This window comes from Elaeis guineensis, chromosome 6 (genome assembly GCF_000442705.2).
Source record: "Elaeis guineensis isolate ETL-2024a chromosome 6, EG11, whole genome shotgun sequence".
NCBI lineage: Eukaryota > Viridiplantae > Streptophyta > Magnoliopsida > Arecales > Arecaceae > Elaeis > Elaeis guineensis.
Window position 1 is genome coordinate 18,727,102 of NC_025998.2, and position 72,089 is coordinate 18,799,190.

The following is a 72,089-nucleotide window of genomic DNA, read 5'->3' on the forward strand; positions in this document are numbered from 1 at the left end:
GAGTGAAAGATGACCTAGTGTTCTCACTCAAAGATTTTTGAGAGTATTGCCTATCTCATACCACAAATCAAAGAAGAATAAAGCTTGAAGACAAGAGTGAAAAATTTATCTTCATCAATTATGATACTCAATCTAATGCCTACAAGTTTTTTGATTCAAAACTAAAAGAATTAATGTTAGTAGGGATGTGGAGTTCCATGAAGATGACATATGGAGTTAGCAATCAAACAAAGAGCTATTTCATGAAGAGAAGAAAGAAGAGAAGGAATCAAAGATGGATTTTGAAATATCTTCACCACCTTCATCTTCATATTTAGAGTATCATCCGTTGGATGTATGCCCTAGAAGCCAATCTTGGCTGACGCATATCATATTATAGGATATAATTTTTACTTAATGCCACTCATATTATCATTCATATTTTATTTGTCCATAAATCATCCAAGGGATTAACAAGATGATGACACATATTCTCAAAAAGTTAAGAATTTGAGACATATATCATTGATGGTTAATTCTTAAATTGCTCTTAGTTATAGGATCATCATGGAGATGATGATTGATCCAGATAGATCAGTGTACGGATCACTTCCTTCAGGCAAATGAGTCTCGAGTTTGCGGCATAGTGATACTGGAGTGAAAGTGCAGGTAGTTGATAGAAAACAACTAACACTGAGTATGACCACATGAAAAATCACATAAATGTCTGCTTACTCGTTAGTGACTTTCTCGATGCTGCAGTAGTGTGATTGATCTTTTGATCTGCGGTACTACAGCTACTCGCAGTGAGATTGCTGGAGTTTGACTACACATAAATATTGATTCAATAAGTCTTTGTAGTGAATGTTGGCGACAGTTGGTCCACTGTAGGAGTAGGATGCACACCTAGATAGAGTTTATCGATTCTAGCAGAGGAGAGTAGTCCTATGAGATTTAAGAAGCTGAGTCCTTAAATCTATGACCATAGTAGTGTGATTGATGGAAAAGAGTTTTCATGAAATCACACATGGACTCGAGCTAATTGAATCTATCATATGACCGATGATGAAGTTTGATGATTTATTCATGACCTGTCATCTGATCGAAACTCAAGATAGAGAGACTGTATCATACATTAACTGTACCTAGAGGTTCATCATCTTTTATTCTGCTGGATTGCCACTACATACTGTTAAGTGTCGCTGGTAGATTTGAAACCCACGAGCATCATCTCGATGATCGATATCTTTGATGGATAGAGTTAGAATGGTTTCAATCCATTGAAAAGAGTTTTAATGATATTATAATGAAGATCATAATATATCTCACTACCAGACAGAATAGAACTATGAGGTCATACACAAAGAGGCTTTTGACTGATCAAATGGTTAAATTACGATTATGAATTATGATTGAATTTAATTATCAATTTGATTGATGATTAATCCAATGTAAAAGTTGCAATTAAGTAACTCGCTAAAGAGTTAGTAAGTTATAGGAGGATTAATTAATAATTGGCTCAATTTGATTGAGCAATGAGGCTTGCATCAAGTCTAATTGGATTATGAGATAACCAAATTGCATGGAAGAATAATTTTTTGTTTGATTAAGATTTGGATTTGATTAATTCTTAATTAGATTAGGATCTAATTTAAGAGTGTTTGGGTTTTTAGACTAAAAATTTTCTCTTTATGGGTGACTAAATTCTAATTAGATTAGGATTAAATTAAGTTTAACTTAAGCACAAGAGAGAGTCCAAAAGGATTAGAACTCTCTCTCCTCTCATGCGCCAACCTAACCCCACGTCCAAACAATAATGCTGCCCTTCCTTGCTATTTTAGCATGAAATATTTCATGCTAAAATCAGTCCACGCCATACCTTATTTCCATCTGGGTGATTAGGTTGGTTTTGAGTTTGAATGAGATTCAAATTGAAACCTATTGATAAGGTTTGATCTAGTCAAAACCTAGTTTCACCTAAGTTCTATTGGATGCCTTTTTAAAAGGATTTTAAAAGGTGTGAAACCAGAAATTTTTCAACATGGAAGAGTTCACGCTAATCCTTTTTCCATGGGATATCTTGGTGCAAAAATTAGGAAGGCTTGGCGGTATATGCAAGAGTCCTAGGATAGTTGGACTCTTATCTCTTAACTAAATCCCTAACTAATTCCTAGTTAAACAAGAGATATGTGGGGCGGCAATATGGCTGATTGAGATCAGATTTTGGATGCTAAAAAATCAAAGGAGGCATGCATGAAAAATTCAAGGGGAGAAGGCATGGCATCAAGGGCCATGGCATGAGGTTTGTTGGCTCTTATCTCTTCTTTCTTACCAACAACCAAAGGTTGGTTGATAGGCCTTCTCTCTCCATCTTTGTCCAAGTTTGAACATGAAAGATTTCTCTCCCCTTTGTCCAAGTGTTAGACATATTTCTTTAGATTTCTAGCGTAGAGATTTTATGCATCGATTTTAAAAGAAAGAGAAGAAAGTGTTCTTCTCATGATCTCTAGTGCAGAAATCTTCATCCTTCTGTTCTGTTCTTCTTCTCTAAGAGGGTCTTGTGAGAAACGAAAATTTTAACCGTCAAGATGCAATTTCTGCAAGAAAGCTAGTACTCCGATGAGATTAAGAAGCTCTGATCAGATCGAGTCTCGTGTAGATTCCGTAGAGGTCGGATACTTGTGAGGCTTTAAGAACCTTCGGAAGACATCTACGATTATCAGTTCATGATGTAGATCGATGTGCATCAAGATATGAAGATTAGATCTTCTCTATTTATTTTTTTTATTTGATTTCTGTATATGAATCCTATCTCATATATGTAGATCTTATTTTATGATTTTAAGATATGATCTTATGTATTTTTAAATTAAATTAGAATTGATCTGAATTTTTATTTTCACTGCGTACTTATTTTATAAATTTTTGTGTGCATGAAATCATAAAATTTCAACAGTGGTATCAGAGCCACGTCATATGCATGAGATTAGGATTTAGATATAAATCTGTAAAAAAAAATTAGATCTAAAAGTTTTTGATGTCATTTTGACATAAGGTTACCCTGGCATAACTTATTTTGCTGTATGGTTGTCTTAGAATGATATTAAAATTTTTAATTAAAATAAAATTTTAGATCTAATTTTTATCATATATATGATATATGTTTTATTGTTTAATCTGAAAAAAGTTTCGAGATCTATTTTGATTCGTATAAATGATATATGAAAGCATGTTTAGGGCTGAAATCAGTTTCTATTATCTAAATTTTAATCATGTATATGATATATTTTGTATGTATGATCTAAAAAATTATTTCGAGATCAATATTTACTTTTCATGAAAAAAATTTAGATCTAAAAATTTAGATTTAAGATCTGAAATTAGTGTTTGTGCATGAGGGATTGTCATGGGTAGATCAAATTAGGTCATGTAATTAGATTATATCTAGATTTCTGATTTGATCATAATGGATCAAAATCGATTTAACAGCTGATCAAATTGAATCAAGTGTTGATTAAGATTAGGTCAATAGCCTTAAGATCATATAATTATTGTTGATCAAATCGATTGACACCATATATCGAATCGATTATCCTAAGACCTAATTCGGCTCTATGGCTCAAATTGATTCACCTAAGTTAACCTATTCGGATCAATTAATCAATTGATGTCTAAGATAAGTAATTGATAGGTGGTTATTTAATTAATTTTGTTAGCTGATCTGATCAATTTATTGGTATCTAAGGAAAGCAACAAGGGGACCCCCATCAATCTCCACTTATCTGATCAATTTGAAAGATTGAGTCTCAAATATAGTTGTTTGGGGTTTGGTTTAGCCCATGTCAATTAAATCAATCATGTGATGACTGATTAGATGAGATCTAAACCTAAATCTCTCCATAAATATTAAGTCCAATGGTCTTCCATCATTGTAGATGTACGGACGTGCTACCAGCATTGATTATTCACGGCTGGTCACAGTGATTCAGTTGCATCGAAAACATGCAACCACTCTATTGCAAAGAGTTGTTTTAGGATAAAGATGGGGTTAGACCCAATAACTGTTAGGTGAGAGACCCAATGACGGCTTTGCATCTGCTTGTAAATAGTATGTCTGACTAACTAAGGAGTGTGAGCAATAACTGTTAGGTAAACCCACATGACTTAGAGACCAAATCACTACACATGTTTAGAGAAGCATCTGGATAAAGAGTTATTTACGTATCGGTGTGCGGTTATCAATAACTGTTAGGTGAGGTACACGACATCGATGAGACCGCAGCACCTACTAGAAATTCAATTATCGTGTTAGGATTTTCGTTTCTCCACCCGGAGAGTATGAGAGATCTGATAAAATAGTGAAAATCTTTTTATATCTAAAAGTCTCTAGAGTAAATTATAAAATAAGTACAACATCTAATTAAAATCTTTGCTCTCTACTGTTTATTGCATCAGCTTCCAACCCTCTAGCTCAAATTCTAGATATCAACGTTTAACCGAAACCAATTACATAGACTGGCTCACAAACCTAAAAATATTCTTAATTTAAGAAAATTAAATAATATTCTCTATCAGGTTATTCTAATATTAACAGTCTACATGTCCAACCCAAAATCAATGAGCTATACTTGATAAGTGAATGGACAATGACAATAAAGGTAGGTGCTATATGTTGAAGTTCATGTTAAGATGAACTTCAATGTATGCATGAGCACATGTACATTACCAACGACATATTGATTCATCTACAAGTTTGTGAGGTGATCAAAGTCACACAACGTATGAGATGCGTGATGGGCAGTTAGTCTATGATCATTATTTGATAATGATCAAGGACGTTAAGGGGCTTAAAAGGCTCGACATGACTATGCACAAGAAATTATTTGTGGATTTGATCCTACGATCCCTTTTTAGTTTATATGGGTAGTTTATGGTAAACTACATATGAATGACCATCTTGGCATCTTATCTGAATTGGTTAAAATATTGGTAACTAAAGAACCTTGAAAAATTCAGAGATCATATCTGGAGAGCCTAAAGAAATAAGGACATGCTTTGAGTAAGCTTGTTGAAATTGCTCAATACTATCTTACAAATTTTTTCTCTTAGTTGAGTTTTAGACTCTAGTCTTTTTATACACTTTAGTATAGAGTCTATGGAAAGGTAGAGAGCTGAGAAAGTAACTTTTAAAATCGATAATAGGATAAGAGTTGCTATTGTGGTTATAGGCATCTATCCTTTGTGATTATCATTTGAATTTAGTTCTTAGAGAAGTCTTTATCATTTGCATGGTGATGTATCTATAACTTAATTGAGCAAGCAGTGAATGCCATTGGATCTAAGAGATCCAAAGTTAGATAAATCTTAAGTATATGTGGAATCTTAGGCTAGGTCGTATAGGAGAAGAAATGATTAATAGACTGAAGAAATATGGCTTTTGGGCTCATTTACTGTTGAGTCATATCTAGTTTGTGCATCATCTCTTTGAGAAAAAATGATCAAGCTACTCTTATGGGACAAGAGGAAAAAGACTACTGAGATACTTATCTTAGTATACATTGATGTGCGAAGCCCATTTGATGTGCTAACCAAGGAAAGTTGTCTCTACTTTGTTTCCTTTATCGATGATCAATCATAGTATGGGTAAGTATATGAGATACAAATATGAAATTTTTAAAAAGTTCTAAGAATTTAGATATAAAGTAGAAAATAAATCAAAAATTTCTAAAGATACTTCGATCAGATCGAGAATGCAATATCAAAAAAAAAATTTCTCGATTATCTCATAAAATGATATAGTTTCATATTGATCCCTCTTAGTACATCTCAGCTCAACGAGATAATTAAGAAGAGTCATGGGACAGTATGACATATGGATCGATCCATGATGGATTTCACTGATTTATTTTTATTTTTTAGAGACATGCTTTATTTCTATAAAATTAAATTTTTTTTAATCTATTCTTGTCACACCGTATGAGATATAGCATGGTGAGAACTGAATCTTGATTATTTCAAGATCAAGAATGTCCAGCCTGTGTCAAGGATAGTAGGCAGATATGTTAGAGGATAGTCTATAAAGTTCATTTCAAAGAATATCCCGAAAGAGTTTGAGATACTACTCTTCTTTGAAAGGATCACAATCTGATTGTGACCCATCATGCTATCTTCTTTAAAAATTATTTATCCAAGATGAAGCAGTGGGAGGAAGTTAAGCTCGAAGAGAGAATCTCTGAAGAGCAGCGAGCTATAGGACCTAAAAATTTATTCATGATGAGCCAGTATACGTATGTTCCTCCTCCACCTCGTAAATACAGTAGGATCTTCTATCCTCTTGAAAGGTACTTGGGTATGCTTAACAAAGGATGTAGAGAAAAATCATTTTCATGGGAGATAGAAAATATAGAGATGATCTCAAAATCTATAATGAGGTGATGTTAGACATCGACTCCAAAAAAGAGATGTAAAATAGCTTTCCTGACTGGATATCTTTTGAAGATTTTTATATGGAGTAGCTTATGGATTTACTTCTCGTGATAAGATATCACTAAGTCTACAATAATCTTAGAGTTGAAATATTCATTTCGATGATATGATCAAATTATTTGATCAAAAATGAAGAATTATGTGTTTCCAAAGGATCAATGGGAGTGTTGTCATGTTCTCCATAATGTATGTGGATGACATCCTCCTGATTGAGAGTGTTCAATACTGACATCGGTTAAATTATAATTGTATATTGAATTCTTCATGAAAGACCTAAAGCAAACTCCTATATCCTGAGAATATAAAAATCTATAGAGATAGATATAATTGGATGCTTATATTTTCATAGATAAAGTATAGAGAGTAGATGCTGAAAAGATTCAGCATAGAAACCTCAGAGAGGGGTTTGCTATCCTCTTGGACATAGATGTATACCATGTAATATACTCGAACTGATATAGTCAATGCTGTGAATGTATGATAGACATCAGTTGTATCCAGGCTAGGAGCATTGGATTGCTGTGAAACATCCTTAAGTACTTAAGAAGAACTAAGGATTTGTTCTTAATTTTTGAAGAAGGATCAAAGCTATGAGTGGAGGATACACCAATTCAAATTTTATATCTGATGTTAATGATAGAATGTCTACATCATGGGGTGTGTTCCTATGTAATCATGATTCAGTATCTTGGAAGGATTTCAAGCAATTGATTGATGGAAGCTGAGTACATTGTAGATATGTATGATGCATTCTGATTATAATGTTAGTTGTAAAATTGGATGTCATACCATTAGATGTATGACACTATACTACAAAGATAATGCACCATAGCCCTTACTAAGGAGCTGGGTCTCACCAGATATCCAATCACATAGAGCAACAAAACATATGAGTATCTCAAGTAGAAATGCTTAGAGGTATAGAGAACAAACTCTATATGAAATGTGGTTAACCCACTGGTAAGTCACTTAGCTAGCTGAAACTGAAGTCTGTTTTAAGAAGATGGGGCTTGATATATGGCAGATTGACTTTAGTACAAGTGGAAGATTATTGGATGTATGTCCTAAAAGTCAATCTTGACTGATGCATATCATATTATTAGAACATGATTTTGTACTTAATGGGTACTTATATTACCATTTATGTTTTATGTGTCCATGAATCATCCAAGAGATTAATAAGATGATGACACATATTCTCAAAGAGTTGAGAATTTGAGACATATGTCATTGATGGTTAATTCCTAAATTGCTTCTGATTATAGGATCATCATGGGGATTGTGATTGATTCAGATAGATTGATGCATGGATCACTTCTTTCAGGCAAATGAGTCTCGAATATACGATGTAGTGACACTGGAGCGAGAGTGCAAATAATTGTTAGAGAATAACTAGCATGAGCGTGATCAACACAGAAGTCACATGGATGTCTGCTCACTTGTTAGTGACTTTCTCGATGCTGCAGTTGTGTGATTGATCCTTTGACTTGCCGTGCTACAGCTGCTCGCAGTGAGACTGCTGAGTTTGACTACATATAAATATTGACTCAATGAGTCCTTCTAGTGGATATTGACGATAGTTGGTTTACTGTAGGAGTAGGATGCACACCTAGATGGAATCTATCAATCCTAGTAAAGGGAGTAGTCCTATGAGATTTAGAAGCTGAGTCCTTAAGTCTATGGCCATAGCAGTGTGATTGATGAAAAAAATTTTCATGAAAATTACACATAGACTCGAGCTAATTGAATTTATTATATGACCGATAATAAGGTTTGATAATTTATCCATGACCTGCCATCTGGTTGGAACTCACAATAGAGGGACTGTATCATACGTTAACTGCATCTAGAGGTTCATCATTTTTTATTCTGCTGGATTGCTACTACATACTGCTAGATGCCACTGATAGATTGTGAGACCCACGAGCATCATCTTGATGATCGATGATCTTTGATGGACAAAGTTGGAATGGTTCCAACCCATTGAAAAGAGTTTTAATGATATTATGATAGGGATCACAATATATCTCACTACCAGATAGAATAGAACCTATGGGGTACACACAAAGAGACTTTTGACTGATCAGATGGTTGAATTACGATTATAAATCATGATTGAATTTAATTATCAATTTGATTGATAATTAATCCAATACAAAAGTTGTAATTAAGTAACTCGCTAAAGAGTTAGTGAGTTATAAGAGAATTAATTAGCAATTGGATTACTAATTGGCTCAATTTGATTGAACAATGGGACTTGCATCAAGTCTAATTGAATTAGATTCAGTTTTGACTTAACATGGGTTTGATTTGATCAAGTCTAATTGGATTATGAGATAATCAAATTGTATAGAAGAATAATTCTTTATTTGATTAGGATTTGGGTTTGACTTAATTTCTAATTAGATTATGATCTAATTTAAAATGTTTGGATCCTATTTGGACTAGAAATTTTTCTCTTCATAGGTGCACTAAATCCTAATTAGATTAGGATTAAATTGAGTTTGACTCAAGCACTAAAAAAGAATCCAAAAGGACTGAGACTCTCTCTCCTCTCATGTGCCAACCTAGCCCCATGTCCAAACAATAATGCCGCCCTTCCTTGCTGTTTTAGTGTGAAATATTTCACACCAAAATCAGTCCACGCCATGCCTTATTTTCATCTTGATGATTAGGTTTGTTTTGAGTTTGAATGAGATTCAAATTGAAACCTATTGATAAGGTTTGACCTAGTCAAAACCTAGTTTCACCTAAGTTCTATTGGATGCCTTTTTAAAAGGGTTTTAAGAGGCGTGAAACCAAAAATTTTTAGCATGGAAGAGCTCATGCTAATCCCTTTTCCGTGGGATATCTTGGCATAAAAATTAGGAAGGCTTGGGCGGCATATGCAAGAGTCTAGGATAGTTGGACTCTTATCTCTTAACTAAAATCCTAACTAATTTCTATTTAAACAAGGGATATGTGGGGTGGCAATATGGCTGATTGAGATCAAATTTTGGATGCCAAAAAAATCAAAGGGGGCATACGTAAAAAATTCAAGAGGAGAAGGTGCGACATCAAGGGCCATGGCATGAGGTTTGTTGGCTCTTATCTCTTCTTTCTTACCAATAACCAAAGTTGGTTGTTAGGGCCTTCTCTCTCCATTTTTGTCTAAGTTGGGACATGAATTTTTTTCTCTCCTTTGTCTAAGAGTTGGACATATTTTCTTAAATCTCTAGCATAGAGATTTTGTACATAGATTTTAGGAAAAAAGAAAAGAAATTATTCTTCTCATGATCTCTGCATAGAAATCTTCATCCTCATTCTCTTCTTCTTCTTTAAGAGAGTCTTGTAATAAATGAAGAGTTTTCAACCATCAAATACGATCTCTGCAAGGGAGCTAGCATTCCGATGAGATTAAGAAGTTTTTAATCAGATCAAGATTTGTGTGGATATCCGTAGAGATCGGACACTTGTGCAGTTTCAAGGGACCTTCGGAAGATATCTATGTTTATCAGTTCGCGGTGTAGATCGACCTATGCCAAGGTATGAAGATTAGATCTTTTCTACTTATTTTTTTCTATTTGATTTCTGTATCTGAATCCTATCTCACATATGTAGATCTTATTTTATAGTTTTAAGATCTGATCTTATGCATGCTTAGATTAAATTAGATTTAATCTGAATTTTTAATTTTCACTACGTACTTGTTTTAAAAATTTTTGTATGCATGAAATTATAAAATCCCAACATCATCTCTATTAAATGATAGTCCAATACAAAGAAAAATAGGGAGTTTGAAAGAGCTATATGAGATAACAAACAAACTTAATCTCGTTTGTCTTTTGGCTAATAATAAAAATATTTCTTTGGAAGAAGCAATACAAGATAAAATTTGAAAAGCCACCATGGATGAGGAGATCAAAGCAATAGAAAAGAATGATACTTGAAAACTTACTACTCTCCCCAAAAGTCATAAACCCATAGGTGTCAAATAGATTTACAAGAAGAAGAAAAATGCTCAAGTATATTAGAGAAGTACAAAGCAAGATTAATGGTCAAAGGCTACAAACAACAAGTCGGTATCGACTATGAAAAAATGTTCATCCTGTTTACTCTATGAAAATTATAAGATTGCTTATTTCTATTACGATACAATTCAAATGGCTAATTCTTTAAATGGATATCAAATCAATTTTTTTTTTGAATGGCTTTATAGAAAAAAGGTCTATGTGAGTCAACTCGAAGGATATATGAAGAAAGGCTACGAAGAAAAGTCTTAAAGTTGAAGAAGGACTCTATGGCTTGAAACAAACACCTAGAGCATAGAATAGTGAAATTATATATATTTTAAAGCTAATGACTTCATGCAATGTCCATATAAACATACCTTATATGTGAAGAAGAATGAAGATATATTGCTTATTTCTTTATATGTAAATGATCTTATCTTTATAGGAAGCAACCCTCAAATATTTGAAAATTTTAAGTAAGCTATAACCCAAGAGTAGGCTTGATGATGGGTCGGGTCAGTATGGATTTGGATCGATCCGAACCCAACCCGATATCCCAGCATTTTGATTCGAATCCAATCCATGACCTGGTGGGTCAACACTTTCTTTACCCATACGCATCCGATGGGTATCAGGTTATCCAATCAGGTATCCACTCTTAAATAAAATTTTTAGATAAAAATAGAAATATTGAACAATAACCGACGACCACTCTTCAGCCCTTAAGATCTTAACCAAGTCTCAAGAACATAAGCCCACATTACATACAACCAGTCTTTAGCCCTTCACCAAGTCATAAGGGACATAAGGCCATATAAAAATGTAAAAGCTTCAATTTAGAAACTTGTTTTTCTATTCTATAATTGATTTGGATGCACATCAATTTAACAATAAGATAAGCAAACAATATATATATATAAAAAAAAAAAAAAAAATATATATATATATATAAGATAGGGTCAGGTTCGGGTCGCATAATGGGTCGAGGCGGCCACTACTCAAATCCGATCCATCTGAGATATAAATTTATCGGATTCGGGTCGGATCGGATCAAAACCCTGTCAACACGTTGACCAACCCAACCCATTAGGGCCGAGTTGGGTCGTAACCCATCTAGGTCGGGTGTAAGTGCCAAGTCTACCCAAGAATTTGAGATGATGGATTTGGAGTTTATATCATATCTCCTCAGTTTAGAAGTAAGCAAAGTATTAAAGACATTTTCATTCCTCAAAAAGCATATGCAAAGAAGATTCTCAAGTGGTCCAAGATCGAAGATTGCAAGCCAATAAGCAACCCTATTGATTGCAGAATCAAGCTATCAAAATTTGAAGTGGTGGATCCTACTCTTTACAAAAACTTAGTTGGAAGCTTAATATACTTACATGCACAAGATTGGATATTTTATATGGAGTTGGATTACTAAGCCGTTTCATAGAGGAACCGAAGTCTACGTATTAAAAGGCTGCAAAAAGAATTCTTCATTGTATCCGAGGTACTATATATATCTCTTGGATTATTGTATTCTATTTCTTATGATTTTTGGGGTTTTGATTATTCGGATAGTAATTGAGGAGGAGATTTGGATGATAGAAAGAGTACAATTCGATTTATTTTCTACATGGGCGATAAGACACTCACTTGGCTTTCTAAGAAGTAAACTATTGTGACTCTTTTTACTTATGAAACAGAATATATTGCAGCATCTTCATATATTTACCATGCTATATAGCTTAGAAGATTATTAGAAGATATTCTTTTCTCTCAAATTGATGCTACAAAGATATATATAGATAACAAGTCAATAATAACATTAGCAAAGAATCCGATCTATCATGAAAGAAGTAAACAAATCGATATCTGTTTCTATTTCATAAGAGAGCATGAAAAGGAGAAGAATGCAAAGTTAACTTCTGCAAAGACTCATGATCAAGTTTCAATATTTTCACAAAGCCACTTGCAGCGGATCCATTCCATAAGCTCAAAAATCTCCTTACAATGAAGGATGGAAGATAACTAAGTTTAAAAGAGGATGTTGAAAATAAATGAATTTAATTGTGCATGAGTCTTAGAGTCCAAGTATATATTTTCTAAAATCAAAGGTTGCTATTTTCTACAGTCAAAGAGTCAAATTTGCATGTTTGTAAGGGTCAAGATATGATTATAAAATGAGTCTTCCCAAGAAAATTGGGACTAAGAGAATTAATGCTCGGATTGGAACTTTCCACCAAACTTTGAAGAGTCATATATTCATGTGTGATGATATGTATGGCTTAGAAAATCTTCTAAGTATATGTGTGTGTGTGTAAGAAGTCATTTTAGAATAAGAATCAAATGATATTTGAGCCAATAAATCTTTTTTTATGATCTCCTAATTTTTTTGATCCAATATACTAATCCTACCACACTTCCGCTAACACTATCAAGTCCTTATACTTTGAAAAACTATACATAGCACTTTTTTTGGTTATTAGGACAAAATAGTTCACTCAACTAATAACAAATTGTTAATTGTCATCTATCTAGTATTGGTTATAGTCTCTAACATTTATTATTAAGTACACAATTATTCTACAAAGAAAGAAGAGAATTGAATGAATCGTTTGTCGAAGTAGTTTGTGTATAATAGTTGGCAAACTAAAACATGATCGTTGTCCCATAGATGTCTATTGATCAAATCAATAAGTAGTTAATTATAGGGACTATTTTGGCCTAGTAATAAAAAATGATAAGTGCTAAGTATCCTTTTAGAAACAAAAAGAGACCATTTTGGGATCGGCCTGCTTGAAGAACAGGACTAACACGTCAAAATCCCTTAACATTTTGGCGGTTGTCAGCAGTAGTCTTTTCACCATTTAAGCACCTACTGTTTTCTAAGTTCTTATGGTTCTCAAATCAGTTTGGTTACTTCCAAATATGAATTTTCTTTCCAATACAGCAACGTAAGATTGAAACAGGTTTAATTTGGTCAAAATGATGTTAGATAACTGGGAACAAAAAACTCCACACACAATGCTTTTGAGCTCTTGCCACAATTTCATGGATGACCGGCAGAATACTGCTATGTTCGGCCCCATCATCAGGACTTTTCTTTGCCTTTGAATGTAAGATTTATCACCTAGATGCCCCCGGCGCTTGTGGTTTTTGACTACTCAGAACTAGAACAAAAGTAGGCTACGGTTGCCTTGCAGACTAGCTAATCGCCAGAAGGTTGCTTAACAAGGGAATAAATTGATAGATTCCGTGCAAGTACTCAAAACCCCTGCAAACTTATAGATCGAGGCTACAAGATTGCATGGAGCAATTTATCACTCACGTCAACAAAACAACAGTGACGGGCAGGCATGCAGCGTAGGCGTGCATCACGCTTAGTTGGTACGTACAGAGGGTGATGGTGCAAAGGGCTCGTCATGGGGCGCGAGATCGCCGGCTTTGAGAAACGTGAAGGCCAGGAGGACCAGGGTGACAAGAGCAGAGAGAAGGGAGAGGACGAGCATGAGAGCATTGGGGACGATCCCCTTCTCCTCCTGGGCGTATTCGGTGGCCGCCATGGCCAGCATGGTCAGCGGGAAGGAGTACGCCCACCATGCAACGTTGAAACGCCTCATGGATCTCCTGAACAGCGCTGGCCTCGAAACCTGCATGCGGTCAAATTTAATGCATGTTATCACGAAACGAAGTTCCCTCTAAAGCTAACAAAAGAGATGATGATAGCATTAGAAAGATGGCAAAAGGATGGAATTCTCACTGTCAACCTCATCTTTTGACATTGGAACCGGACAGGTACGAAGGTTTAATCAATTTTTCTCACCGGTGGATAGCTTGTAATCAAAGGTTTCCCTTGTTAGACTAGACTTTTTCTTTTAGGAAAAGAAACGTTTTTGTGACTTCCAACTTTCACTTTTACGTTTGTTCTGGCTTTCTTAAACTAAGAAATCTGACCAAAAACATTTCAACCCCACCATCAGTTGGCCAGAGTACCATTGAACTAGAAAATATTCATTGCAACGGTGACACCACGTTACCGTTGTAACAAATCAATAAAAAATTAGAAATGGGTGAAATACACGGCATAATATGGTGTATTATTTATGAAAATTGATGTAATACACAGCAATCGATGAAATATAAAGATGCTCATTGGTTTGTTATAAATTTGACATGGTATCACCGTTGCAACGAATATTTTTTTCCATGGAACAGGTATATTGATCAGTGAATTTAGCAGGAGCTGGGTCCCAAATGAGAAAAACAGTCTATGTTCCAATTAGCTGAAAGTGTTAGAAAATCGAATCATATTATTATTCCTTACAGGCGTTAACGTTAGACAGGAGAAATTATATCCCACACCCGGTTTACCGAGGGAGCCAATAATATACCGTCACGTAACATTCTCACCACCTTAGCGTAAGGACAACGGATCCAAAAGCAAATTCTGCCGAGCGCTCGAGGAGAAATTCACAGTGAACCAGAGATAATCCATCAGTTAGAAGATATTAAATACATCATAGCTTATGTTGTTAAAAAGGAAATGCATTAAAAGCATGATGATGTACGTTGTTACGAAGGAAAAAGATATTAATTATCTCTTGTCCACTATGAACAAGGTCCAACCAATAATTTAGCGCTCACCGGGTGAACCAGGTCCATCCAATGATTTCAGCACTCAAGAGAAGGAACCGTAGTCGAGCACTCCACCCTCCTATTCATCCTAGACTCCTGCCTCTCATCCTTCCCTTAGCCCCTTGGCCTCGGTCTCCCCTCTATCCCCCGCCGCCTCCGGCGTTGACGAGTTCCGAAACTGTGGCATCTCTACCTGCGCTATCTATGATGTTGCCATTCCCAGCTTCCACAACCGCCGCCCCCAGTGCATTCTTTCGTTAAGCTAGAGCTTGTTTGCTTTTCTTTTAAAAAAAAAAAAAAAAAAAAAAAGATTTCTAAATACATGGCAGAATATTATTTTCCTGGTCTACTGTAGAGCTGGTAGACTGGGTGTAGGACATGATTTCTCCAGGACATGATTGGCCGTGAAAAAAAAAAAAAAAAGAGAGACATGAAATGAAATGAAAAAGGCCACCATTTTGCTTACCAACGACGCGAAGAGGAAGAGGGAGAGGAAGAAGAGCATCTTTGAGGCGATGTCGAAGGTGCCGGAGATGGAACCCCAGGCCAAGCTGGCCATGCTTGGTGCCGCGATGAAGAGGAAGAATACCGGTCGGAGCATCGCCGCCGGGAGGCTGTCACTCCCCACGAGCCTCTGATACAGCGTGACGAAGAGCACGAGGTAATGCACCAACCCGAGTGAAAGCATGCACATGGCGCTCTCCTGCCACCCCATCTTCGCCGCCGCCCTCGCCCCTACCATGTTCGCTATCACCGAAATCTGGCACGTAGGATTCGCCGCCATCGACAACAACTTCTTCCCCCCCGTAAACCACTGCCCATAGATCTTAACATCGAGCACCACGATGGGGACGGAGAACACCCACCAGAGGACAAGGTAGCTGGTGGTCTTGGGGTGGAGGAAGGTGGTGGACTCGAGGAGGAGGAGCCATGAGATCCATGGTGCAAAGAGGTAGTTCATGCCGACATGGTGGGAGAACTCGGCCTTGATGTTTTCGATTCGGAAGAGGCAGCGAATGATGAATAGTAGGCAGAGTGCGACGAGGGAGAACAGAGCGAGGGACCAGAGGACGAAGAAGGCGGCCGAGGGGATAACGTGGATGATCGGGCTGAGGGCGTGGGCGTCGGTGCGGGGATCTCTGAGAATCTTCCATAGCAGGGCCTGGCCGCAGAGAGAGAGGCTAATGCGGAAGTATCCGGCATGGAATCTGGTCAGGGTGGAGAGCCAAGAAAGGGCTTTGCCAGTGGCAACTATATTTACGCATCTGGTTGTTAGTGTTTGTGAGGGGATGGAGGAGTTCGTAGTGATGGGGAGCTGGTGTTCTCTTACCTCCATGAAGACGAAGGAAGAGTAGTTTTAGTTTATTGCGATGTTCTTTCTCGCCTTCCTACCTTGTTTTATAACGGCTACGTGTTATGTATGAAGGTGGAGGTCATACCACGAGTTAGAAATGCACAAACACGTGTTAAGGAATAGAGAGAGAGAGAGATAGAGAGAGAGAGGGGTTGGCTGACTTGGGTCCCGCCTTGTTGAACTAGGGTTTTGTATTTTGTTTTCCCCTTGGGCTCCTTGGGTCAAATTGTGGGTGGTCAGAACATGTTTTGATGAGGAATGTCGGACGATGTTATCTGTTGAACCAGAAGAACGGTCAGCACTCAACCGGTTAGGCTTCTGGTCCGAGTGGGCACCCAAACCGGACTCAAAACTTAACCATCCTAACAACTAAGAATTGCTAAAAACCATGGGTGAAATAGTGGCTTGTCCGTACTTTTTCGGGTTTAGAATATTGGGTTAAGTCAAGTGATGGGTAAGAATCCGGCGTAAGATTCTGCGGATGGGTTTAGGGCTCGAATATGTTACCTCTTCGACTCTGCCTCACCATCGGACGAACAACGAGCGCAAGCGACCAACCACCAGCCATCAAACAACAACGTAAGCATGATTTAAAAAAATTGTAAAAAAAGTCATTAATATGGATGATATCCGAGTTTGCATTCATTTTGAAGTGTTTCTATTTATTCCACGGATTCGTATTTATTTTTGGACATTTTCGTTCATATTACAGGATTTATGTTTATCGTATAAAAATTTATATTTATTTTGAAAAATTTTATATTTATTTTATCTAAAATAAGTTTTATTCTATATATTTTATATTTATTGTGGGAAAACAGAAAAGTGGTATATCCCATTCGCATTGTGGGATATACAAAAATAATTTAAAATAAATATAAACTCAAAGTCCAACTCGTAGACTTCTATCTCATTCGTATTAATTGTCTGATTTTTTTATATTTTTTTGTCCTATTCATATCAATGACTTAATATTTTTTAATCTTTTCATTCCATCTGTGTCATAGTCTCACTTTTTTTTATATATTTTTCTTTCCATCCATATTGATGATCTTATATTTTTTATATATTTTTTAAAATCAAATAAATAATAATTAGTTGTTAATTTTTTATTTTCCTACATTGAGACTCATGAGGATTAAACAATAAGAAACTTGATCAGGTTTGAAGCCAAATCTGATCGATCAAAACTTAATCCATCTCTCTCTTTATATATTTATAAATTTTTCATAAATCTGAAGTAAAAAAAATAATTTTTTATAATTTTATCTAATTCAATCTATTCAATTTATCTTGTCTAACTCTATCAATCCTATATTGCTTGAGGATAAATATGGAATAACGGGCAATATGGTAAAAGCCAGTGGTGGAGGATGTGATGGTCAAACGGCGACAGCGGAGGCCATTTGATTCTTTGGATGATAAAACATTGGTGACTATTTATTCATTCCCATTGCTTGGCAAGTCCTATTTCTTTTTCATTATCCAATTCCTAATTATTTTCTTTATTATATTTTTTATTAATTTCTTTCTCAAGGAAATTATTGGCATATCAGTAGCCACTAGTATATTTGATCACTGCGATAGAATGATTACCTATACAGATCGTTTGTATTTGGCTTCAACTGGCTCCCAATTTTCAGATGTTTAACGTTTAAAATATTCTAGATTTCATGGATTCCTTGTCCACAAATTAAAAGACTGGTTCCTCTCTATTCTTTTGTTTGCTTAGTTACGCTAACCATCGTGCGACAATGATGGTGATGGATCCGTTTCCTACCGAGGACGAAGACAACTAATGGTTGTTGAACCTTCAATTGGACTCTCCCAACCCAGACCAATATATATAATGCACCAACATCTTTAATTAGGAGATTGAATTGGACCCAAAAAAAATGAGGACATGGTGTCTAGGTTTGAACCCATGCCATGTACGTAAGGAGTCTCTGCTGAATATATCGTCATTGAACGCGTAGATCGGGGCTAAGAGAAGAGAATGAAACACATTTTTTGTGTTGTATTTCAAGAATTCTGATCAAATATTTTAAGAAATATATAGATCTATGAGACAATATATATATATATATATATATATATATATATATATATATATATATATATATATAATCTATGTATCTTAAATTTTATAAAAAAATAAATTTATATATCTTGGATATACAGATAGATTTATAGGACAAAAAAGAAGTAATTTTTTTGTATAGATATCAATGTTCAAGAAAACAAGAGAAACATGATCAAACATATGAAATCGAAGGATCAAAATATCAAAAAATGAAGAAATAAAGAATCAATACGTTGTGAATTCAAAAAATCATTGTGGCCAAAAAAAGGTGGTAAAAGAAAGAAACAAGGTAGGAATTCAAATCCCTCACGAATGTTCTTTCCTGAATAGATCTTTCGAGTAGCACTTTTTTGAAATCTCTCATGTTTGGCCAATACTATACTGCTGAATCAAAGACAAAATTATCCCAAAATCTTATCTCAAGATCACCATGTTGGAGTAATCTTGAATATTCATCCTCAAGACTGAATTTTTATTACCAAGTTGGACAGTGATTTGAGAAGTAGAGATAATCTGAAATCATTGTCATATTGTATTATAAGGGTGCAATTAAGTATCGTGATCTTAACACCTTCAGCTAAATCAATCTTGATCCTAGATGGACCGATCATCTTATATCAAACACCCTTTTAGGTTATAGTAAACAATTATCGTAACTTCAGAGCCAACAATACGATATGAAGTATGGATGACACCTTGCGCTGCAGCAAGTCTAAAATGGTGTGATGACGTAGAGGTCATTGGCTCCAATTAATTAACATGATCCATCAAATAGTTTTATGAGAGCTGTGGTTGCTACTAGCTAGTGGCCCCATAAATGCTTACTTAGGCGTGGATAGCATAACTATTTTATATAGTTCAAAATTTTAAAAGGTCACCAATCTGTTAAGTTCTTTTTAAGAATTTCAAACTTGGAAAGGGTTTAGATTCTCATATATGATGAGCGCAATAGACCAGATGGAGATGAAAGGAGAAATATAGGACTGATGCCCTCTTGCTATTGCTCTTGCACCTAATTAACCAAGGGAATTGTTGGGCTCCTGTCAGTCCATTACATCACGTAATATACATTTTTTATTGGACTGTATAATTTCTATCATAGGTCAAAGAGAAACAAAAATATCTATAAAACATAAAATTAATAGCAAGAAAAGAAACAATTGGAGTAGAAGAGTTAAGAGTCAAAAATGTGATTCTACACTTCTTTCTCCCATTCAAAATTGTGCATGAGATTTTCATCACGCACGGCTCCTAAATGATAAAAATAATAATTATTTTTTTAAAACTCATGATTTAAATAATTAAAAAAAATTAATTTATACAAAATTAAAAATCATCGTTGCTCTATTTTTCCATATAGGATCACGATAGAAAACAGTCAGATGGTTCCGTACATGATATATAGGTTATTGCATAATTTGAGTAGATTAAAATTTATGGGATCGCATCTATTAAATTAATATTTTTTATTTTTATTAAATTTTTTTATATATTTTATTTTATTTTTTTAATATATATTTTTATTTTTTATCTATTCTTAGTTTTATGTTTAATTTTTTATTTTTACTATATATATATATATTTTTTTTTTTTTATTTTTATATATATATATATATTTGGTCCCTACTTTTAATTTGTGCTGCACATATTTATCTGCCATTGTTGGTACGTCAAGGTTTGAGAATAACAGGGGGTTGACATCAGGCTGACAACTAGTTTTCGAACCATGCCGAACTATGATGACGTGGTTATGAAAATTTTTGGCAAATTGGGTGCACGAAGTCAGCACCAAAAAGTTGAAATAAGACTTGATCTACGTATAAAAAGTCCAAGAGGTCGTTTGGTTGGAATTAATCCGACATAAAAAAATAATTTTTATATCAAATTATCATATTTAATATAAAAAATTAATATTTAATAAATTTTTAAATGACATAATTTATATTGGATAAAAATATACACAATAAAACTACATATGTAATTATTAAATTTATTTGGATATCTTTCTAAATTTATTTGATAAAAAAAATTTTATAAAAAAATAAGATGAAATGATATTATATAAAGAGCTATGTATTATAGTCATTATATAAAAATTAATTGGAGACGATAATACTATCCTAGTATTAAAATTATTTTATGTTGATGAATGTATTTATAAATTTGACTATATTTTTATGTAAATTTATTTCTAACTAAACATAATAATATTTTTCAATATCATTTTTTAAAATAATTTTTTCATCAATCAAATATAATAAAAAAATTATAATTATTTTTTTAAATAAATAATTTTAAAAAATTATCAAATTATTTGTAACCCAATATACCCCCATCAAACAGATCCTAAAAAAATCTGAGTTTTTGGTTGAATCCTTCAAATGCCGAACAGCTAAGGTGCCGGCTCCCTTGTTGTTGAAGCCTTCCAGTACTTGCACCGGGGGGAGTTGAATTCCTCTCTTCTCCTTGCTCGGAGACGAGGTTCACCTTCTGCTTTGTAGGCTAATTCAGTGCGGACCTCTTTTCTGCCTAATTCAGTGCGGGACCTCTTTCCTCGCGCGCGCGCGTGTTTGTGATTCTAATTTCTCTGGAAATAAGATGAGCTGGCGCAAACTTGCTCAGTCGCGATAACAGCCAAACTTGAACTAATAGCCTATCCTACTTGAGCTCGGCTCGACTGCACTCTTAGCCAAACCATTGGTCAAGGTTTTGAGATTGATCTACTTATAAGAATTCAGACTTCGATGGGATATTCCGTCTAGACATCGAAATGAAATACCATCCCATATATAGAATAGAACTATCCATCAGCGTCCCAACATTTCGATTGAGACATCTTGAGATATATTGAGATATCTCTTATCCTAAGTATTGGGAGAGGATGGGATGGCAGTGTATTCTATTCCATGAAAAAATCGAGACAATTCCATCTTATGAGATTTAAAATCTTGCCTGCTTATACAAATACTTTGTGAATTTATTTATGAGATCAATGTATATGCGAAGAAAACTTTGGGTGCATTTAATTCGCGATCGGAAACAAAAACTGAATGAGGATTGGAATGACTATATTTTTCGACATATTTGATTTATGGCCGAAATCAAAATCAAATAAAATTTGAATGTTGGAAAAGATAAAGATTGTGTATTAAAGGACTCGGGCATTCCTATTTCTCCTTAAAATCGAAGTGAATGTGATTTTTTTTCAATCAAACAGTCAAAATAGGATCACTTATTTCTATTCTATTTTCAGAGTCCAACTCTCTCTAATCAAATCAAATATATCCTAAATATATTTTTCTCTAATTTGAATATTGTTATTATTTTTTAAAACAAAAGTATTCATTGAGTCAATCTCATGGTCCTCCAGCAGGCATGATTAATTTGTGCGTTCCAACTTGCTTCTTGTGAGGCACAACATCTGATGGAAGGAACAACCCCTTGGTACTGCTTTCTCACTAGAATGCACTATTTTGTACCTACTTGATTCATACAAGTCATTTGAATGCGAAATGATGCAAAGAGAGTGGTCATGGGTCAAAGCAAGGGAGGGGGGGGAGGGGGGTCATAAACTTTGATCATTTACTTCTGCTGCACCATGTTCTCACGGAGTCCCGGACCATTTCAAGTGATTCAGCACTGAACAGATTGGCAGGAGAGCAGCAGCATCTAGAAGTCCCATGCATAATTAATTGGAGGCCCTCCAACTTGGTGCACAACATTTCAAAACACGTTAATCTTGTGAGTGGAGATCTTGTTGACTAGGAGAGGGAACACATGAAAAATGATCATGAAGAAAGATGGGTTTACGAACAGATTTTGAAGTTGCAATTTGTACAGCATGTAATGGTACGTAACGGTGGGGTTGGTGCAAGTGTTTGACCACAAGCAATTAATGTGACAAAATGCACGAATGATGATGCTGATACTTTAGCTGACTGAACCCTTTTTTCTTCTCTGAAAACACATTGAATTACCGAGCAGAAAGGGTTCTAAATTAGAAAAAGGAATTACTAAACACAAATGCAAGTCTCCAAAAAAAAAAAAAAAAAACAATATTATGCTTTGGGTATGGCAGGATGAATCATGGCATGTACTATAGAATACGCCAACATATAATATTATGTATTAGTATGCATTGCAATATGTATAATTTAGGATCTTGTCCAAAAAAATTAATTGAAAAATATGATTTGACTTACTTGATCCTGCATAGTTATCTATAAATTTATCCGATGCATAGTCGATATAGATATTGCACACCCTCATAATTCCCATGTACTTGTCCATTTAAGTATGGATGTCTTTGTATCTAAGAATTTCAATTCATTTAAATCTATTTTCAGGTACTATAAATTTAATCATAAACCGTAACGACTTAGAATCTCATCCAAAAAAATTAGCTGAAGGTATTATTTAGGTTTTTTGGTCTAATATAAGCATCCAAGATCTTTTTAGTAAATAACTGATACGAGACTAAACGTACGTCCATACAAATTCTTACATAATTCATCCGTTTAAGTCTTCATATCCTCGCCAGACTAAGGATCTAAATTTATGCAAATCTATCTATAAATACCATGATCAATCCATGGTTAGCTCGAATGAACTCATGGCATAGTATCTCTTAGTCCATAAAAGCTGGTTCGACTCCATACTGTTAATTTGTAAGGATCCAAGACCTAATCCAAAAAGATTAGCCAATAGATATTATTTAGCTTTCTTAGCTTATAGAAATATCCAAAATTCTGTAGTTAGTCCCAATGAACTCATGCTAAAGTATCCCCTAATTCACATAGGGTATGGGTTAGATCAGCTCTGATACTATTTGTAACGATCCAGAATCTCATCCAAAAAAACTAATCAAAAGATATTATTTGAATTTCTTGACTTATATAAGTACACATGATCTTTTCAATGAATAACTAATGTGGGATTAAATATATATCCACATGGATCTCATACAAATATCATGATCAATTCGTGGTCAATCTAATTGGATCTATGCTATAATAACTTCTAGTCCACATAAGCCATGGGCTGGATCTAGTTTGATACTACTTATATTATAACAATCTAAAAAGATAAGCTAGAAGATATTATTTAAATTTTTTGATTTGTATAAATATCCAAAATTTATCCACTACTTAACTAATATGGAATTAAACATATGCTGAATAAGTATTCACTGCAGTATATATCAACTTGGCTACATAGCAAAAAATGACTGGGAAATTGTAGGCTTTGGGCCATAATAGGCATTATGTGATAACCTGGCCCGATGGGCCAACCACAAAGCCCACCTAGAAAAAAAAAAAAAAAGGAAGAAGACTCCCGATCGGAGTCTTCCCCTTCTCCGGTTCCGATCAGGAATCGGAGTCCTAGGGCCATTAAAAGACCCTAGGACGAGCCCTATAAGAACCCCCTCCTCTCCTCTAAGAGAGGACACAACAGTCACCGACGATCACCGGAGTTCTTCTCCAATTTTTTCGATTGAAGCCGTAGCCCCTCGACTCGTACTCGCCGCGATTTCATGCTGGTGGGGGTCATCGGAGGCTGTGGTAAGCCCTTCCTCCTCTTCCTCCCTTCTCTCCCTTCTTTTCCGTACCGGTGGGCATGACTGCCGGTGATAGGAGACACCGGATTTCATCAGAAAAGGGAAGCCTTGTTCGGCCTCTCCCTTTTCCTGGTTTTTAAGGCACCGACGGTCATGCCGACCGCCGGCTCTGGCCTCTCCGAATCGGAGGGTCATCCTCCGGCCGTCGGGCAAAGTACGGTCGTGAACGGTCGGTCAAAGACAAGGGGACCTCTAGGTCCCCTGTTTCGGCCAAAGAAGGCCACGGGAAAAAGAAAAGGAAAAAGAAAAGGAAAGAAAAAGAAAAGAAAAGGAAAAAGAAAAAGAAAAAGAAAAGAAAAATATATTATAATAATAATAATAATAATAATAAATAATACATATGAGAGAAAGTTTCTCTCATCCCTCTCTAAAGTTTTTCTCTCTCTAAGAAGCCCTATGGATCCCCTATTAGGCCATCTTCTCTACTCCTAGGGACCTATGACCTTAAATCGGTTTAGAGCCGAAGGGAGAGATTTATTAGACTGATCATCAAATCGGTCATCTCCTTAATTATGTAATTTTATTAAATATATGAAATAAAATTTATTGATGATTTAATATTTTAAATAGGACTGTCCGATTCTTTTAAGGAAGATTAAAAGGTCCAGGATGATCGAGGTAAGTGGATCTTATGCTCCTTATTTATTTTAAATCTCCATGATTTTCATGCATATGATCTCTTATTGATGAAGTCATATTTTTCATAAAATAGGAATCAGCATAAGTGATATGAAAAAGTATGTTTTATTATGAGCATTGACTTCATGAATGTCTTATGAAAATAGTATGATTATGAACATGAATTTTATTGTTTTTCCATCTATGTATATGTATGCTTTAAGAAAAAGATATAATGATTTCAAAGGCTCTCAGATGGCTATGAATGAATCCTTCGGGAAGATCGACATCCGGAGCTAGCATCCACATGAAACATGACTCTGCCAGCGGGTATAAAGTTGGTACATGAATTAAGAACTCTGTCGATTAAAAAATGGCCCTGTCACGGATATAATAGTGATCTTAGCACGAATATCTGTGAGCAATATTTTGAAACATACATGAATACATGATAAAATAATTTACGATTCATGATTGTGAAATATACATGATTTATGCATGCATGATGAGCTTATAACTTGTTTTATTATATGCTCTATGAAATGTTTATTTTTGCAATAATTGTTATTTGCTAATGATGCATTATCATAGAAAACTTATGCTTGATTCGGTAAGGAAGCGGAAGTCTACTTACTGAGCTGGTGTAGCTCATATTCTTTTTGTTTTCTTTTTCATGTACAGAGAAATAAGGCTAGGACTGATGGAAAGGGAATCCAGGCTTGGGGATCAGCAAAGCAAGCTTAAAATTTTGCACTAGGAATTCAGTTTATGTTTATGGATTGTAGTCATTATGAATTTTCAGGCTTGGATTATTTCATCTTTGATTTAGATACTCTGAACCAGTTTTGGTATAATTAAATATTTGAATTGAACTTTATTATTATATTTATTTATGATACACCTGTTATTATATTTAAGATGATGAATTTTGGCTTCGTGTTATCGTGGGTCCATCCCTCGATAGCATGGCCATGTTATATTTCGGATTTGGGGTGGAACATTTATGGTATCAGAGTGATAGGTTTAATCAAGGATAGAACTTAAAACCTAACAGTCGGTAGTTAGGTTATGCATAGTTAGATTCTGACTTAAATTATTAACTGTACTGCAACTCTGTTATAAAATAATGTAATAATGTTGGCATTTGACTAGGAAGTAATGAACGATAGGGAGGGCGAGACCTTGGCAAATATGGCTGCTAGGATAAGAGGAGCAAGATTGACGTCGCGGGGAGCTGCCAATCAACCAATTGAGCGGGCTCCTGACGCACCGGTCACTCAAGCGGACATTGCTGGTGTATGTCAAGTGGTGGCTCAGCTTATCCAGCAGCAGACATAAACTGCTCCTCGACCGACATTATCTATGGAGTCATACTACGAGAGATTCAAAAGGCTTAACCCACCTCTATTTAAGGGTGCATCTGATCCTATGGCTGCAGAGACATGGATTCGAGAGATGGAAAAGATGTTTGAAGCCCTGCAATACCCTGAGAATGTGAAGGTCCGATTAGCCGTTCCTATGTTAAAAAGGAATGCTGAGTTTTGGTGGACTGCAATAAAAGCTGTCTATGGGAATAATAATGATCAACTCACTTGGAAAGAATTCAAAGAGATATTTTATGATCAGTACTTTCCGAGGACAATGAGATTGGTAAAAGAAAATGAGTTTCTAACCTTAAAGTAAAAGGATAATATGACGGTGTTAGAATATGCTAACAAATTTAATGAGCTAGGCCGCTTCTACCCTCAGCTTATGGAGTTTGAAAGGAGTAAAGCTAACAGATTCGAACAAGGTCTAAGATATGGAATTCGATTCCGTCTGTCTTCTCATATTTTCAATAACTACAAGGACGTACTGGAGCGAGTTTTGAAAGTGGAGTCTGAATTGAAAAGAGCAGATCTAAAAAGAGGAGATAGGAAGAGACCGAGATCAGCAGGAAATCTAAAGGATCAGCAGAAAAATTTTAAAAATAATAACTCTGATAAGAAGAAAGAATCTACATCCTGCTCCTATTGTGGAAAAAATCACAATGGACCTTGTCTCAAGAGGATAGGAGCATGCTTCTTATGTGGTGAGAAAGGACATATAGCTCGTGATTGTCCAAATAAGAAAAGAGATGACTCTAGACCTAACAAACCAGTTGATCAAAAATAGAAAGAAAATACACGAGTGTTTACTTTAAACCAGCAGGAGGCCAATGCAAGTGATCAAGTGGTGACAGGTATTATCCCAGTCAATTCTATTCATGCTCGTGTGCTATTCGATTCTGACTCTTCTCACTCTTTTATATCTCTCAAGTTTGCTACTTCTTTGAATTGTGTGCCTGAGAAACTAAATGAACCATTATATGTTAGCACACCTTTTAAAAATATTGTTGTTGCTAATATTATTTTTCAGAATTGATTGTTTATCTTCGTACCATGCATATATTGATTGTTTTAGAAAAAGAGTGGTATTTCAAATTTCGGACGAACCGTAATTCTTCTTTCAAGGCGAAATTCATAATACAGAACCCAAACAATCTTTGGGTATTATCTCAATCATGAACGTAAGAAAAGTTTGAAGAAAGGATGCAAAGTATTTTTGGCCCATGTAGTAGACGCCGAGAAGAAAAAATAAAGTTGGATGATATTCTAATTGTCAAAGAATTTTCTGATATTTTTTCAGATGAACTATCCGGACTGCCCCCAGAGCGTGAGGTTGAATTTAAAATTGATATCATCCCAGAAACCAGACCTATATCAAAACCTCCTTATCGGATGGCTCCCGTAGAATTACGAGAATTAAAGGATCAACTACAAAAACTTTTGAATAAAAAGTTTGTCTGACTAAGTATATCTCACCCTGAGGAGCTCCTGTGTTATTTGTGAAAAAAAAAGATGGGAGCATACGTTTATGCATTGACTATCGGGAGTTGAACAAGGTAACCATAAAGAATAAATATCCTCTTCCTCGAATAGATGACTTATTTGATCAACTTCAAGGTGCACAAATTTTCTCCAAAATTGACTTACGATCAGGCTATCATCGACTAAGAATTAGAGATGAAGATGTATCTAAGACTGCATTTAGAATCAGGTATGGCCATTATGAATTTTTAGTAATGCCTTTTGGACTAACCAATGCACCAACTGCTTTTATGGATATGATGAACAGGATTTTCAAGCCGTATTTGGATCAATTCGTTGTTGTTTTTATTGATGATATCCTAGTTTATTCTAAAAATATAGAGGAACATGAGAGACATTTGAGGATCGTGTTTCAGACCTTGAGAGAAGAGAAGCTCTTCGCCAAGCTTAACAAGTGTGAGTTCTGGTTGGATAGTGTTGTCTTCCTCGGCCATGTAATATCTAAGGAAGGAATCTCAGTCGATCCAAAGAAGATAGAAGCCGTGGTGAATTGATCTCGTCTGACTAATGTGACGGAAGTTAGAAGCTTCTTAGGTTTGGCTGGTTATTATAGAAGATTCGTCGAGGAATTTTCTCAAATTGCAATTCCTTTAACCCGCTTAACTAAGAAACGAATAAAATTTGAATGAAGCAGTGAATGTGAGCAGAGTTTTCAAGATCTGAAGCAACGATTGATATCTGCCCCAGTTCTTACTTTACCATCTAATAAGGGAGGATTTATCATTTATAGTGATGCTTCCAAGAAGGGATTAGGTTGTGTGTTGATGCAGAACGATAAGGTCATAGCTTATGCTTCTCGACAATTAAAAATCTACGAGCAGAATTATCCGACACATGATTTGGAGTTAGCAGCTATTATTTTTGCTTTAAAGATTTGGCGACACTATTTATATGGAGAATCATGTAAAATCTTTACTGATCATAAAAGTTTGAAATACTTATTTACTCAAAAAGAACTGAATATGAGGCAAAGAAGGTGGCTTGAACTATTAAAAGATTATGATCTAAATATTAAATATCATCATGAAAAAGCCAATATAGTGGCAGATGCACTTAGTAAGAAGTCTTCAGCAAATGTGATGACTCTGCTATCCTTTCAGCAACAAATTCTGAGGGATCTTGAAGATTTACAAATTGAAGTGACTTGTACTGATGTTAAGAATGTGTTAGCAAATTTAATGGTACAATCAGCATTAATCGAACAGATAAAAGCGGCCCAATAAAATGATATTCATTTATGTCAGTTTAAGAAGGACATGGAGAAAGGGCTACGAACTGAGTTTAGGCTACATACAGATGGAACTCTTTATTTTGGGAACAGATTATGTATACCAGGAGATCCTGAACTAAAAAAGAAAATTTTGAAAGAAGCCCATAAATCCCGTTTCTCCTTTCATCCTGATAGTACAAAGATGTATAGAGATTTAAAATAACTCTTCTGGTGGAATGGAATGAAGTAGGAGATAGCTCGGTTTGTATCTCAATGCTTTGTATGCCAGCAAGTGAAAGCCGAACATCAGAGACCTGCTGGTTTGCTAAGATCATTAAAGATACCAGAATGGAAATGGGAGCATATCACGATGGATTTCGTTACTGGACTTCCAAGGACAGCAAGAAAAAATGATGCAGTGTGGGTGATTATTGATCGGCTTACAAATCAGCTCACTTTCTACCTTTTCGAGTTGGCACTCCACTTGATAAGTTAGCCCAGATGTATATTGATGGAATTGTACGCCTGCATGGTGTTCCAATAAGTATTGTGTCTGATCGAGATCCATGATTCGTATCTAGATTATGGAAAAGTTTTCAAGATGCTTTGGGGACAAAATTGAGGCTTAGTACTGCATTCCATCCCCAGACCGATGGTCAATCTGAAAGGACAATTCAAACTCTTGAGGATATGTTAAGAGCTTGTGCTTTTGATTTCGGAGGATATTGGGATAATCATGTGATATTGATTGAATTTGCATATAACAACAGTTTTCATTCTAATATCCGGATGGCACCCTATGAAGCCCTATATGGAAGAAAGTGTAGATCCCCTCTGTATTGGGATGAAGTAGGTGAAAAAAAATTAATAGGTCCCAAGTTAGTTCAAGATGCTAGAGATAAAATTTATCTAATCAAAAGAAGACTCAAGGCAGCACAGGATAGACATAAGAGTTGGGCAGATAGAAAAAGAAGAGAATTAGAATTTCAGGTCAGTGATCATGTTTTTCTAAAAGTATCACCTACTAAGGGTGTCATGAGGTTTGGGAGACATGGCAAGCTGAGTCCGCGATATATTGGACCTTTTAAAATTTTAAATCGAGTAGGAGATGTTGCTTACGAACTAACCTTACCATCAGATTTATCCAAAGTGCATAATGTCTTTCATATTTCACTACTGAGAAAGTTTGTACCTGATCCAAATAGTGTGATAAAGTATGAGCCATTGCAAGTTCATGAAGATCTAACCTATGAAAAAATTTTTCTCCAAATTATTGATTGAAAAGAGCAAGTTCTAAGACGGCGTATCATTCCGTATGTAAAGATTCATTGGAGTAATCATGAAGAGAGAGAGGCTACATGGGAGCTTGAAGATGATATGAAGATGAGATATCCATACTTATTTAAAAATAAAGGTATGTTAAATTTTGAGGACGAAATTTTTTTTTAAGGGAGGTAGAATGTGATAACTCGGCCTGATGGGCCAAAAGCCCACTAAGCTCACCTAGGAAAAAAAAAACAGGGAAGAAGACTCCCGATCGGAGTCTTCCCCTTCTCTGGTTTCGATCAGGAATCAGAGTCCTAGGGCCATTAAAAGACCCTAGGACGAGCCCTATAAGACCCCCTCGACTCGTGCTCGCCGCGATTTCACGCCGGTGGGGGTCATCGGAGGCTGTGGTAAGTCCTTCCTCCTCTTCCTCCCTTCTCTCTCTTCTTTTTCGTGCTGGTGGGCATGACTGCCGGCGACAGGAGTCGCCGAATTTCGTCCGAAAAGGGAAGCCCTGTTCGGCCTCTCTCTTTTCCTGGTTTTTAAGGCGTCGACGATCACGCCGACCGTCGGCTCTGGCCTCTCCGAACTCGAGAGGGTCTTCCCTTGCCGCCGGCCACCATCGGGCAAAGTACGATCGTAAACGGTCGGTCAAAGACAAGGGAACCTCTAGGTCCCCTGTTTCGGCCAAAGAAGGCCACGGGAAAAAGAAAAGGAAAAAGAAAAGAAAAGGAAAAAGAAAAAGAAAAGACAAGAAAAAAATATATATAATAATAATAATAATAATAATAATAATAATAATAAATAATAATAATAATACACATGAGAGAAAGTTTCTCTCATCTCTCTCTAAAGTTTTTCTCTCTCTAAGAAGCCCTATGGATCCCCTATTAGGCCATCTTCTCCACTCCTAGGGACCTATGACCTTAAATCGGTTTAGAGCCGAAGGGAGAGATTTATTGGACTGATCATCAAATCGATCATCTCCTTATATTATGTAATTTTATTAAATATATGACATAAAATTTATTAATGATTTAATATTTTAAATAGGACTGTCCGATTCTTTTAAGGAAGATTAAAAGGTCCAGGACGATCGAGGTAAGTGGATCTTACGCTCCTTATTTATTTCTAAATCTCTATGATTTTAATGCATATGATCTCTTATTGATGAAGTCATATTTTTCATAAAATAGAGATCAGCATAGGTGATATGAAAAAGCATATTTTATTATGAGCATTGGCTTTATGAATATGTCTTATGAAAATAGCATAATTATAAAGCATGAATTTTATTATTTTTCCATCTATGTATATGTATGCTTTAAGAAAAAGATATAATGATTTCAAAGGCTCTCAAATGGCTATGAATGAATCCCTTCGGGAAGGTCGACATCCGGAGCTAGCATCCACACGAAACATAGCCCTGCCAGCGGGTATAAAGTTGGCACATGAATTAAGAACTCTGTCGATTAAGAAACATGACCCTGTCATGGGTATAATAGTGACCTTAGCACGAATATCTATGAGCAATATTTTGAAACATGACATGAATACATGATGAAAATGATTTATGATTCATGATTGTGAAACATACATGATTTATGCATGCATGATGAGCTTATAACTTGTTTTATTATATGCTCTATGAAATGTTTATTTTTATAATAATTGTTATTTGCTAAATGATGCATTATCATAGAAAACTTATGCTTGATCCGGTAAGGAAGCGGAAGTCTACTTACTGAGCTGGTGTAGCTCATATTCTTTTTGTTTTCTTTTTCATGTACAGATAAATAAGACTAGGACTGATGGAAAGGAAATCCAGGCTTGGAGATCAGCAAAGCAAGTTTGAAAATTTTGTACTAGGAATTCAGTTTATGTTTATGGATTGTAGTCATTATAAATTTTAAGGCTTGGATTATTTCATCTTTGAATTTAGATGCTCTGAACCAGTTTTGGTTTAATTAAATATTTGAATTGAACTTTATTATTATATTTATTTATGATACATCTGTTATTATATTTAAGAAGAATTTTGGCTTCGTGTTATTATGGATCCATCTCTCGGTAGCATGATCGTGTTATGCCCCGGATTTGAAATATGATAATTATCTTCGGAAGACCCGACCATCCCACGAGCACGAGTTGTAGACTCGGCTTCCCTGCAAGATACAATATACTTGATCTACACCAATGGCGCTGGCATGCCGGTAGTTCTGAGGAACTCGTACAAGAAAACCTTTAGATTTTTTTTTTTGGTACAGATTGTCCACTAAAAGATGGTAAAAGAGATGCTGGAAAATTAATGTTGGGTATGTCTCCCTTACTCCTCTGGGAGAGGACAGATGGATCGCTCTTAATACAAAGAAGTGAAGACATCAATCTAACAATCAAAACAGTTAAAAACATAATAAAAAGAATACTGTCAGTAAAGAACCATTTAGAAAATTAAAACCTAATTGAAAATGGACAAAAAATAATAATAATAAAACACAGGCCCTTAAGCCTGGATTACCCAAGTCCAAACCTGTTCTTGCATGTTAATTACAAGGTTTCCTTATCAATCTTCCAAGCTTCCAATGGGCTTGAGTCCCCGCCCTTTTAGATGGAGGTTTTAGAAAAGGTCTCTATACCATATGGGACTAAACTTTGTGAGAGAGATCAAGAGAGAGACAAGATTCTCCCAAAAAAGGACTTGAAAAGTGTTGAAAATCTTTGAATCTGCCATGAAAATTTGGAAGGAAATTTCAAAATAGCAAACACTATATAACACTACAAAGCCAACAAAAATACTTATGAGCAAAGAATAAGCATCACTAATAAAGGGGCATCACAAACATGGTTTTAATTAAAAGTTCATAACCAAAGCGTGCACTTTCTTTCATTCTCTTTCTAAATTTCTCTTGAAGAACCACCACCTCCTCTGCTCCTATTGCCCTGCACCTTCATTGTCAGTGACAAAACCCCACTCCATGCCCTTTGGAATGATCCCCCACCCCCTACAACCTCAATGTCACTGCATCGCGATAATCACTGCTACCAACACCATTACCAATCTTATTATCACCATTGCTGCCATCAACAAAATCACCAGTATGCAATCACCACCATTATTACCTAGATGACTGCCATAATCACCATCATCAATGTTACCATAACCACCAAGCATTAGGACCATCTTTGTGCCCCATCACTATAGCTGCTACAACCACAATCATCATCACTAACATGACCACAACCACCGTCACCAGCACCAGCACGACCATCATCACATCCACTACCACCATAAAGAACCACTAGCACCACCATCAGCACCACCACTACAACAATCACCGCTACCATAGCTAGTCACCATTGCCATCACTATACTGCTTTCATCATGATCTTGGAGGAGATGATTGTGATGGGGAACAGTGGTGAGAACAAAGAACTCTCTCTTCTAAGGTTTGATCGGACTTAAAAGAAAGCCCTAAGAAGCAGAGATTGATGCATCTTTTAAATCACATGCAATAATCTTCAGTTCTTATAGTCAAATAATGGGACTTCTTATTTTGTAGGATTAGATTTCTTTTTTATTTTAGGTTTATTAGTTTGCTTTCCTTTTTAAATTAATCCAATAGCCTAGGATATTTGGTTCACCTTAGAGCCATATCCTTATTCTTGTTGGACAAGTAATTGGTGCCTATAAATATATAGTGCCCTAAAAGCCACAATCTCAAGCAATGAATTAGTCAAATTAACTAGCCTAAAGGCTTTGGGAGATTTTGATCCCCTTGGAGTGATCAAATTCTTATTCATTCTCTCTTTTTTATTTTCTCATCCTTTTAGTTCAAAATATTCTTGATACAGACTTAGGTTCCTTTCAGCTTGGTACCAAGGCAGCGATCCTACCCATATTCAATGCCCTACAACATGATTTTAAGGAGTTACTCTCAACAATAATATGATGGTCATACAAAGATAGTGGGCATAGCCATAAACAGAAGTAATTAGTGGAGAAGGATTTATAAAGTTGACCAACGCAGTACTAGAAGCTGGATGGTTGCCTTCAAACTTAAAGCTTTACTCTAAATCCAAAGAAGGGTTTCTCAACAAAGAAGGGGATTGAGGATCTGATAAAAAAATGTCATTGATCCTAAAGGGCAAAGACAAATAAAAAGATGTTGAAGTAAAAGTTACTTGCACGACTTCAACGAAGGAATTACTTGCCTAACGTTCCATAGCAGATGTAATGTTTGTGGAGAAAAGGTGTGAAAGTACTCTTTGGGTTCTCAAAATGGCGTTTAGCTGAAAAGCAGAACAACCCACTTCGTTTAAAGTGCTGCAAGTTTATAATAATCAACTGGAACATCTAGTTACTACGAAGCTTTCTCCTTCAGAAACATCTTAAATTATATTAATAAAAAGATAGTGAAGAGAATAGCATAAAAGAGAATGGAGAAGGGAGACGTACAACACAAACTTCACATCTTGAGGCATTTGGTTCTTGCACCTGCAGATCCTTTTGTTGGATGCAACTGGAAGAGTTGATGTCAATAGCACAAGGCTAGAAGATAACCAAAAAATTCTACATTTTCTAGAGTTTTGAAATGCTCGAAATTGTCATGGACAATGATTAAAGCAAACTGCACCTGGTGTAGGACAAAATGGATCCTAATTCTTAGAGACTAATGTTCTTTTCTGCATATAACTTCCTGAAACAAAATTTAGCCTTCTTTAAATTTTTTTTTTAAAAAAAAAATTGTGTTCAATATGTTCGGTAATCATTCTTTGTCATGCATGGTGCATGAATTTGGCTGACTGGAGAATTTTACCAACATTGATCAACTTGAACAATCGTGAGTCAGATAGGTGCTTACACATGGTGAAACATTTCTTTTCATCATTAGAGAACCATCAAAAAATATTAAAGCAATGATAAAATAGAATTCCATAAAGTTTTAATCTTAATGACATGTCATTATACAGCCTTATACTAGCATGATGCAACTCTTCAAACCAAAACTAGGAAGAAGGTACATATGTTTATTTCTGAAAAAGGTTTATCTGCATCATTTACGGGATTGAAATTATATCCCTAAAAGATTATTTTTGATGTTATTACTTAATAAACTCAACAAGGAAAGCCCATAACCGGTAATGGATCGAATGACTGCGAGCTTATTTTGTCGGACAAGTTTAAAGAATTCAGTGCTTAGAAGAAGGTTGCTCCCAATAATGAGACTGGAGAGAGAGCCGCAGTTGAAAGAAAACTACTTGCACCTTACAGGAAGTAGCAAATTTTTTTGTTTAAAAAGTTGGTTACTCTTCAACAAGACAACCTGGCAGTAGAGAAGTACATCTGGCATACTAATCCACTATTTCTTGTCGAATATGAAGACAAAAGTAGTTACAAGTTTCGAATCAGGCAATGTAGCTGGAATGAAGCGATAGATTGCCACCTCAAGGGGCGTACAGAGAAGAAGCCTTTAAGATAGCTCTCAAGTTGAGAATCTACACAGCATGCACTAGTTCTTGAGTATCCAAAAAATAAAGCAGAACTGTTTCATTTCTATGGAATTTGCTAGATGGCAAAGCAAGGATATTTTGGAGAAAACTTCATGTTATAATAGAGGAAATTGAATGCTTCAAGCATGAAGGTAGGATTGACATCCCCACTTGTCCTAAATAAATGCCTAATTATTACAAGAGGAATAATGAGTAGGGAACAAAATAAGCAAATAACAAGTCACAACATGCGAACAAGAGGTTAGACACATGGCTCACTTAGAAGAGGTTCAAAAGATTCCATCAGCTCCAATGAAGAATAAGGGAATGAGATACTGCTAATATCTCGAATGCTGATGCTGGTTGTTGATAAAAGGCTAGTAACTTGGTAGTGACGGTTAAAACCATGAATTTGACTTTATAGGCGAAGATTGATAAGTTTAAACTTTCTAAAGAATGATTCTCCTTCATCAAGAAAAATTTCTAGAGGATTTCAAGCTAGACAAGAGGGTCCTAGTCAACCTATAACTTAAATTCAGTAAAATGCATGCAAAAATTTGTATACTATTAAGTAGAGATCTAGAAGGGAGATCAGGAAGAGAGGGGGGGAGGGGGTACAAGGACCAAATCTGGCCAAAAGAGGCCCTTTCTTTTCATAACAAACCATGTAGCATGCTTCTAGTGGCCAGCCTAAATGTCCTTTTACAGCCTTTTTTCACGGCATAAACTAGAGTCTGCACAACCAAGTAATCTATCCATATGGATGCCTAAAATATTTCTTGAAATGCAAAATCCAGAAGTCCATAGAATCTTACATAGAAAACAGCTAAAATAATAATAATAATAGTAATAATAAATCAAATCTTAATGACTTGATGACTTGCCTGACCATATATCCCTAAAATCGGATTTTACCAGACCAATTTTAATTAAAATAGGAGTCTAATACAAACCCTAAGAGTTGCCTAAACAAAAGATCAGAAAATAAAATATAATTCACAATATAACATGTTTCTTCCATATCATTATGTCAGCATTTAAAGAACAAACACAACTACAAATGCAAAAGCAATGCACATCAAACTTCCTGTCAGCACCATCATGGCCCTTGTTTTCAGGAACAATACTTCTATTCTTTGTAGCATCATGTATGTGCATGTTTTTGAACCCTTTTACACCAGGTGACATTTTATATTTGGTTATAGAGAAATAGTGACAATTTCCACTAACAGAAACAGATAATAATAGAACACAATGAATATACATGTATGGAAACCAAAACATATGCATGTAAGATTTATAAAAATGAAATGAAACTATAAATAAATTTATAGATGAAGCAGTTAGAGAACTCAACAACAATAAAAAAAGTATATTACTGTTCTCTGTCATTCAGTTCAAAGCTATTTGAGCACATTCTTGCTTCATATCATTCAAAAATGACTAGCTTGGTTAACAAACCAGGAACTCATTCCAATATAATTGAAGAATCTACTAAAGCAAGGATGTCCGATGCCCCATATGAATGGTGCACATATACAAGAAAAAATTTACAGGAATTGACATCAAGATATAGACTGGTGGTACACAACTTTGATATATTTAAACCACACCTGAATATATAATACATGATTCCCACAGCAAAATTATGAAAGAATTACAAGGAAACAATGCTTTGTACACTCGACCTTTTTGAGAGCAGAGTCATCCATGTGACCCAAGCAATGGAAGCCTAGATTCTTCACTTGGTTTCCTGCAATAGTATGCATATAGCAACAATTGTATGACTCCCAAGACTGTTCCAATCCCATTTGGAACCTGGAATTCACATTTAAGCCTATAAGGAATTAATTTACAAAATTACAAAAAAAAAAAAAAAAATGCTGAGAACACTATCTTCTATTGTATTAGGACTCTAATTAGTGAAAAATAAATAATACCACCAGTAAAATGATAATATTTAGCAGTATACTTACATATACGAAAAAGTCATGCAACAGCAACCCATATGCAAAGAATGATACACTCATTAAGAAGGTTGCCAGTGATAGATAGAAAGGCATGAACTCAACACTTCTTGTCCGTATCACCAAATTCTGATGAACAAAGCATGAAAAGAAGCCTGTTAGACCTAAACATTACCACTAATCTATGAGCACTGGATGTAATGAGGTTATGACATTTCACACATAAATTCCATCCCAAAGAACTAGGAGAAAACATACAATAATGAATAAAGGGGATGCAAACATCGAAATGAGAGAAGCGACACTAAGATATCCAACAAAAGTTTGCCGTGATTGGTGGTCGAACAACTCAAGGCTGACATATATGATGAGAGAAAAAACACACAGAACTGCTATCAGCAATCCAGACATCTTCAGCTGCACAACAAATCAGAGGAAAATAATAAATGACATAAACATGATACAAGGGGATCCAAACAACAAAGGGGATGAAGTTACCCTTCTTGTAGTATCTGCATATATAATGAAGAGGGTCACATAGACCAGCTGACAAACAGCGCCTATGGAATTGACTGTGGCAACCAAGATTACCCCATAGGACACGAATGGCAGACCATACCACATGCAGATCAAGCAATTCAAGAGGGAGTACACATAGGGTAACCCTGAGAATTGCTCTGTTGATTTGTTTCTGACAATTCTTTTGAACGTAGGTCTGAAAGAAATCAAATATAAAGAGACGCGTCGATGACATGGTTCTGTATGGTGGAACCAAGAAAGGAATGCCAAGGGTGGACTTACATCGGTGAGGCAAACAACACAAATGCAAAGAGGTTCCCTGCAAACATAAAGAAGATGATTTCATAAATGTGGTCATCATAATAACATCAAAAAGGAAAGAGCTTACCACTATGTTATGTTCATTTACTAACAGGCTGGGGAAGGGCTTATTGGAGATACAGCATTTGCATCTATTGCCAAACATGATCAACCAGCTGATAGCACATAGTGTTGGCGATCACATGGACAATGGCACCTTACCTTATGATAGAACAATGACAATATATAAAATGCTAAACTACCTTATATATCCAGCTAATCAAATTTAAAGGTAACATAACATTCCAAAAACACTATGTTCTCATGTATTGATGTATGTTATGTGACTGAATCCAACAAGCAAAGTAAGAAAGAAAATTCCACCCATCCATCTTCATTGCTTCTCTCAGATGGCTTGAAAAAATCTCCAAAATTGTCCCGGTTCCATAGGCTTATTAATCCCGTAAGCATCCCCTAGAATCAAATGGAGAAATCAACAGAGTTTGTTTATAATGGTCTCCTAACGGCACAGTAATTCTACCTTCTATTTTCACTCAGCTCTTCACTTTTCTTTAAATTTGTGCTTGTTAATATCAACAACATCAAACGCTTGATATCAAAAATTTGATAATCTTCCATGATTCCCAAGCTTGGCAATCAAGTCATGATGAATTACAACAATAGACTACCGGATCGATTACAAGATAAGGAAACACCAGCGCTAAGTCCAAAAGCAGAAAAATGTGTTTTTGCGATTATATATAAAAATATATAAATTAAAGAGAGAGAGAGAGAAGGGGGGAGAGAGTGAGAGAGAGAGGAGGCGTTACCAGCAATTCCAGCCGCATAGGTGCAGATGCCGTAGAAGGAAGGCCCCGAAGAACTCATCTCTCCCCCAACCTGGGAGGAAGGGAGGGAGGAGGTGTTTTCTGAGACTGGAACACAAGCAGTACCACCTGTCCCCCCGACTCCCCTGTGCCTCCCCGTCTCTCATGTCATTGTTGTTGGGCCGTCACGTTGGGAAACTGGAAGGAAAGGCGGTAGTGGGGCATGGGACGGGTGTGCCTTTCGCGCGAACCAACCGTTGGATCATCAGCTGGCCGCGTTAAGATCCGTGCCGACGGCCGACCCGACGGTGATTAATTCCAGAATGGCGATGAAATGATGCGTGTGGAGGCCTTTTGTCGGGCATGTGAGTCACTTGGGTCCCACTTGTCGTCCGAAACCACGCTGCCCTTCCCGACCCATCCCCGTCTCCTACCGGGCGTTCGAGCCTCGCATGCGCTTGTCGTTTCTGTTATATATTTAGTCCCGGCGGCTCCGTCTTATAGCGTTGTTGGGTCGTAATCTCCTCATTTTTTCTAACACGAGGGGCGAGGCCGCATAATTAACAAGAAAAGGAAAACGACCTCTCCAACTTGTTCATCATTTATTTTATTTTGATCGAGGGAGATAAGCTCGGATTAGGATATTTCAATTTATGAATTCAGCAAAGGCGGCATGAGGCATGGAGAAAATCTATTACGCGCACCGTAATTTCGTGAATCTTACCTTAAAAGAAGGTTTCTTTTTGATGAGGTGGCCAACTTTTACAAGCGAAAGCAAAGGGAACTAGAAAGCAAATTGATCTCCTCAATTCATAGAAAGGCTTGTTGACGTATTGTATCACATGGATTGTGACCTATCTTTATGATTTATATTCCAAGACTACAGTGTTATTGATTTTGATAAGGACAATAATTCTTTTCAAAAAATAGTAATAGCTATTCTATATGTACAAATCAACTTCTTTGCTAAACATATTGTTGCAGCCAATCCCCCATCACTCGATCGTCGAGGTCGTGCACCTGCAAGAGAAGTTCTCATAGACCGGAGATACCTCCGGCGGGGACCCTCCGACAGTCAAGTCAGAGAGACTAGGCAACAGTGAAAAATCAGAGGCTCAGCTCGAGAGGGCTGGAAAAAACTTGAGAGCTGGAAGGAGCGTCAGAGAGCTTACCAAGACCGTTGCCTTACCTCTTTTTATAGTAGAATGCGGCGTAGTTCCGCCATTAATGGTGCAGACAACTGGGGAGTTGTCAAATCGTCGGGGGCTGTCAAGTCGCCGTGGGCTGTCAAATCACCGTGGGCTGTCAAATCACCGTGGGTTGTCAGAATTAACCCATATCCTCGGCAGGACAATGCCCCAGGACGGTCGTACGGCCCTTGAGTGGGCTGGCCGACTATACGTCGGTATTCGACTGTCGGGACGTCGGGTGATGACCCGGAGACACCGTCGGTCGGTTTAATGCCTCGCTGAAGTCGGACGTCGGCTGCCACCCCCGACAGTGAGTCGGTAATATGGGTTCGGTCGCTCGGTTAGTCGGAAATAGCATGTGTCGGTTCGGCCGACATACCTTCGGTCGGATATTATCGGCAGCCGTCTGTCGGGGTCATCCATCGGAGTCGTCCGTCGATTGTCGGTCGGAGTCGTCCGTCGGGATCGTCAGTCGGTCGTCGGTCGGAGTCGTCCGTCAGGGTCGTCTGTCGGGGTCGTCAGTCGGTATATCCCAATAGTTGCCCCCCACTCCTGAGTCTGATGTCGTGTTGGCTCGCATGAACACGTGGGCGATGGCTTCGGGCGAAAAGAGTGGTTTTCCATCACGTCTTGCCCCGACTCTGGCGATCGCATCAACGAACGATCCGATGTCGGTCGTCCCGACTGTAGGTCGAGCGTGCACGTCAGGTTGGAGGTCGGCCAACCTCCGAACGTTGCTCGTCGACACGATCATTCCGCAGAGTCTGATAGTTGAGTAGCGTCCGACGTATTCGGATAGGATAACGATGGCAAGTCGAATATCCATTGTCCGGCCCTTGGTCGAGCATGCACATCGGGACGTATGATAAATGGTGGCAAGTCGAATATTCTTCGACCGGTCGTGATCGAGTCGGTATGTCGCAAGTGCGACATAGTTCATCGACGCCCTCATACCATAGAATCTGGTAGTCGAGTCGTGTCTGACGTATTCGGATAGGATAACGATGGCAAGTCGAATATCCGTTGTCCTCTCTTGGTCGGGCGTATGCGTCGAAATGTATGATAAACGGTGGCAAGCCGAATATCCTTCGACCGGTCGTGACCGGATCGATATGTCGCGTATGCTACTGTGGTCGTCTTGGCGTTTTACCCTTCTTAGTCGAAGCTAAGTCGGCAAGTTAGCCAGCCGCATTAGTCGAAGCCCTTTGCCTTCAGAGGCAGGGGCCGTCGTAGATATTCTGCCCATTCAATCTCCGTCGTAGAATCTGATGTATCATCGACGATCGAGATGTAGATTGAGCCGTTGGTTCGACGATTCGGCGATCAGGCCATAGATTGGTCGTAGATCCGCAATAGACGATCGAGCTGTTGGTTCGACGATCGATGATTTGTTCGATAACGAAGTCGTAGATTCGGCGATCGACGATCGAGCCGTTGGATCGACGATCGACGATCAGTTCGATGATGGAGTCATAGATTCGACGATCGACGATCGAGCCGTTGGTTCGACGATCGACGATCGATTCGACGATCGATGTTCAGTTCGACGATGAAGTCGTAGATTCGACGATCGACGATCGAGCCGATGGTTCGACGATCGGTGATCAGTTTGACGATGAAGTCGTAGATTCGACAATCGACGATCGAGCCGTTGGTTCGGCGATCGACGATCAGTTCGGCGATGAAGTCGTAGATTCGGCGATCGACGATTGAGCCGTTGGTTCGGTGATCGGCGATTAGTTCGATGATGAAGTCGTAGATTCGACGATCGACGATCGAGCCGTTGGTTCGACGATCGGCGATCAGTTCGGGCCGCATTGGTCGAGGCCTTTTGCCTTCAAAGGTGGAGGCCATCGCAGATATTTCACTCCTTTGATCTTCGTCGTAGAATCTGTGCACGAGGAGCGGAGAGAGAGGTGTAGGAGTCATACCTGCGATACATCGGTCTCGGACTCCGTCATCGGGGCAAGACCCATCTATCGGTGGGGGGCCTGCTGGGTTCAGTAGGGGCCCGACCTTTCTTCTGCTTTTCCTTCTGGCCCGTGTCCTAGGTCAGGCACCGATCGGAAGCTCCTTCGTCTGCGCGCATGTATTTGTACGCGCGCTCCAGCAATTCGACGTACGTCCGGGGGAGGGTCTTGTCCAGAGAGTATGTGAAACGGGACCCCCTTAGCCCCCTCTTCATGGCCGAGATAGTCATGTCTTCGTTGAGGTCCCGGACCTCAAGTGTGGCCGCATTGATGAGTGACACTTTCAAGTCGTCATATGATGAGTGATAATTCCATTAGTCAACAAGCACCAGGCCTTTGGGTCTGCAATGATTATTGAGTTAATGGACTCATTATCAAACACCTTAATGGGAGGCTATGACTCAGTTATCTCCATAACTTTATCATTTTAAGGACCTAATAATTTTAGAGGATTTAAATAATATAGAGGATGAAGTCAGATGAACCAGCTTATCATGATCCTCCCACTGACTTTACCAAGTCAGCTTAAGGGAGACCATTAAAAGGGCTGGTCTAGGAGCACCTAAATCAGTCACACTGATTTACCTAGCTGACATGGGTCAGCTCGAATAGTCAAGTGATCCGATCAAAACATAATTTCACCAAGAGGCCAGGTAAGTTCGATCAGTGGGAGGGTCTGCCAAAGCTTGCCTTAGACACCATCAGAAATGGTCAGGTAAGCGGGCTCCCAATTAAAAACCACCGGTCTGGTTTACCTTAGACACCAACTGGTTTAATTAGTTTCGATTAGATCAACCTAACAGTTCGTGCTAGACCGCTTAGCCAAAAATCAAGTCCATTTGGTTCTCGTTAAAGACATGGACTTGACCAACTACAACTATTGTAATTGATCTAGAGAATCCTTGACCTAATCTAAGACAACAATTGATTAGATTTAGTCAATTCTCTAATTAAGTCCATCTTTAACCTAACCATAGGTCTAACCCAATTAATGGACCTAATTCCCACTAACCCATTAACCCAATGTGTTATGATTTGTGTCTTAGGTTCTTCAATTCACAATCCTAGAACCTAATCAAACAACTTCTTAATTCTTAATTAAGTTTTGGGCTGAGGGTTGGGTTTGGCTTTTCAAAAAATAATTTTCATATTTGTAAAATAATTTTATAATATAATTCTATCAATCATATTGCATGTTTGATTCATAATCAAGATGCAAGTGAAATAAACATGAAACTACTTTAGATCTAATCTAAACAGGTTCATGTAATTGAAACAATTTCAACTTTAAATAATTTCTTTGCATAAAAATTATTAACAAAGAGATTTTATTTCAGATTTAAACATCTTTTAAATCTAATAAATCATAAATTTAATCTAGATCATATCTAACAAATTTATGATTAAAGATAGATCTACACAAACTAGGACAACCTTTGCACTGTAAGGGGTATACCTTACAGCAGGACAACCTTGCAGTTTGTGATTGATCTAAAATTTTAATTTCAGATTTAATAATCAGATTATAAATTAGATCTAATCTAAAAAATAATCTAAGCATGTATAAATAATCATGTAATAAAGAACCTAGGCTCTGATATCAATTGTAGGAACCAGATCTAGGGTTTCAGGGTTAGATCTTGAAAAAGAGGGTTAGATCTTGAAACTTTTTCAAGATCATACAGCGGAAGACTAAAATAAATCAAAATTTATTTTTTAAGATCAGAAAATTCTTAGATCTAAGATCCTATTATATGATTATTACATAGCATTAAATCAGAAATTAAAATATATATAAATATAGTATGAACTACATGTTGATCATATCAACATGTTTCTATACTACATCTAATGTATGTATTAAACAATAGATCAGATCTATTACCTTGCAAGTTAGACGTTCTAACCTTGTTCATCTGGGCTTGAGGATGATGTTGCAAGCCGCACATGCGTCCGGCCTCTAGGAGTCGTCTTATATAGAGAGATATGATAGAGTCCTTGTCTAGGTCAAACACCTAGTCAAGGCTTATCCAAACATGGCAAGTTAAGGGACGCCCAACTCTTGAGCACCTCCTCCATATTTTCGTGCATGGATCACAAGAAAAGGATGCACAATGTATACCCTAAAAGCCACGAAAATTCCAAAAAAAATTTGGATAAATTTGGTGCAAAATTGAAAGAGTTTTGGATTTCTAAAACTCTATCTCATAGAATTCGAAATCCAAACTTATTCCTTTTAGATTTGATCCAAACCACCTTCCATGTAAGAAAGAAGAGAGGAGACCTTTTGTGAACGTGGGAGAGATCTGGGAGAGGGCTTTTGTCGCACAAAATAAGTGAAGATTGGCGTTGAATAAGAGAGAGGGCGTGGAGAAGGTTTATGTGGCGCAAGGTGGAATCCTAGTCCTACTAGGATTCTGTCTCATAACTTGTTTTAATTTGGTTTCCCAAACTAAATCAAATCAAAATTAGATCAACCCAATTAAAATAGGTCTTAACCCAATTAAGAACCTAATTTAATTAGATTAAATTAGATTTAAATCTGATTTAATTTTCTAATCAAATTAGAAATTAGATTGACCCAAGTCCTAGTTGAACTAGGACTAGTTTTTTCTTGCACTTGGCTTATCCAATAAACCAATTGGACTTGATTCAATCAAGCCCAAACCAAATCTAATTAAATCATATTTAATTAGACTTAATCTCAGCCCATTGGCTTAATCAAATTAAGCCAATTAGCAATCAAATTGCTAATCGATCCTCCTGTAACACTTGCACTGGGTTAAATGTCAATCGTATTGATCATTTAATCCTAGAATGATTCTTAATCGTTGATCAACCATCTGATCGGATCATGAACTCTAATGTGTGTGACCTCATAGGTCCGAACCTAAGCCGGTAGCATAGGAACAAATTCCTATACCAATCGAAGTGACCATCTAGCAATGGTACCCGACGACCGGATAGGTCGAATGTGTAGAACAACATCCTTAGAACCCATGCGGATATAGTTTTCATATAATTCATCCCCTTGACCAAAATGATCATAGGACATCCCAGAGTTCAACTGTCAACTCTGATCAGGTTGTCCACATTGTATTTCAAAATATCAAATCCATCTAATGGATTACCCTGGCCAAGGTTTTGCTAAATTGAAATACAGCGACTCATTCTTCTCCAACTCTTGGAGTGGTCAATCCCATCTCGATCACACTCTGACTTCGCAAGTACTTGACTATGCCCAGAAGCCTTCCGTCCCTGAATTAGAAATTCAGTTAGTCCAGTACCAAAGCACAGTGAGTTGCTTGCAAGTCACTGAGGCGATCTCAAGTCTCAGGGACACTTATACCTATATCCCATCAGAGACATTCTCGACAGCAGAATGCTCTGGAGTTGGTCATGTTCAATGACGATGTACCCTTACATCTCACCTGTATGCCATACCAGTGTCTCCACACTCTTTGGTTAAGAAGACAACCAACCCATATGGCCTACAGCGACCTATACTCGATAGAAGCTGTCGTCCTTATTAACAGCCTATCATTTGGTCGTGAACAGTTTTAAGGACTAATCGATAAATCCTCTCTTTATCGAACTTAAATAGTCCTAAGGACTTCATCATAACAACGGAGTTCATTAGAAGATGAAAGCTTATGATGAAAATGCCAAATATATTTTATTTATTAACAAATCAATTACAATATTTGGTTGCTCAACCGTCAACAGCTTGACGATTGGCTTTTTGGGACACATTTTCCAACAACTCTCACTTGTCCTAAAGCCACTCGGCACAGTATCTAATACCCATCTTCGACTTGTGGTTATCGAACTCCTTTATTGCCAGGGCTTTAGTGAAGGGGTCGGCTAGGTTCTCCTTTCCGTCGATCTTCTGAAGGTCGACGTCACCTCGATCCACTATCTCCCGGACCAGGTGGAAGTGGCGCAAGATGTGCTTCGTCCGCTGATGTGCTTTGGGTTCCTTCGCCTGAGCTATGGCACCAGTGCTGTCGCAGTAGAGCAGGACCGGACCATCGAGGGAGGGTGCTACTCCGAGCTCGTTGATGAATTTTCTCAGCCACACAGCTTCCTTCGCGGCATCTGATGCTGCGATATACTCCGCTTCACAAACAGAATCTGTCACAGTATGCTGCTTGGAACTCTTCCAGCAGATGGCTCCATCATTCAGAGTAAAGATATAACCCGACACGCTCCTGCTGTCATCATGGTCAGATTGAAAGCTAGAGTCTGTGAACCTCACAAGTTTCAGATCTGACTTGCCATAAACCAACCATTGGTCCTTAGTATTTCTCAAATACTTAAGGATGGCTTTAAACACTTTCCAGTGATTCTCTCCAGGATCAGATTGGTATCTACTCACTACTCCTAGTGAATATGCCACATCTGATCTTGTACATGTCATGGCGTACATGATAGATCCCACGGCTGAAGCATATGGGACTCTACTCATACGCTCTCTCTCTTCAGGAGTTATCAGACAATCCTTCTTAGAGAGAGAAATTTCTTGGCCTATCGGTAGATAGCCCTTCTTGAAATTCTCCATGCTGAACCTCTTCAGCACAGTATCTATGTACATGGACTGGGATAACCCAAGCATCCTTTTAGATCTATCCCTATAGATCTTCATCCCTAGGATGTAGGATGCTTCACCCAAGTCCTTCATGGAGACTTGTGATGACAACCAAACTTTTATTCCCTGTAGTGCGGGGATGTCATTCCCGATTAAGAGAATGTCATCTACGTACAAGACAAGGAATACCACAACTGGACCATTTGCTCATTTATAGATGCAGGGCTCTTCTCCATTCTTAATGAAGCCATACATTTTGATCAACTTATCAAAATGCATGTTCCAACTCCGAGAAGCTTGCTTCAATCCATAAATGGATCTCTGAAGCTTGCACACCTTGGACTCATCTGTGGATGTAAACCCTTCAGGTTGTATCATATACACCTCTTCAGTCAGCTCTCCATTCAGGAAAGTTGTCTTTACATCCATCTGCCAGATCTCATAATCCAGATGGGCAGCTATTGCAAGCATTATCCGAATAGATTTGAGCATTGCCACAGGGAAAAATGTCTCGTCATAGTCAATACCATAACGTTGACGATACCCCTTGGCAACCAGACGGGCTTTATAGGTCTCTACCTTTCCGTCTGCGCCCCTCTTCCTTTTGAAGACCCATTTACACCCAATGGGTTTAACCCCTTCAGGTGGGTCAACCAATGTCCATACATCGTTGACCTTCATGGACTCCATTTCGGATTTCATGGCTTGAAGCCATTTCTCGGAATCAGATCTCTGCATAGCATCCATATAGGTGATCGGATCCTCATTATTCTCATCAAGTTTGATGGGATCACCGTCCCAGACCAAGAAATCGTAGTATCTGTCCGGCTGACGCGGTACTCTACCGGATCGCCTTAATGGTGCAGGTATATTGGGCTCCGGATGTGATCTAATTATATCCGACTCAGGTTCAGCTATTGGTGTCGGTCCTTCTATCTGTTGAACTTCATCAAGTTCAACCTTAGAGGCAACGGTTCCTTCACCAAGGAACTCCTTTTCTAAAAGATTGCCTTAAGGTTGACGAACACCTTTTGTTCATCAGCATGGTAGAAAAAATATTCTTTTGTCTCTTTGAGGTACCCTATGAATGAGCATTTGCCAGACCTAGGTCCAAGTTTGTCTGTGACTAATCGTTTGACATAGGCCGGGCACCCCCTGACCCTAAGGTGTGAAAGTACTGGCTTACGCCCTGTCCATATCTCATATGGAGTCTTAATTACAGACTTACTTGGAATCCTATTTAACAGATAACAGGCCGATTCGAGTGCATATCCCCAGAAGGATATCAGCAAGCTAGCAAAAACCCATCATGGATCGGACCATGTCTAACAAAGTCCGATTCCTCCTTTCAAACACACCATTATGCTGTGGTGTTCCTGGAGGAGTCCATTGGGAGAGAATCCCATTCTCTCCTAGAAATGTGAGAAACTCACTAGAAAGGTATTCTCTTCCTCGACCAGATCGAAGAGTTTTAATACTCTTCCCAGTTTATTTTTCTACTTCACTTCGAAATCGTTTGAACATTTTAAATGAATCCGACTTATGTTTCATCAGATAGATATATCCATATCGAGATAGGTCATCCGTGAAAGTTATGAAGTAGAAATATCCACCTCTAGCACTGGTGCTCATGGGCCCACATACATCAGTATGTACTAGGCTCAAGAGCTCAGTAGCTCTCTCACCTTTTCCAGTAAAAGGTGACTTGGTCATTTTACCAAGAAGACAGGACTCACAGGTTGGAAGTGATTCACAATCACTAACTTCGAGGATTCCCTCTTGAGTCAACCTGTTTATTCTGTTCTTGTTTATATGACCTAGCCTACAGTGCCATAAGTAGATATCTGACACACTATCTAATCTAGGGTGCTTGCCAGTAGAATAGACTCTTATCAGGCTTGACCTTTTTGATCTGGCTCTGCACTGATGTCCTAGCCTGAACTTGCACCTTCTTTACTTTTTTCTTCTTATTCTTCTTCCCTTTCTTAAAAGGTCGAGAACCAGAAGATGAACCTCCCACTAAATTCACCGACTCCTTGTGAAGTTGGTGATCCTTCTCAAAGTTCTGAAGCAACCCCAGTAACCTGTGGTAGTTCTCTTCAGGCTTTGTCATTCTATAATGAGTGAGAAATGGGAGATAAGACTTGGGCAGCGAGTTCAGTATTGCATCTTTCCCAAGCTGCTCATGCAAGGAAAAGTCGAGGTTGCTCAATCATTCCATCAGCTCGATCATGTACAATACATGATCAGTGACAGAGGCACCATCCCACATTTTGGCGTTGAAGATGGCACAACTAGTCTTGTGCCTCTCCACGTCATCGGGTGTGCCAAAGGCATCCTCCAATACTTGAAGCATGTCCTTTGGCTGAGCCATCTCGAATCTGCGACTGAACTCATCGCTCATGGCAGCCAGCATGATACAGCGCACCGTGGTCTGATCACTGAGCCACTTCTGGTAAGTGTCTCTGATTGTTCCATGTGCATTGACAGCTGGCTCCTCAGGTGCAGGATCTATTATCACATATAGGATCCGTTCATGCTCCAGGACTATCTTCAACTTTCGGTACCAGCTACCGAAGTTGGATCCCACCAACTTATCATTGTCCAACAATGATCGGAGTGATAGGGAAGTGGCCATATTTGCACAAAGGAGAACCATAACCTAATTAGTAATTGATTCATTAAACCTAAAGATTTAGACTTTAATCAAAAGGTTTCTCCCACTATTTTATTCGAATTGGTAGCCTCTACCTCCAACTCGAGGAATTACCCTAATTCCTTAGCGGGTACTAGAATCCACTTAGACTGCACACAAGCCCAACTTTGGTTGGTCAACCCATGTACATCTAAGGATAGGTTCATAACCAATTATTTCTCTAAATAATTTTTAGTAATTTTAAGTTTGCCCCAGAAACCTAATCAGTAGGCTTTGGCCTCCACTGTAAGGATCCGGTTAGGTCCAACCATTAACATGATCATACTTGGTGTATCTAACCAACGAATGATTAAGCTCAACTTTGGTTGGCTCACCTAACCACCATTAGAGAGACACTTTCAAGTCGTCATATGATGAGTGATAATTCCATTAGTCAACAAGCACCAGGCCTTTGGGTCTGCAATGATTATTGAGTTAATGGACTCATTATCAAATACCTTAATGGGAGGCTATGACTCAGTTATCTCCATAACTTTATCATTTTAAGGACCTAATAATTTTAGAGGATTTAAATAATATAGAGGATGAAGTCAGATGAACCAGCTTATCATGATCCTCCCACTGGCTTCACCAAGTCAGCTTAAGGGAGACCATTAAAAGGGTTGGTCTAGGAGCACCTAAATCAGTCACACTGATTTACCTAGCTGACATGGGTCAGCTCGAATAGTCAAGTGATCCGATCAAAACATAATTTCACCAAGAGGCCAGGTAAGTTCGATCAGTGGGAGGGTCTGCCAAAGCTTGCCTTAGACACCATCAGAAATGACCAGGTAAGTGGGCTCCCAATTAAAAACCACCGGTCTGGTTTACCTTAGACACCAACTGGTTTAATTAGTTTCGATTAGATCAACCTAACAGTTCATGCTAGACCGCTTAGCCAAAAATCAAGTCCATTTGGTTCTCGTTAAAGACATGGACTTGACCAACTACAACTATTGTAATTGATCTAGAGAATCCTTGACCTAATCTAAGACAACAATTGATTAGATTTAGTCAATTCTCTAATTAAGTCCATCTTTAATCTAACCATAGGTCTAACCCAATTAATGGACCTAATTCTCACTAACCCATTAACCCAATGTGTTATGATTTGTGTCTTAGGTTCTTCAATTCACAATCCTAGAACCTAATCAAACAACTTCTTAATTCTTAATTAAGTTTTGGGCTGAGGGTTGGGTTTGGCTTTTCAAAAAATAATTTTCATATTTGTAAAATAATTTTACAATATGATTCTACCAATCATATTGCATGTTTGATTCATAATCAAGATGCAAGTGAAATAAACATGAAACTACTTTAGATCTAATCTAAACAGGTTCATGTAATTGAAACAATTTCAACTTTAAATAATTTTTTTGCATAAAAATTATTAACAAAGAGATTTTATTTCAGATTTAAACATCTTTTAAATCTAATAAATCATAAATTTAATCTAGATCATATCTAACAAATTTATGATTAAAGATAGATCTACACAAACTAGGACAACCTTTGCACTGTAGGGGTAAACCTTACAGCAGGACAACCTTGCAGTTTGTGATTGATCTAAAATTTTAATTTCAGATTTAATAATCAGATTATAAATTAGATCTAATCTAAAAAATAATCTAAGCATGTATAAATAATCATGTAATAAAGAACCTAGGCTCTGATACCAATTGTAGGAACCAGATCTAGGATTTCAGGGTTAGATCTTGAAAAAGAGGGTTAGATCTTGAAACTTTTTCCAGATCATACAGCGGAAGACTAAAATAAATCAAAATTTATTTTCTAAGATCAAAAAATTCCTAGATCTAAGATCCTATTACATGATTATTACATAGCATTAAATCAGAAATTAAAATATATATAAATATAGTATGAACTACATGTTGATCATATCAACATGTTTCTATACTACATCTAATGTATGTATTAAACAATAGATCAGATCTATTACCTTGTAAGTTAGACGTTCTAACCTTGTTGATCTGGGCTTGAGGATGATGTTGCAAGCCGCACACGCATCTGACCTCTAGGAGTCGTCTTATATAGAGAGATATGATAGAGTCCTTGTCTAGGTCAAACACCTAGTCAAGGCTTATCCAAACATGGCAAGTTAAGGGACGCCCAACTCTTGAGCACCTCTTCCATATTTTTGTGCATGGATCACAAGAAAAGGGTGCACAATGTATACCCTAAAAGCCACAAAAATTCCAAAAAAAATTTGGATAAATTTGGTGCAAAAGTGAAAGAGTTTTGGATTTCTAAAACACTATCTCATAGAATTCGAAATCCAAACTTATTCCTTTTAGATTTGATCCAAACCACCTTCCATGTAAGAAAGAAGAGAGGAGACCTTTTGTGAATGTGGGAGAGATCTGGGAGAGGGCTTTTGTCGCACAAAATAAGTGGAGATTGGCGTTGAATAAGAGAGAGGGCGTGGAGAAGGTTTATGTGGCGCAAGGTGGAATCCTAGTCCTACTAGGATTCTGTCTCATAACTTGTTTTAATTTGGTTTCCCAAACCAAATCAAATCAAAATTAGATCAACCCAATTAAAATAGGTCTTAACCTAATTAAGAACCTAATTTAATCAGATTAAATTAGATTTAAATCTGATTTAATTTTCTAATCAAATTAGAAATTAGATTGACCCAAGTCCTAGTTGAACTAGGACTAGTTTTTTCTTGCACTTGGCTTATCCAATAAACCAATTGGACTTAATCAAATTAAGCCAATTAGCAATCAAATTGCTAATCGATCCTCCTGTAACACTTGCACTGGGTTAAATGTCAATCGTATTGATCATTTAACCCTAGAATGATTCTTAATCGTTGATCAACCATCTGATCGGATCATGAACTCTAATGTGTGTGACCTCATAGGTCCGAACCTAAGCCGGTAGCATAGGAATAAATTTCTATACCAATCGAAGTGACCATCTAGCAATGGTACCCGACGACCGGATAGGTCGAATGTGTAGAACAACATCCTTAGAACCCATGCGGATATAGTTTTCATATAATTCATCCCCTTGACCAAAATGATCATAGGACATCCCAGAGTTCAACTGTCAACTCTGATCAGGTTGTCCACATTGTATTTCAAAATATCAAATCCATCTAATGGATTACCCTGGCCAAGATTTTGCTAAATTGAAATACAGCGACTCATTCTTCTCCAACTCTTGGAGTGGTCAATCCCATCTCGATCACACTCTGACTTCGTAAGTACTTGACTGTGCCCAGAAGCCTTCCGTCCCTGAATTAGAAATTCAGTTAGTCTAGTACCAAAGCACAGTGAGTTGCTTGCAAGTCACTGAGGCGATCTCAAGTCTCAGGGACACTTATACCTATATCCCATCAGAGACATTCTCGACAGCAGAATGCTCTGGAGTTGGTCACGTTCAATGACGATGTACCCTTACATCTCACCTGTATGCCATACCAGTGTCTCCACACTCTTTGGTTAAGAAGACAACCAACCCATATGGCCTACAGCGACCTATACTCGATAGAAGCTGTCGTCCTTATTAACAGCCTATCATTTGGTCGTGAACAGTTTTAAGGACTAATCGATAAATCCTCTCTTTATCGAACTTAAATAGTCCTAAGGACTTCATCATAACAACGGAGTTCATTAGAAGATGAAAGCTTATGATGAAAATACCAAATATATTTTATTTATTAACAAATCAATTACAATATTTGGTTGCTCAACCGTCAACAGCTTGACGATTGGCTTTTTGGGACACATTTTCCAACAGACTTCTGGCCATCCGCCTGGAGTTAAGCAAGCCGACGATCGATTTTCTCGAACTTGCGCTCGTAGTCGTCTAACCGTCAGTGTTGAGAAACCCTAGGGGTCGATCCTCCCGATGAATTTGAGAGTGAGGCGGACGGAGTCTGCGGCCGCTTCTCCTTCCTCGTTCGCTCCAGCTGGAAAGGAGAGGGATGCCGAGACTGGCGAGCGTCATGCTGTGGCCGCCTCCCCCCTTCTCGATGGGAGTGGTGAGACGGCTGCTCTTGAGGAGGAGATGGAAGTGGATGCGGGCGTCGGCGGCTGCTTCTGGATGGCATGAGATGCGTTATCGGTTGTTCTGCAGGCGGTCGCGGCAACAGAGTCGATTGCTGCTGGAGATTTTTGACCGCGTCCGTCAGAACGGTCATTTGTCGCACGATCGCCGCGATCTGCTCCTCCGTGATCACCGTCGGGTGCGGAGAGCTGGGCTCCACCATAGAGGGTGACGGAGAGGGCTCTTCCCGACGGGAAGAGCACCTCGTCGACCCGATAGCTCTCGATCGCTGAGCTCTAATTTTTATCATCTCGAGAGATCTCTGAAGCTCTAGGGAGCTTGCTATCTTTCCTCTGTTGAGCCCCTACCTGGCGTGCAAAATCTGTTGCGGCCAATCCCCCGTTGCTCGATCGTCGAGGTCGCGCACCTGCAAGAGAAGTCCTCACAGACCGGAGATACCTCCGGTGGGGACCCTCCGACGGTCAAGTCAGAGAGACTAGGCAACAGTGGAAAATCAGAGGCTCAGCTCGAGAGGGCTGGAAAAAGCTTGGGAGCTGGAGGGAGCGTCAGAGAGCTTACCAAGACTGTTGCCTTACCCCTTTTTATAGTAGAATGCGACGTGGTTCCGCCATTAATGGTGCAGACAACTGGAGAGTTATCAAATCGTCGAGGACTGTCAAGTCGCCGTGGGCTGTCAAATCGTCGTGGGCTGTCAAATCACCGTGGGTTGTCAGAATTAACCCATGTCCTCGGCAGGACAATGCCCCAGGGCGGTTGTACGGCCCTTAGGTGGGCTGGCCGACTATACGTCGGTATTCGGCTGTCGGGACGTTGGATGATGACCTGGAGATACCGTCGGCCAATTTAATACCTCGCTGAAGTCGGACGTCGGCTGCCACCCCTAATAGTGAGTCGATAATATGGATTCGGCCGCTCGGTCGGTCGGAAACAGCATGGTCGGTTCGGTCGACACACCTTCGGTCGGATATTATCGACAGCCGTCTGTCGGGGTCATCCGTCGGAGTCGTCCGTCGGTCGTCGGTCGATCGAAGTCGTCCGTCAGTCGTCGGTCGTCGGTCGAAGTCGTCCATCGAAATCATTTGTCGGGGTCATCGGTCGGTATATCCCAACACATATAAACAGCTTATTCGGCGATGTTCATGTGACACTGGCACCATGATTGTAAGGACAAAGCAGACACGGACAAGCTTTACCAATCTACAATATGTCATGGCTCAAATAAAATTAAGGAAAAATTAAGAGAAGGTGCAGTGTACAACAAAGTGTTGGCATTATCATTTGACCCACCATATTAACAATTAGTAATATCTTGCGCATGACTTGAAAAAGAAAAAAAAAAAAAGGACAACGTAGACATTTTCTTCTTCGAGCACTGAACTCCTCTCTCCCACAATTAGACTACGATATTCTTTTTGTAAAATACTTTTGCCATATAATTAGTACCCAGAGGATTCGCCCTAAAATCTGACTTCATATGTCCAACTCAAGGAGTTCTCTTATATATATAATTATAAAAAAAAAGAAAAAAAAAAGAAGGAAGTCCAATTTTTGAAATATGTATGCAAAAATTAGATTACAGTGAAAATCAAACTGATCTAGATTTAAATTTTTTTTAAATCAAACATAAATATAAAATATAGATCTAATCTATACATATCCAAGAGTATTCACATGTAAAAATTAAGATTCTAAAATTTAAAAAATTAGATTAGAGATTTCACCTTGCGTGGATCGATGATCTCCGCAGCTGATAATCGTGGTATACTTTGAGATTTTTCGATCAGTCACATACGCATTCGGCCTCTACAGATATTCATAAGAGAATCCTCGAATCCGATCGGAGGTCTGCATCTTCACTGGAGTGCTAGCTCTCTTGTAGAAGACGCCTCTTAATGGTTAATGTTGTTAATCTCCATTGATCTCTCAGACTCTTTAAATAAGATGGAATAGAAGAGGAAGAGGAGGATGAAGAGGGGGATGAAAAACAAGGAGACTCTCTCTTTTTGTTCCTCGAATCTACGCATTAGATCCCTACGCTAGAAATCTAGAGAAGAACTCTTTTTTCTCTTTTCTTCCATACATAATAGAACACTTTCTCTTGTTCTTTTCTCTCTCAAAACCCACGCCACATTAGGAAGAAAACCCTTGAGATCTCACGCCCAAGAGGAGATGCCAAAGTGGATTAGCACCTCTCTTAGATCTCATGGATACCCTATGCCTTTCTATATTTCTCATGGATATCTCATGCCCCTGATTGCTGATTTTTTTATGTAAAAATTTGATCGCCCTATGCCTAAAACTTGCTTCCTTTTAATATGGCGTCAATAGAAGAGAGGATAGGATTAATTTTATCACATAAGCATTTTAGATCAATTTAAACTCCTTTGAAATTGATCTCATCCTAATCCAAGAGAGAGAGGGCGCTACTATGAGACCCGAAGATGTCTTTTAGCATGAATAATCTCATGCAAATCATTAAGAGAGTGCAATGAGAAGGGTAGGCATGGAGGGTTTTGGGCGTCAAGGGAGAGAGAGAGTCCCAATCGACTTGGGCTCTCTCTTGATGCTTTACTTAAACCCTAATCAAATACCATTTGATTAAGATTTAGTTGCATCCAATTAGAGGAAGATTCCTAGTTCAAATAAGAATCCAATTTCTATTAACTAAATCTTAATTTAATTAGAAATTAGGTCAAACTCAAATCCTAATTAAATAAAAAATTAGTCTCCCTCACAATTGGATTATCTCATAATTCAATTAGGCTTGATCTAATCAAACTCAAACCAAGCCAAATTGAATCTAATTTAATTAGACTTGATCCTAACCCAATTACTCAATCAGATTGAGTCAATTAGCAATCCAATTGCTAGTTAATCCTTCTACAACTCACTAGCTCTTAGCAAGTTTGATAATTACAATAATTATATTAGATTAATCATCAATCATATTGATAATTAAATCTCTCTATGATTCATAATCACAGGTGAACCATCTGATCTGACAAAGATCTCTTTTGTGTGTAACCCCATAGGTTCTATTCTATCTGATAGTGAGATATATTGTGATCTCTATCATAATATCATTGAAACTCTTTTCGACAGATTGGAACGATTCCAACTCTATCCATCAAGGATCATCGATCATCAAGATGACGCTCGATAAGTCTCATAATCTACCAGTGACACCTAACAATATGTAGCAGTAATTCAACAGAATAGAATATTGAACCATCCACATTAAGCAAATCTTACAAAAGTACAAGTATAATTACTTAAAGACTTTAAGAATGAGTATCAAGAGACATAATTTTGGATGGTTCATATAGACGCAGTTTGAATTTTACGATCACCACCGTACAAATGATCAAAGCAGTAGCAAAGATCATTTATCTAAAAAAATCACCTTATAATCGGATGCCATTTGGCCTTTGATCACATATTTTTTATTTAACGGTCCAAATCATCCCGTACTAAATTGATCATGATAATGATGTCCGATTGAAGTAAAATTTTGATAGTATGTTACAAATATAACTGAGATTATCATTACAAATTTTTGGATCCATCGATAGTTTCTATCTATCAGATCATCATGCGGTCATTCATGACCATCGAAATCGAATTTTATTGATCGACATAGCTAGGGCTACCGGATTGAGGCGATCTTTTGTGATGATACTCTAACGATAATTATTTAAATAATAAACAGTAAAAATAAGCTTTAAATTTTAAAATTATATCATATTCAGAGAAAAATAAAAAAAAATTATATTCGATTGCAAAATACATTTGCGATCGATTTTTTGATTGCAAAATATTAAAAAATTTTACGACTGAAAAATTGATCATAAAATTTTTAAATTATTTTTTTAATCTATAAATAAGTTTGTGATCAATTTTTCAGTTACAAAATATTAATTTTACGATCGATTTATTTATAGATTAAAAAATAATTCAAATATTTTGTGATTGATTTTTTGATTATAAATTTTTTTAATATTTTGTAACCAAAAAATTGATCACAAATATATTTAAATTTAAAAATAATTAAAATATTTTACCATCGATTTTTTGATTGCAAAATATTAAAAAAATTTGTGACCAAAAAATCGATCGCAAACTTATTTATAGATTAAAAAATAATTTAAGTATTTTACGATCGATTTTTTGATAATAATTTTTTTAATATTTAAAATTAAAAAATTGATCACAAATATATTTAAATTTAAAAAAAAATTAAAATATTTTATGATCAATTTTTTGATTGTAAAATATTAAAAAATTTAACGATCAAAAATTGATCGCAAACTTATCTAAAGATTAAAAAATAGGTCAAGAATTTTACGACTGATTTTTCAATCATAAAATTTTTAATAGAAATAAAAAAATAAAAAGTTTGTGATCGATTTTTTAATTACAAAATAATAAATCCATTTTATAATCAAAAAATTGATCGTTAAATTATTTAAAAATTAAATTAAATAATAAAAAATTATTGCAACTGAATTTATGATTGTAAATCTATAAAAAAATTAATATTTTATAAAGTTATTTTTATATTCAACTTTTCAATTGCAAAATCGATTATAAAATTAAAATTTTACGATCGATTTTGCAACTAATTTTTTCAGTTGTTATATTAATTTTTTTTATTATCAAAATCAATGTAAAATTTTAATTTTATAACTGATTTTGCAATCGATATTTTTTATCACTATATTAAATTTTTTTAATAATCGATCATAAAAAATTTCGATTGTAAAATTGATCGTAAATTTCAACCAAAAAATTTGACCGTAAAATCACTATTTTTCTTATAGTGGTTAATCTTATCACATAAGCATTTTAGATCAATTCAAACTCCTTTGAAATTGATCTCATCCCAATCCAAGAGAGAAAGGGTGCTACTATGGGGCGCGGAGATATCTTTTAGCATGAATAATCTCACACAAATCATCAAGAGGGTGCGGTGAGAAGGGTAGGCATGGAGGGTTTTGGACGCCAAGGGAGAGAGAGAGTCCCAATCCACTTGTGCTCTCTCTTGATGCCTTAGTTAAACTCTAATCAAATCTCATTTGATTAAGATTTAGTTGCACCAAATTAGAGGAAGATTTCTAGTCCAAATAGAACCCAATCTCTATTGACTAAATCCTAATTCAATTAGGAATTAGGTCAAACCCAAATCCTAATTAAACAAGGAATCAGTTTCTCTCACAATTGGATTATCTCATAATCCAATTAGACTTGATCTAATCAAATCCAAATCAAGCTAAATTGAATCTAATTTAATTAGACTTGATCCTAGCCAATTGCTCAATCAGATTGAGCCAATTAATAATTCAATTGCTAGTTAATCCTCCTACAACTTACTAACTCTTAGCAAGTTTCACAATTGTAATAATTATATTGAATTAATCATCAATTATAAAAATAATTAAATTTCTCTGTGATTCATAATCACAGATCAACCATCTAAGCAAACAAAGATCTCTTTTGTATATAACCCCATAGGTTCTGTTCTGGCTGATAGTGAGATATATTGTGATCCCTATCACAATATCATTGAAACTTCTTTCGACAAATTGGAATGATTCGAACTCTATACATCAAGGATCATCGATCATCAAGACGACGTTCAATGAGTCTCATAATTCACCAGTGATACCTAGCAGTATGTAGTGATAATCTAGTATAATAGAATATTGAACTTTTAGGTGCAGTTACCATATGATTCAATCTTTTTATCGTGAGTTCTAACAAGACGAAGGTCATGAATAACTTATCAAACCTCATCGCTTGTCATATGTAATATTCAATCGACTCAAATTTATATGTAAAATCTTATGAAAACTCTTTTCCATTATTTACACTATCATGGCCATAGATTTTTGAACTCAATCTCATAAATAACATAGGACTACTCCTTATCTATCAAGATCGATAGATCCCATCTAGGTGCACACTCTACTCCTACAATGAATCTACTGCAGCCAACATACACCATAAGCTTTCAAATGGCTAGGTAAACATGTGATTGTGCAGTCAAACTACAGCAGCCCCATAATGAATAGTCGAGACACCATAGATCTAAGGACTACTCACACCACTGCAACATCGAGTATGTCACTGACAAATGGATAGACATCCATGTGACTACTCGTGTTGGTCACGCTCAGTACCCATCTCTATCAAGCACCTGCAATCTCACTCCAGTATCTCCACACTGTAGACTCGAGACTCATCTACTTGAGAAGGAAAGCGATCCGTATACTAATCTATCCAGATCATTCACCATCTTCATAATAATCTATCGATCGGGAGCATTTAGTAATTGATCCAAAAGATACGTATCTCAAATTTTTAATTCTTAAGAATACGTATTATTATTAGGTCAACTCTTCGGATAATTTATGGACACAAAAATACACATAACATGAATAAAAAAATAATCTAATTTTATTAATTTTAAAAATTTTATTACAAAATTCTGTCCCAGAAAATATATATATATCAACCAATCTGATTTTTAGGACATACATCTAATAGAAAAATGATCCATGATCTCACCTCTACCATCTTATTGATCATCCTAAGCATTGTCCAAAACTAAATTTAGACATAAATTTACTTCTGCTCTTTTTTGACTTGAATTCATGTATTTCCTGGGGAACAATCCAACTTACAATAGCCAAACATTTCTTCAATAGGGAAAAATATTATACTAGTTAATTATAATTCTCTTTTAAAAAGGATCCAACATCGCTTGGAAAAGGAAGTTAGAGTTGGATTTGTGACATCTAGTACCCCCACTAACGATGGCAGAGCCGATAATAGAGCAAAATAGATTGAAGATCCACACACACACACACACACACACACAGAGAGAGAGAGAGAGAGAGAGAGAGAGAGCATGCACCAGATTGGTGATCTTGACTAACCTTTACCAATGGCGATGTGATGACAACAAAGGCGAAGCAAATTTTTTATCTACGGTGGAGAGAGAAGGAAAGACATGAAAGTTGCTTAATAAGAGAGGAGCAAGAAATGCCCGTTCATCAATCATCATGCTCAAGGATCGCTGGTGGGAGAAGAGAACAATGAAGGGGAACTACATATGAGAAAAAAAACTGAGAGCAAATTGTAATCCAAGGATAAGTCTTTGGATTTAGGCTTCGGACCAAGCTTAAACCAAGCTAAAGGTCATCCATACTCAGCTCGAAATTTATTTGGGCTCAAACTTTTGAACACGACCCTAACGTAGACTCAAAGCCTTACCTGAAGACAGGATAACCAAGGCCTATTTCTAACGTAACTCCAACTTGCAGTAACCTAGTTTTTCACTTTAGAAAAAACACACAGAAGCCCTTTAATCATGTCAATTCCATGGAAGGTTAATTTCATAAAGTAAGCCAAAAAAAATATTTATTTTTCATATGCGAGAAATGGGTAAAATTATCTCCTAACACCACCCACGTTACACCCATGTTTAAACGACACCCAAAATTGAATTCATCTATAATTTAGATATAGAACTAACATAAAGGATATTATTTGAATCATCATGGCTTGTTCTAGGTCATCATCTAAATAGGAATAATGGAGGATGCGGATGTGATAGTCCAGGGTGTTATTTGCCAAAAACCCTTTTCTCCTTTTTTTTTTCCCCCTCCAATCCGACTCTTTCCTTCCTGGCTTGTAAATGCACATTTGAGCAAGAAGATTCATCGAGCAAAATGGTAATTCTTGCAGTAACCCACGAGAGTTCTCGAGTAGAGATGCCAGGGAAAGAAAAGGAAGCGTACAAATTGGGCCTTCTTTTCTTTTAACACGAGAGAGAGAGAGTTGGAGAGAGTCCGGCCAATGTTGGACGGCAGATTCGTTTTTTTTACAAAAATAATATTAATTTTAAAAATATTTATAAAAATAATATTTTATATAAATTATTTATGAAAATACTGTTCATCAAAAAATTATTCTACCATAATGTGACTTTATTTATCACGTGAAAAAATTAGAATGAAAAAAAAGAAGATTGCCAGCTCAATAACTATGATAAGATGATTTATAGAACTACCATGATAAGATGACTTATAAAACTGCCACACGATAGAACAACTCTCTCTTCTCTCTTCTGAATCCATCCCTCTCTCTCTTCTCTTCCTCACTGATTTTCAATCTCTATTATTTTTTTATTAATTATAAAATCATCCTATCATAAAATGACTTATAGGATAGGATGACTCATATCATCTATTTCGCAGCTGACAGCAAAAATGATATATCAGTATAAAAAATCATCATATTATAGAATAATTTTATTTTGATGATTTTATTTTAAACAATATATTGATAAATAATTTTAAAAAAATATTATTTTGATAATTTTTTAAAATTAATATTAAATCGATAAAAAATCTGATAAAATCAAAGCCGGATCACTGTTATATCACTGTTATCGGTAACCAATGACTCTGACAACTGAGCCGGTTGGCACCCACAAAACGATAACTTTTAATATCCTTAAAATGATGAAAATTGTGGGTCCATAATTTCTGCAGATCCCCCATGTCAATATCCTCACATCCCATCAACAACCTTTTATTTCACGAATAAGTTTACCCTCATCCATAGCCGGAATGTAACCAGTTTGGGCAATGATTGAACCGCACACAGTTGAATGCAGCATAAAAAAAATATCTATTTAAATAAAAAAACATCCACAAATAAAATATATATCTTCTAAAACAATGTTTCATCCAGTTTATAATCATTTTTCTATCACCAAATATACCAGCCATAATGATTTATCATCCATGTACAGGACCATATATCATCAATAATAAATAGCATCCTCTTATTCTAAACTTTATATACCATGACATCGACAAATGCACACACGCACATATACATAAGTATTTAAATGCAAACCCATAAAGGGAAAACATGGAATTGTATACATGCGCAAATATGTTGGCTGTATATAAGATAACATGATGATTAGTTCCGAAAATGCTGAAATAATACTTCTTCAGACCACACGTTAAATTCAACTTGGATGAGAGGAATCAAAGTAAATCTCAATTGCGAAAAGCAGAAAATTTGTTTCCAAGCCACACAATTTGGATATCCTCTCAAACCGCTAGACCAAACCATAGAGCTTTGCAGTTGAAATTTCACCGTCGCTGCAATGAAACCGGGATAGGAAAATGATCAACAACATCATTTTGCTTATTTCAATCGAAGAAGCCTTGAAAACCACAGTTACTGGCATACCTTATTCAAAACTCTCAAACGTCATAATTTCATTGACTAATATTGATTGGCCTATTATGGTAGATAATTTATCAACTATCATACTATATCTTCACGTTCTGCTTCTGCACAAAAAGACATCGCAACACAATCAGCATTGCATAACAATCACTGACTGACCAGCAATAGAATAAATGCAAACAAGAGATGTTACGGCAGGAAAATGTGGACCAAGTAATAAAATCAAAACACCAAAAAAGTTGGAACACAAAACAGCAACATTCGCAATTGCTGTAGCATGATTGCTGCTCAAAGTTACTATAGCATAAGCAACATCATGTGAATAATATCATTACAGTAGCTAGACCCATCAAGCTAAATAAAATCAGAAATCTTTTAATACCCATCCTCTAATAACCTATCAAAAAACTGAAAACAACTAAAAAGTGAAAGTAAATTATAATAAATTGACAACAAAAATTAAATCTAATAAAAATCCCTAAGTCCTGCATCCACCAAACGCATCATAACATGTTCGTAGAACTCCATCAACAGGTATGCAAAGATATAGTAATAGTATTCATATTTGCAAAAAAAAAAAAAAAAAAGAAAAAGAAAAGACGTCAGAAATCAAATTATCAGCAAGGAAACTAAACTGGATGAAGGGAAAGTAAGGGGGAAATGGAAGGAAGAAGAGGAAGGATTGAAAAGAGAAGAGAAGAGATAGAAGTAATGGATTGGATGGCCATTGGAAAGAAACACTTTATTTCCAATCACCCCCAAAACTGAGAAAACCCAGAACATGACACCTTCGAGCAAAAACCTAAAACCTCGCCTGTTTTTCACTTCCATAAACTAACACTTGATGTGGCTTATTAAATTATGCCCATAAAACGTTCCAAACAACTGCAGGATATTCTAGTCTCAGCCATACTCATTAATAAAACTAGAACTAAAAGTTAAACAGAACTAAAAGATAAGATTGAGGAAGCTAAAAGATTAAACTACATATATGCTCACTGTCAATGATGCACAGCCCTTCAATGCACGTTAGCCAGTTGTGTGATCCAAGTTGAACATAACATTCCAAGTTCTCTTTGTGTGGATTATTACAATTATCCATGAACAAGAAAAAGGAACTTCCAGCCCTTCTAAATCTATATCATATTTATGCATACAAGCACGCGTTTCAAAGCTAACTCTAGGTCCCAAAGCCTCTTGTTTTTGTCAGCTTAGCTACTTCAGGGATGATAATCATTAAAAGAATGGGGTTTTAGTGACAAACATACACTAAAGTATGGTTTGTGTTAATGATGCTTAAAACAATTTTTGTCTTTTTACTAAATTTTATATGACGATCCTAAAGAACGCTATACTGAATTACTACAAAAAATTGATAAATGAGAGCAAATCCTTGGCAATTAGTATTGTAATACACATTTGAACACTGTAACCACATAAACATTGAGTTGCATTAAGCATAATCGATTTTTGTTCCTTAGTCATTTCATTCTCCTTTCAAATGGGGATTATCTTTATAAGCCATAGGTTTAACCTTTCATGGTACTGCCTATAGTGACCTTTATCTCCTCTTTAGATCTGAAATCAGATTCTACAGCCTTGGAAAACAAGTGCAAACATGACATAGAATCAGATTGCACCAGACAGCCCATAATCATTAAGGAATTCTTACATAAAAATGATGAAAAAAAATTGACAAGTCGTATTTCATCCTACCATCAACCAGGCAACTTGAGGAAGAGTTTAAGCTGACTTGCATATAGTGGTTTTGTAGAAATCATCCATCTCATGTGTTCGGTTGAAGTTTGCACTACATTTAAGATTAAACATTCCATAGACAAATGAACAGCAAGTAGTTTGATTCAACTGACCATCAAGGATGTATTATGTCCATAAGCTCTAAAGATCAGAATTAGGACTGCTAGTTTGGTGCAGCAATGATGTGGTCAAAAATGAAAAAGAATTGCCCTGCTGGTATAAGAATAAGGATCACTTTACCGTCAGTGATGTATTATGTGGAATTGAATGAACCCTCTAGCTCAAAGATTGCAAGTCTGCAGCATCAAGGATGTAAAGCACCAAACTTTTATAAAGGTGGTCAAAAGTGAAAAAAAATTGACCTGCTGTTGCAATAATAAAAATCATTTTGCTGTCAGGGATGTATTATGTGGAAATGCATGAGCTCTTTAGCTCAAACATTAGGATTGCAAGTCTGCAGCATCAAGGATGCAAAGCACCAAAGTTTTGTAAAGGTGGTCAAAAATGACAAGAACTTCCCTTCTGTTTACAAGAATAAGACTCCATTCACATTACCTTCTTTATGGCCTCCCGCAATTATATCTTCAGAAGTCGTTTCACTATCTGTATCTCTACTCTCAAGCCCACCACTAGACTCTAATGTCATGCTGATGATATTGACACCTTTTTCCTATTTAATGAATTAAATAAAAGATAATACTGATGTACACATCATATATGTGATTTATGTCTATGTATATGTAAGCATGCACATGTGCGTGGACACATGTCTACACTCCATGCATATGTGTATGTATAGCCTTTTGCAGTCAAGAAGTTTAAAGCTGCATGAGTTAAAACTTCCCAACCTCAATGTCAATATACATACACGTTCCCAAATTTTGAGCAAGCAATTGACAAGAAGGCATCACAAATTTAGAAAGTAATAGTTGCATCAATGAGTTAAACAAGGTTCTGACAAATCTTCATGGTATACCAACAAGACCCAACAGTAAAAGAAAATTTTGCTGACAGACTAATAGATAAACAAATGATAAATGCATATTTGCTTTCTAATGTCCGACATTACATAACAAATTTTAGAACATCATTCATATTGATGCTCAAATTAGTTCAAAATCCAAATCATCAAGCCAAAACACCTAATGCTACTTTTTCAATTTATGAAATAAAGGTAAAAAAAATAAAACAAAAAAAAAACTACTTTTGCACCTCCATTCAAGTCAATAATCAGAAAGGGTATCCCTGGGAACATAAAAGTTCACCGCTCTATAGGGGTATTGGGTCGGGTTAGCTCGGATACAGATCAAGTCGGATGTGGGTCGAGTCAAAAATTTGTTAACCCAAATCCAACATATTTATTAAACCGGTCAAAAATTCAAATCTGAACCCAACCAATTTATTAAATAGGCAACCTGACCCGACCTACATAACTCATTTATTAAACAAGTCACGTCAGGTTAAACAGGTCAATATGGGTTAAATGGTTCGAGTTAGGACCCAACCTAATCATTAAAGAGTCAAAATGGGTTAAACAGTTTAAATGTCTAAACCTGAACTCAACCCATCTAATAAATAGGTCTAGATAGGTTGACCCATTTATGACCCGATCCATTTATGTTAAACCCAAATCTCTTTAAAATGGATCATTCGAAGGTTAGGTTGATGGATCGGGTTATAAATTGCCACCCTTACAACTGTCATAAATAAGCCTTTGTTTGTTTTTTTGTGCTATTCAGCTATCTTTCCTTATATTGTCATGCTCATCCCACATGCTCTATTGAATAATGTCTCTCGAAAGTCTATGATACATTCTTCACTAACCTATCTATAATTCTAAATTAATCATCTCTAGAAAGTTGCTTGAATTACGAGGATATAAAAGGTGATAATACAAATATATCATGTTATCAAAGACAACATTAAGATAAAAGGCATCTACAAGCTCTGCTAGAAAACCGAAAGTTAAGGAAAAATCATACAGTTAAGATACAATTTATGAGGATAATAAGTTTTTAACAGAAAGGAAATGTAACTTATTTTAAATTTTTTTGAAGTTAAATGCAGTCAATATGAGACCATAAACGGGATTATATTTATTGATATTATTTAACCAAAACTAATATAAGCTGTAAAGTAGCTATTAGCTATTTAGAAATTGGATCTCCCACATTAGCAAGCCATATCCCATGCATTGATTAGCTAAAAAGGTCAAGATAATGCAGGGTCAATTGGTGATGTCCTGCTATGTGCAGAACATAAGGGAAGGATGAAATTAAGTTAGGCATAATTACTGGTTTTCTTCTTAACATGTTTATGGGACAATGATGATAATCATTGATTATAAAAATAAAAATAAAAAAACCAACAAAACAGCCGTATGGTTTTGGTGGTGGCAGAGGTTATGAGAAGAAAAATGTGATGTAACTGATATTCTGCAACCAGTGAATGCAGAATAAAGAGCATGCCTGGTATTTAAGATATTAGCCATTAAGTAACAGAAAGTAGATGATGCAAAAGAGTGTCAAAGAAGAAACAATTTAATTTTTGAAGGTAAAGTATGGTGTACAGATTTTATAACAAGATTTCATGCAATCTTAGTGGCTTGCAATACACCGTTAGTTGTGCTTGATTCTAACATATGAAGATTTTCTTTCAGGGGTGGTTCAACATTAATGTTATTTTTGATCAATTATGAAGCCACATTTCTGGATTTCAAATAAGTTCGAGCCTCAAGGCATGCCAAAGTATACAGTGACTTCCCTTATAGCAATCTAAACTACAAACAGAAACATCACAGCCATTTAAAACCAACTTAACATATGAATTGACAAAAAAGACCCCTAATCTCATTAATTTAGAGGAAAACAACAATGTTAAAATGGAGTACTGAATATATCAAGGATTTAGGTCCTAGCAGGACGTCCCATGGGACACCGGAATAGGATAGCATCCCATATGTCGTGACAGACCATCCAGCTAGCGTCCCAGCATCCCAATTGGGATGCCTTAAGATATCCTCTGTCCCAAGTATCGGGACAGGGCAGGATGGCAGTACATTCCATTTCATGAAAAAACTGGAACAGTCCCATCCCACAGAATTTAAAACCTTGGTCTAAATTACACATGAAGAAATAAAATAACATTGAAATATCAAAATATGGAATAACAATCTCAGCATGCAGCTTCCTAAAGTTTAAATTTTGCCATATGAAATTTGTTGTTGACGGCAAGCTAAAACCAAAAGGTACTCAAACTCTTAAAATACAAAGGCCCATAAAAGCAAACCAAGACAAGCCCAAACACCCATTCTGCCACTAATCACTTCCATTGCTATAGGAACTTGGTCCCCAATAAGTTGATGTGAATGAATCAGCTCTTGATGTAAATGCAATCAGCTCATTTTTTGTCCTTCCAATAAACAGATAATGGATGATGAGTACTCATTAGTTGTATAGAGTTTGCATTCAATGCTAAGATCTCTTAGACTGAACTTCAATACTTATCTTGTTAGCAGATTTTTGAGATAAGCATACATCATCTTGATCTTGTGGCTTCCATAGCCCCTAAAGAATATTTAGTTTTTGACACTACCATCATGCTTTCGATGTTTCCGAAGCATTTGACCAATGTGCTAGCTTTCATGGTTCAACATTGCCAAGAGGATTCTAACAAAAACTTCACCTTTGTGAATAGCCTCATTTTCCTTCAGTACTCATCTTTTACAATATTATTCTTGACTGATTTCAAAAAGACAGCAGCCTTGCCCCAGCCTTGTGCTCTAAACCATGTCCAAACATGAAGGATGAGATCAATTTATGAATCAGCACCAAATGTTGCCAAAAATTCGAACTTGCCATTGACTTAATCTATGTTGTTTGTCAGAAAATGTTTCATTTTCTTGGACAAAACTATTTTTAAAGTTTTCCTCATATTTTTAAGTATTTCGAATATGTTATTCATGGACCACTTTGACCTCTTGACTCCCTACCTAGGCAGCACCATGGCTGCCAGGCAACCACAAACAGTATTTTTCAAACATCATCCATGATACATTCACCTTTGTATTGGGGCATGGGCTAGGTTCATGAAATTCTTCCTCAAAGTCCACTTAATATCAAAATAAGGGTTCATCTTCACAATCTTCATCTCTTTTCAAAGTAGCCTTCAGATTTGAAAAGGATACACAAGCATGACCTCACCAAGTGGCAAGATAGCAACGTCAATGAACGATTAGATATGACAGGATAAAAGCTTCAAAACTTCAAAAGTTGACTTTCTTAATTCTTGCTACCTGATAATAACAAAAGCACCTTAAAGATGGTCCTCATGTCATCTACAACATCACATCTATCTTCTAACATGACCACTCACTGTAATGGGGCAAAAATTGAGATTCTGATAACAAAACCGATTTTAGATAATCAAGAAAAGTGTTATTTTATTAAAAAAGAGGGGAAGACTACTCATTGACCTTGACGAAACAAAAATATGATACTATTGAACATCGTAGATTCAAAGATCTCAAATATTAGCTGCTAGAGCTTTAGACTACAAGACAATATAAGAATTGGCCTTTCATGCAATGAGTTATTACTTACATAAAAAACTCAATGGAAAACATTAAAATGAACCTTAAGGACTATACCAGAAGAGCCATAATACAGCTCTAATTTGTATGAAGCTAACCAAGGAATTATAGTATCATATATCATACCTATGTTTTTCAGGAGTAAACACCATATGCTTATCATGCCATACCATATATACAATCTGCAAACACCAGCACAGACACATCACCTACTACTGTCAGAGCCTTGGAGTCCAGCCACATGTGACTGAAATTCAATGATGTGCACTCACATTATTGGAATGTGGAAGCTGGTGCTCTCTTGGAGATGGTACTGCAACTTAATATCTTCTCTAATATGAATTTAAATAGAAAACAAAATGGAAAGCTGACTGCCTACAGTAGTTCATTATGGTACCAAAAGATACACAGCTGGTGTGCTGCATTAGAAAACCTAATTTTTGCATCAAGACTATTTTACTTTCTTCCAGTGAGAGGTACACATATTTTAAACACTGAAGCATAATGTTTGGTGCATGAACAATTACAACATCTGAAAGCACATCGAATGTGTCTTTGAGTTGACAAGCACACATGCAACATTATCTATATAATTCTGGCCCACATGCCAACGAAGGCAGTATTATATTGGATTCCACAAATAAAACAACAAATTGGAAAAAAATAAAAAATATGCCCACAAGAAATAATAGAATTAGGCTAAGTTCATGCAAATTTAATTTACTATGACCAAATGCCAAAATATATCGGCCTATATGCCACTGCAATGCAATAACGAACTATCCTATAGACACTTTTATGGGACAGTTCTCACGTTGAAAATTGTGGCATGCAGTATATACCATACAGTGAATTACGATATTGACTGGCATTTAGATCCTTAAAATAACCAAAAGCAAGCCAGATGTCAATCCCTCAACAAACCTATTCCAACACAAGGAAAACATGATAGACTAGTTTATGGTAGTAATTCTACTATTCTAGTATATTAGTCATATGGAATCATGCTTTCTCCAAATATAGCATTGTTTATCAATAACACCAGCAGAAAATTGGCATTCCACTATAAGGTCTTTGACTTCAAAAACTCAGACATGAGTAAAGCAACTGCAAGTCCTAACTCACCCAGGTAACATCTAGAGAAAATAAAAACCTACAGCAGTTAATAAGTGGATAGACCTATGGTCCTATTCTAAGTGATCTATTTCCTAAGATAAGGAGAGTCGACAAGGTTCTCTCGATATTACATAAGGCTCTCTACCCACGATGCCCCCTTCTACCTATGAAATAAAAACAAGTCTTTTTTCCTTCCTTGATCAAATCAAACAGAAGCTGAAAGGTTGAAAGGCAAATCATTCACCCTCAGCAAGAAGATTGAATAGATTAGGTGTTCTGCAAAACTATTAGATAAATGCTTTCTTCTATCCAACCCCATCTAAAAGGATATTAACATAATAATGAATAAGATCACCAACAAAGACACCCCATGCATTATCAAGCAGACAAACTTCTATCAAGAAAAAGGTGGACTAGGGCAAAGAAGATTAGTAGAATGAAGCTGGTGGGCCTAGTGGATTATAGAACTCATATATAGAACTAGACATATTAGACTAGGGAGAATTTAGAGTCTAATTAGATTCCAATGGATAAAAAAACTGAACCTATGGTTATAGAGTTTCAATAGATCATGTTATATTTTTACTTTACTATTATTCGTAGATACTAATAGAATGTCATATCATAATCAAGGTTTTAAATCCCGTAGAACAGAAGTGTCACACTATCTCTATGGAATGGGATGCCCCACTATCCCATCCCATCCCGATGGCTGTCTCATTAGATATCATCTGTCTCTCTCCCCTTCTTCTTTCCTTTCTTTCTTTTTTTTCCTTCTTTTCTTTCTTTTTCTTCTACCTTTCTTTCTTTTCTTTCATTTTTCTTTATTTTTCTTGTCACTTCCTTTCTTTTTTTTTCTTTTCTTCTTCTTTCTCTCTCCCTTCTTCCTTCTTTCCTTCATTTCTTTTTCTTCTTCCTCCCTTTCTTTCTTTATTTTTTCTTCTTCTTCTTCTTCTTTCCTTTCAACTTTTCCCCTTCTTCATATTCTTTTCTTTTTCCACTTTCTTCTTCTCCCCTACATGGATGGCTTTCAAAATCTTGACCCCATTTCGATCCCGTTTTCTCACAAAAATGGGACGAGACGGCTAGGATGCCCCCTATCCCACTGGGATGTTAAACCTTGATCATAATTTAGATGGAATTCATCATAAGAAAACTATAAAGAGTAGACAGCTCTTGAGCACTCATGTTTGCATGTTAAAAGGCAAAGATACAAAAATCAATACAAGTGGAGAGGGAAAAAAAATCTGAAAATCATTCAACAACAATCAACATCATCAATGCCGGTCCAGGCCTTGGATGAAAAAGATGGAAGGTTGATGCTAGGTTGACAGCCGATCTTAAGAAACATATCACGATGAAATTGATCCAAAACCTAAATAGAAATACTTGATGGATGAGGATCCATGTAGCAGAAGAACCAGGACAGTCAGGACAAGGCTTGATGCCCACAGCATGTTAAATTCTTTTTTTAAAAAAAAAAGGGAGCACTACTGACATACTAGGGATAGTAATGCAGGTAATGGAGGGTGAATAAGAGTGGAGGAATACTGATATGCATATTTCCCATAGATGATCATAGACGGCATGTCCTCTTCCAGGATCTCAAGGATGTTTTTAAAGGTTTGAACAA

The 72,089-nt window shown here is 36.7% G+C and overlaps 3 protein-coding genes and 1 pseudogene across 6 annotated transcripts in view; 1 reads left to right on the forward strand and 3 right to left on the reverse strand.

Moving 5' to 3' along the window:
- Positions 1 to 13,591: 13,591 nt before the first annotated feature.
- Positions 13,592 to 16,417, reverse strand: LOC105047126 (S-type anion channel SLAH1-like). Its single transcript, XM_073259998.1, has 2 exons — positions 15,544 to 16,417; positions 13,592 to 14,092 (listed from the first exon to the last, which is right to left on the reverse strand). The coding sequence occupies exons 1-2, from the start codon at positions 16,411 to 16,413 to the stop codon at positions 13,823 to 13,825; spliced, it is 1,140 nt and encodes a 379-aa protein (XP_073116099.1). The 5' UTR covers positions 16,414 to 16,417; the 3' UTR covers positions 13,592 to 13,822.
- A 9,490-nt stretch (positions 16,418 to 25,907) lies between these two features.
- On the forward strand, positions 25,908 to 31,934 carry LOC140858743 (uncharacterized; annotated as a pseudogene).
- A 5,081-nt stretch (positions 31,935 to 37,015) lies between these two features.
- On the reverse strand, positions 37,016 to 39,397 carry LOC140858509 (bidirectional sugar transporter SWEET2a-like). Of its 3 annotated transcripts, XM_073259308.1 has the most exons (7): positions 39,241 to 39,361; positions 38,795 to 38,884; positions 38,393 to 38,429; positions 38,090 to 38,306; positions 37,850 to 38,008; positions 37,601 to 37,720; positions 37,016 to 37,442 (listed from the first exon to the last, which is right to left on the reverse strand). In XM_073259308.1, exons 2-7 carry the CDS (start codon positions 38,796 to 38,798, stop codon positions 37,329 to 37,331), a joined length of 651 nt encoding a protein of 216 aa, XP_073115409.1. In that variant the 5' UTR covers positions 38,799 to 38,884; positions 39,241 to 39,361; the 3' UTR covers positions 37,016 to 37,328. The 3 variants fall into 3 exon arrangements, with proteins under 3 accessions (XP_073115409.1, XP_073115408.1, XP_073115410.1); XM_073259307.1 differs by lacking the exon at positions 38,795 to 38,884 and having other exon boundaries at positions 39,241 to 39,397; XM_073259309.1 differs by lacking the exon at positions 38,795 to 38,884 and having other exon boundaries at positions 37,324 to 37,461; positions 39,241 to 39,397.
- A 23,149-nt stretch (positions 39,398 to 62,546) lies between these two features.
- The window catches only part of LOC105047125 (uncharacterized), a 13,244-nt gene continuing 3,701 nt past the window's right edge, over positions 62,547 to 72,089 (reverse strand). The window contains exons 4-6 of one of the 2 annotated variants that reach the window (XR_012142070.1): positions 69,467 to 69,522; positions 62,992 to 63,095; positions 62,547 to 62,900 (exon numbers count right to left, since the gene is read on the reverse strand). The gene's annotated coding sequence lies outside the window, so the exon portion shown is untranslated. The remainder of the gene's footprint in view (positions 62,901 to 62,991; positions 63,096 to 69,466; positions 69,523 to 72,089) is intronic. The other variant, XR_012142069.1, reaches the window with a different exon arrangement.

Bases quoted from the DNA above. Each gene is read 5' to 3' on its own strand.
- LOC105047126 (XM_073259998.1), bottom strand. From the start codon at position 16,413: ATGGAGGTAAGAGAACACCAGCTCCCCATCACTACGAACTCCTCCATC. The intron at 14,093-15,543 runs GTAAGCAAAATG...GACCGCATGCAG, and splicing joins TCTTCCTCTTCGCGTCGTTG to GTTTCGAGGCCAGCGCTGTT.
- LOC140858509 (XM_073259307.1), bottom strand. From the start codon at position 39,298: ATGAGTTCTTCGGGGCCTTCCTTCTACGGCATCTGCACCTATGCGGCT. The intron at 38,430-39,240 runs GTAACGCCTCCT...TTATGTTTGCAG, and splicing joins CTATGCGGCTGGAATTGCTG to GGAACCTCTTTGCATTTGTG. The intron at 37,721-37,849 runs GTATGTTTTCTC...TTTGTTCATCAG, and splicing joins CATCCCCTTTATTCATTATT to AATTTGGTGATACGGACAAG.